The sequence below is a fragment of the Hyperoodon ampullatus genome, assembly GCF_949752795.1.
Source record: "Hyperoodon ampullatus genome assembly, chromosome: 6".
Classification (NCBI taxonomy): Eukaryota; Metazoa; Chordata; class Mammalia; order Artiodactyla; family Ziphiidae; genus Hyperoodon; species Hyperoodon ampullatus.
In genome coordinates, this window is record NC_136919.1 from 118,226,850 (window position 1) to 118,287,797 (window position 60,948).

At 48.4% G+C, this 60,948-nt stretch overlaps 2 protein-coding genes and 1 long non-coding RNA gene across 3 annotated transcripts; 1 reads left to right on the plus strand and 2 right to left on the minus strand.

Moving 5' to 3' along the window:
- Positions 1-24,855: 24,855 nt before the first annotated feature.
- Positions 24,856-40,302, plus strand: PNOC (prepronociceptin; the record flags this gene model as incomplete). Its single annotated transcript, XM_079706405.1, has 3 exons — positions 24,856-24,981; positions 36,458-36,851; positions 40,217-40,302. 3 exons carry the CDS (start codon positions 24,856-24,858, stop codon positions 40,300-40,302), a joined length of 606 nt encoding a protein of 201 aa, XP_079562531.1.
- LOC307054608 lies at positions 39,312-45,792 on the minus strand. The gene is made up of 3 exons (XR_013810947.1): positions 45,728-45,792; positions 39,726-39,830; positions 39,312-39,526 (listed from the first exon to the last, which is right to left on the minus strand). It is a non-coding gene; the product is annotated as an uncharacterized lncRNA (long non-coding RNA).
- Positions 45,793-46,117: 325 nt separating this feature from the next.
- On the minus strand, positions 46,118-60,377 carry ZNF395 (zinc finger protein 395). Its single transcript, XM_079706407.1, has 9 exons — positions 60,131-60,377; positions 58,541-58,773; positions 56,040-56,149; positions 51,427-51,662; positions 50,882-50,982; positions 49,902-50,181; positions 48,466-48,558; positions 47,492-47,595; positions 46,118-47,269 (listed from the first exon to the last, which is right to left on the minus strand). Exons 1-9 carry the CDS (start codon positions 60,362-60,364, stop codon positions 47,158-47,160), a joined length of 1,503 nt encoding a protein of 500 aa, XP_079562533.1. The 5' UTR covers positions 60,365-60,377; the 3' UTR covers positions 46,118-47,157.
- Positions 60,378-60,948: the final 571 nt, after the last annotated feature.

Sequence of the window (60,948 nt, forward strand, 5' to 3'; positions counted from 1 at the left end):
ACAATAGAAAAACTTGGTGGTTTCTATATTAACTAAATAATCAAGTTTAGTCTCACCAGAAATTGCCTACTGATGTGTGAAATAGGAAGTATACAACATCACCGAGTTCACTGTTTTACCAAAAAATGTTTAACCTAAATCTAATCATGCAGAAACACCAGACAAATCCAGAATGAAGGACATCCTATAAGACAACTGGCTAGAAGGTTTCAAAATGGTCAATGTCGAGAAACATGAAAGAAGGCAGAATGACTGTTCTAGATTTCTAAATGACCAAAAATATGCAGCATAATAACACTGACTGGAGATTATCATACTAAATGAAGTAAGTCAAAGACAAATATCATGTAATATCCCTTTATGAGGAATCTAAAAAAAAATGATACAAATGAACTTATTTACAAAACAGAAACAGATGCACAGACTTAGAGAACGGAACTTAGGGTTACCGGGGGGAAGGGTAGGGGGGAGGGATAGGCTGGAAGTTTGGGATTGACATGTACACACGGCTATATTTAAAACAGATAACCCACAAGGACCTACTGCATAGCACAGGGAACTCGGCTCAATATTCTGTAATAACCTAAATGGGAAAATAATATGAAAAAGAAAAGATGCATGTATATGTATAACTGAATCACTTTGCTGTACACCTGAAACTAACACAACATTGTTAATCAACTATACCCCAATATAAAATAAAAATTTTTAAACAACCTTTGATTGGATCCTCAATTTTAAAAATTATAAAGGGAAATTTGGGACACTTGTGAAATTTTGAATATATACTGGACATTACATGATATTGTTGAATTGTGGTTAATTTTCTTAGGTATGATGAGGGTATGGTGGTTCAGAAGAAGAAAATCTTTACCTTAGGAGGCCATGCTGAAGAATTCAGGGGAAAGCATCATAGTATCTACAACATACTTTCAAATGGTTTAGTCAAAAAACAGCGCGCCCGTGTGTGTGTATACGGTGAGAAAGAGAAAGCGCATGAACATGGCAAAATGTTAATTGATGAATCTGATTGGTTGAAGGTTTATCGTTCTATTCGTTCAACTTTTCTACAGACTTGAAATTTTTCAAGATACACTTGGGAGCAAATAATCTCCTTCCTGGGAATTTGCGATTCGCATTTAGAAATGTCATTCTAGGTTGATCAATCAAACCTAAAAATTGAGTTTTGGGTGGTTTTTTTTTTTTTTTCAAAGAAGACAAGTGTGTAAATCCAGAAGCTAAGGGCAGCCACCTTCTACCACATGATTGGAAAAACAGAGAAAACAGCCCAGATGGAGAAATGGAAGAAACAGACGTCCAGAATGATACAGAAAAGAGAGACCAGGCAACCCCAAAGACAGAGAGACTGATATGAGCATCTCCTTGTTTCTGAAGCTTTAGTTCTTGGTTCCAGTCTAAAAAGCCAGCCGCATGCCTGCCATTGGGTTCTTGGAGACATTCCTACATCTAATGTCCTCCTTTTGCTGAAACTAATTTGAGTGAGTTTCTCTGTTACCTGCAACCAAGTGGTAGTGGTAGGGGTGGTGTTTATGTGGTGAGGAGAAGGTGGTAGGGTTTTATTTTAACTGAACATTTTTTATAGTGGTAAAATATACATAGCCTGTGGGATTAACAGGTACAAACTACTAAAATAGATAAGCAACAAGGTACTACTGTATAGGGGTTACCCTGGTGGCACAGTAGTTAAGAATCTGCCTGCCAATGTAGGGAACATGGGTTCGAGCCTTGGTCCGGGAAGATCCCACATACCGCGGAGCAACTAAGCCCGTGCGCCACAACTACTGAAGCCTGTGCACCTAGAGCCTGTGCTCCGCAACAAGAGAAGCCACCACAATGAGAAGCCCACGCACCACAACGAAGAGTAGCCCCCGCTCGCCACAACTAGAGAAAGCCCCCATGCAGCAACAATGACCCAACACAGCCAAAAATAAAATAAATTAAATAATTTTAAAAAAAGGTACTGTATAGCACAGGGAACTATATTCAATATCTTGTAATAACCTATAATAGAAAAGAATATGGAAATATATATACTTATACATAACTGAATCACTGCTGCACACCTGAAACTAACACAATATTGTAAATCAAGTATACTTCAATTTGAAAAAAATACATATGTAAGTACATAACATAAAATTGACCATTTTAACCGTTCTTAAGTGTACAGTTCAGTGGCATTACATACATTCACCTTGTGCAAACTTCATCCCCATCCATCTCCAGAACTTTTCCATCTTCCCCAACGGAAACTCTGAACCCATTAAACAACAATTCCCCAGGGCTTCCCTGGTGGCGCTGTGGTTGAGAGTCCGCCTGCCGATGCAGGGGACACGGGTTCGTGCCCTGGTCTGGGAATATCCCACGTGCCGCGGAGCGGCTGGGCCCGTGAGCCATGGCCGCTGAGCCTGCGCGTCCGGAGCCTGTGCCCCGCAACGGGAGAGGCCACAACAGTGAAAGGCCCGTGTACCACAAAAAAAAAAAAAAAAACAAACAATTCCCCATGCTCCCTTCCTGCACCCCCTAGGCAACCACCATTGTGTTTTGTGTTACCATGATTTTGAATCCTGTAGTTATCTCATGTAAGTGGAATCCTACAGTATATGTCCTTTTGTGACTGACTTATTTCACTTAGTATCCTGTCTTCAAGATTCATCCATGTTGTAGCCTGTGCCAGCATTTACTTCCTTTCTAAGGCTGAATAATGTTCCATTGTACGTATATACACATTTTGTTTATCTATTCATTGTTGATAGACTACCTTTTGGCTATCATGAATAATGCCACTATGAACATGGCGGTAGGGTTTTATAGATACATGCATAAAGAAAAGTTCAGTAGTCTATGCAATCAAATAGTAATAGAAGTTATCTCTAAGAGATAGAAGTAGAGATACTCTTTTTTAAGATTTTATTTTTTTAGAGCAGTTTTAGATTCACGGCAAAATTGAGAGGAGGGTGCAGAGAGTTCCCACACACCCCCTGCCCCCTTCACGTGCACATCCCCCCACCATCAACATCCCTCACCTGATGGTACATTTGTTGTACTTAATGAACCTACACGGACACGACATAATCACCCAGAGTCCATAGGTGACATTAGGGTTCACCCTTGGTGCTGTACCTTCTGAGTTTGGACAAATGTGCCCACCATTATAGTATCATACAGAGTACTTTCATGGCCCTAAACTCCCCTGTGCGCTGCCTATTCACCCCTCCCTCCCCACAACCCTTGGTAACCAGTAATCCTTTGACTGCCTCCACAGTCTTGCTTTTTCTAGAATGTTATACAGTTGGAATCATACAGTATATAGTCTCTGCAGATGGGCTTCTGTCACTCGGTAATATGCATCTAATCTTCCTCCATGCCTTTTCATGGCTTGATAGCTCATTTCTTTTTAGCACTGAATAACATTCCATTGCCTGGATATACCACAGTGTATTTAACTATTCACCTACTGAAGGACATCCTGGTTGCTTCCAGGTTTTGGCAATCATTATGAACGAAGCTGCTATAAACACCTGTGTGCAGGTTTTTGTGTGGACATAAGTTTGCAACTCCTTTGGATAAATATCAAGGAGCACAGTTGCTGGATAATTTGGTAAGAGTGTATTTAGTTTCATAAGAAACCACCAAACTGACTTCTAAAGTGGCTGTACCATTTTGCTTTCCCACCAGTGAAGGGCCTCTTAAAGTCTTTGGCTCATTTTTTATTCTGGTTGTTTTCTTATTATTGAGTTTTAAGAGTTCTTTGCATATTACAGATAATAGTCTTTTATCAGATGTGTCTTTTGTAAATATTTTCTTTCAGTCTGTGGCTTGTCTTCTCATTCTTTGACATTGTCTTTTGCAGAAAAGTTTTTAGTTTGAATGAAGTCCAGATTATCAATTCTTCCTTTTATGGATCATTCCTTTGGTGTCATCATATCTAAAATGTCACCTTTATACTCAAGGTCATCTAAGTTTTCTCCCATGTTATCTTCTTGGAGTTTTATAGTTTTGTGTTTTACATTTCAGTCTATGATGGATTTTGAGTTAATTTTTGTGAAGAGTATAAGGTCTGTGACTATATTTTTTTCTTTTTCTTTTTTTTTTTTGCATGTGGATGTCAAGTTGTTTCAGCACCATTTGTTGAGAAGACTGTCTTTGCTCCTGTGTCAAAGATCAGTTGACTATATCTATGTGGGTCTCCAGATAAATTTTTACTTTTATTTTTATGCTTTTTTTGCATAGTCTAAATATTGTTACAATGAACACACATTGTTTATATAGTCAGGGAAAAAAAACTATTTTCATTTTGGGGGAAAATACCATTTTCTATTCCATAAGTGGTCATTCCATCCCTGAAAATTACTGGAATAATTGTCCATGTGATGAAACATTCATTCATTTAGCAAACATTTCAGTATGAGAGAATATTGTATTGCTTGCAAAGACTCCGGATATATCTTGAAGGTTTTCTCATCTAAAATTATGTTGTTTCCCCCTATTTTATTCTATAAATATTACTGTAGGAACATGAAATAAAACTTTGAAAAGAAGGAAAAATCACCACGCTGATTTCTTTCTTGTTTCCCACCACCGCCCCCCGCCCCCCCACCCCCACCCCGCAGTCTGTGTCCATATCATTTTACCCAGTTGTAATCACCTGGCCTTCCTTTTAATTCTCTCTTCAGAATCTATCAACTCATTCATTTAAAACCCTCCGGAATCTATTCATATTTGGAGCATGTTCTGCTTTGTGTTCATTCTAAACGCATTTTTCAAGCTTTGACAGTTACTGTGTGCTAGAGACGGGATCTTGTCTCTTTCTTGTCTGTGTGCCCAGCCCGGAGAGCAGTGCCAGCACAGAGGAGGTCAGTAGTAGTCCGTGTTTGTCGAATGCATGAACAGGAATACGGACAGTTGTGTTGGGGGGGAGGGGATGGTCTGTGTGTGTTTAGACCAAGCACACGTGCAAAGCTATGGAATTGCAAATGAGAACGTTTCCACCCCAATCCTGAGCCCTGACTCAGAGCCCTCTGGTGTCTTTTGTCTCCAAGCTGCAGGGAATCCAAGCAGAAAATTCACTATTAATGGTTCCATAAAACATTCAGGTCCTGGATGCAGCCCCGTGGAGGCCACGTGGCAGCCCGGAATACAGATGTGCCGGCTCAGGAGGGAGTCCCATTCTCATTTAGTCTTATCTGTCATTAGGGCAGGAGCCTGAGCCCCCGAGCCAGGCCTGGGGAACTCTTCACCATCGGAGGGTAAAACGGAGCCAAGTTTTGGCCAGCCCAAGTTAGCGTCTGGAGGAGTTCCCCTCCTGGGGGTCTGCACTGGGTTTTGTTATATATGACACAAGAGGCTAATCTCCTACCTTTCCCTCAGAGGAACAATTCCATTACCTTAACCGACCATGGGGCTTTGGATTTTTTTAGACGCTGTGCTTGTGTGATTCAACAAGATACATTTTGCGAGTGATTCCGATGGCACCAGCTCACGTGGGTGCTTGGGGAAAGCTCTTTGACTGTAATGATGGCAGACAGAGCTGGAGGTACCAGCTGTGCGCGAGTGCGTGTGGCCGGCAGAGGCCCAGGGTGGGTAGAGGACATGAGGGAGGGAGACAGTCACGACGAGGTTCTTAGGAAATGTCTTTTAATTGATGCAGAAAACTTGGACTTAGAGATCTATTATTTCATTTTGCAAAGAATGAAAACAATGTCCTTTCTCAAAAAAAAAAAAAAATATATATATATATATATATATCTGTTTTGTATTCTCCTCTCCGGAAACCATGAAATAGCTTTGGGAAGATAGTCATCTTGTGTGAAAAACAACACAATTTCGTGAAATGGCATTCTGTGAATTTTGGGGAGAGGGAGGAAGAAGCGGCCCAGACACTCTCCCGCTTTCTCCCAATCAGTAAGTATTTTCCGTCTGCCCTAGCGTAGCGCTCCCCAAAGACTGCCTTGAGCCTCTCACCCCCTGAGCAAAATCTCTCCATATCTTCTGATCGCCAAGACAGAACACAAATCATTGAAGCCACCATTCCAGGCCTGCGACTGTCTCACCCAGCCGGCCTGTCCAGCCCCTTCTCTGACCGCCCTCTTCTGCAAAGCCTCCTCCACTGCAGGTGAGCTGGCGTGTTCGCTGTAACCCACTTTCTCGCATCTCCATCTATCCGGATCTCACCCATTGTCCAAGAGCCGGGTCAACTCTTCCGTTTTGGCCAAGCCTTTCCCCCCACCCCAGCTGGAGGGGGATCCATCACGCTTAAACACCCACGTGTCTTTTGTAACAGTCTTCTGCATCTTTTTCCATTCCTGCAGGTCATCTTCCAAGCCAGACTGTAAGCTCTTTGAGTGCAGGGATTTTTATTATAGTTCACTGAATCTCTTGCTTATTCATATGTGCCTTGTGTGAATCAAATATCTGATGCTCAGTCAATGTACGTGGGATTGGTTGACTTCAGTGTGCTTGACGCTGTGCTCAGTTGGAGACGGACGAACAGGAGAGAATGTAAGCGCGTCCCTCGGGTGGTTTACAATCCTCCTGGACAGGCAAGATGTGACACCGGCAGAGAACAGCAGGGGGCGCACCATGCAACGCAAACTGCAAATCTGAATACCACAAGCAGTTGTCGGGAAAAGGGTGAGGGAAGCTCAGGAAAGAAAAAGGCCAGCTTTTAATTAGTTGTAGGAAGTGGTTGTGCTCGAGATGGTCTTGAGGGGTAATTATATTTTGTAGTATTTGTGTGGTACCTTCGTGTTTTCAAAGCCCCTTCCCTTACACTGGCTGAATAAATGTCACACCGCTGTTGTTAGGGATTACTATTTTAAAGAATAAGAGGACAAGGTCCTGGAAGCAGGAGTGATTTGGCCAAAGTCACATGGCAGGGTAGGGGCAAAGGTAGGACTCCAACCTGGGTCTTTGGAGTTCAAGTTCACTGGGCCCCCACTGCCTTCTGACTCTATCATCCTTTGCCTTTAAATTAGAATTCTGGAGCAAGGTAGTGAAGCAAAATGAAAACGTCACTTAAAAACATATTGGGGGCTTCCCTGGTGGTGCAGTGGTTAAGAATCCGCCTGCCAATGCAGGGGACACAGGTTCGAGACTTGGTCCTGGAAGATCCCACATGCTGCAGAGCAACTAAGCCCGTGCGCCGCAACTACCGAGCCTGGGCTCTAGAGCCCGTGAGCCACAACTACTGAGCCCGCATGCCACAACTACTGAAGCCTGTGTGCCTAGAGCCCGTGCTCCGCAACAAGAGAAGCCACCGCAGTGAGAGGCCCGCGCACCCCAATGAAGAGTAGCCCCCACTCGCTGCAACTAGAGAGAGCCTACGCGCAGCAACGAAAACCCAATGCAGCCAAAAGTAAATAAAATAAATAAATTTTAAAAATATATATTGGGCACAGAAACAGAATCACGGACATAAAGAACAGACTGGTGGGAGGGGCTTGGGGGAGGGATGGAGATGGGAGGTGGGGTTAGCAGATGTAAGCTTTTATATATAAACTGGATAAACAACAAGGTCCTACTGTGTAGCACAGAGAACTACATTCCATAGCCTATGAGAAACCATAATGGAAAAGAATATTTTTAAAAAAGAATGGATATGTATGTATAACTGAGTCACGTTGTTGTAAGCAGAAATTAACATAGCATTGTAAATCAATTATACCTCAATATAAAAAGTGATAAAAATAATACATTTTTAAAAATAAAAATAAAAAATACTCGGCAAGCTGCTCTGTATAGGATAGATTGAATGGGGGGGGAGCGGTTGGGAGCTCTGACAAATGGCAATAAAGATGAAATGATGACACTTGATAACACCCTGGTTACAAAGGCTGGGGAAAGATGGGGGCGGAAGACGACTCCTGTCGTAGGGCTGCGTGGATGTGAGGATGTTGTTCGCGACACGGGAAAGGTGAGGGGGGTGGGCTAGAGTAGATAGGACAGCGTCCCTGTGGGCATCGAGGTGACATTAGTGAGAACTCCTGAAGGCACTGGCAACGTGGCACCGGAAGTCCAAGGGAAGCTCTGGGCTGAGGGAGACCTAAGGGTCCCCCCAGTGGGTCAAGGAAATAAGCTCACTGACAAAACTTGTGCCTAATTTAACAGAGGGACCAGCTCGAGAGGGGTTTCGTAGCATTTATTTACACGAAACGATGGAACGATGGAACGTTAAGGATGTCGGAGCCACACCCCGGCATTCAGATACTGACCTGAAGTGGCTGGAGGCCTTCTTCCTCTGAGCATGGCACTCCTTACGTTTCCATGATCTTCACATTCCAAGTTTCAGGATACACCTCCCTATAAGGATGGGACTCTAAGCCATGGCCGTGAGAACGGCACGGGTGCCAGGCGCACCACGATACGGCAAAGCAGGATATGTATGGTCAGGGGTTGGTGTCTGGGGTTACCAGGGTCTGGGGGTCTGGGTGGGGGGCAGGGGAAGGAACCCACTGTGCACAGGAGTCGCCCGGTGTCCCATAGTGACACTTAGTTCCCTTTCTGGGGCTTTATCCCCATTATCTGATGGACACAGTATCATTTCCCCCATTACAGGTTGAACTGTGCTCTCACATCCCCAAAATGTGTATGTGGAAGTCCGAATCCCCAGGACCTCGGAATGTGACTATATTTGGAGAAAGGGCCATTACAGGAGGTGATTAAGGTTAAATAAAATCATCAGGGTGGGCCTTGCTCCCTTATGACTGGTGTCCTTATAAGAAGAGATAAGGACCCAGACACACAGAGAGAGAAGACCACGTGGAGACACAGGGAGGAGAACACAGAAGGAGAGGCCTCTGGAGGATGCAACCCTGCTGATACCTTGACCTCAGATATCCAGCCCCCGGAACTGTGAGAAAATGAATGTCTGTCGTTAAGCCACTTGGTCTGTGGGGCTTTGCTGTGGCCGCCTGAGCAGACGAATATACCCCCAATCCTGATAGCCAGATTGAAGCCCAGCTGACCCTTTTCTACCCACTCAGAACCTGCAACTGAGCCTCAGCTTCTTAACATTTCATTCAAAAAATAAGACAGGGGGCTTCCCTGGTGGCGCAGTGGTTGAGAGCCTGCCTGCTGATGCAGGGGACGCGGGTTCGTGCCCCGGTCCGGGAGGATCCCACGTGCCGTGGAGCGGCTGGGCCCGTGGGCCATGGCCGCTGGGCCTGTGCGTCCGGAGCCTGTGCTCTGCAGCGGGAGAGGCCACGGCAGTGAGAGGCCCGCGTACCGCAAAAAAAAAAAAAAAAAAAAATAAGACAGGGCTTCCCTGGTGGCGCAGTGGTGGAGAATCTGCCTGCTAATGCAGGGGACACGGGTTCGAGCCCCGGTCTGGGAGGATCCCACGTGCCGCGGAGCAACTAGGCCCGTGAGCCACAACTACTGAGCCTGCGCGTCTGGAGCCTGTGCTCCACACAAGAGAGGCCGCGATAGTGAGAGGCCCGCGCACCGCGATGAAGAGTGGCCCCCGCTTGCCACAACTAGAGAAAGCCCTCACACAGAAACGAAGACGCAACACAGCAAAAATAAATTAATTAATTAATAAACTCCTGCCCCCAACATCTTCTTAAAAAAAAAAAAAAAAAGACAAATATCCTGTCTCTTCCATCTCACCTGAACTTTTCTCTCACTTCCAGGCAGATCTGCAATTAGCCCCTTATTACGTGCGCTCTCATTCTCTCATTTCTAAGCCACCGGAGTGTGTGCTGTCCTGTCCCGCAGGCTCACTTCTCAAGGGTGGGACACCTGAGTCCCTCTCCCTTTTGCTCTCCCGTCACCTGGAGTAGCACTGGGCTGAATGCTCTGGGTCGCAAAACCTACCCTTGTGACAATAACAACAGGCTCTTTGCCTTGACATTGGACTTGCCTAACTCTTCATTTAAAACGATCGCTACCACTCCACTTGCCCCCAGTACCCCAAAAACCCATCCATTTGGGGAAGCAAGGTTGGGGAGAAACAGGAGAGTCTCTCGATTTTCAAAATCTATCTGTGTTCCGATTTAGGGTGTTTTACAGTGTGAAGAGGGTTTGTCCTCTTTGAAACTACGAAGCAGCTTTTCCAGCTGGGACCCTGCTAGCATGGTTACTAAGGAGACCAACTGGCCTAGGTGCTGTAATGAATCACTAAATTCTGAGCAGCCAAATCCCCGGTGATGAGGGCCTCTTTCCTTTGAGAGCGACAAGTGCTGGGTAGGTGGAAGGCTGAGGAGTTCGCGGTGGAAGCCCAGCTCTGGCCGTCCCTTCCGCCTGCACTGGCTCCACTGAAATTTGCCAGAGGCTGTTTTAAGAGCTTCTAGATCTGCCTCCAAACTTACCTGTCAGAACTGAATGAAGAATAGATATAGGGACTTCCCTGGTGGTCCAGTAGTTAAGACTCTGCACTTCCAATGCAGGGGGCCCAGGTTCGATCCCTGGTCGGGGAACTAAGATCCCGCATGCAGCAACTAAAGATCCCGCACGCGGCAACTAAGACCCAGTGCAGCCAAATAAATAAATAAATACATAAATTTTAAAAATTAAAACAACGACAAAAATGGAATAGATACATGTATAGGTATAACTGAATCATTTTGCTGTATCCCTGAAACTAACACAACATTGATAATCAACTATACTCCAATATAAAATTAAAATTTTTTTCAAAAAAGAACTGAATGGAGTCTAATGCTTGCAGCCACCCTGGCTCGGGCCCCCTGACTGCAAGAGGATGGGGAGCTGGGATGGGCAGAGGTGACCTTTCCTCTCCAATGATTTGAATAAGTAGGTGCTGTTAGTCAGAAGAGCAGAGGGCAGCTTGCTTCTCCAAGACCAGGTCCCACGCCTGAGGGAAGCCCACAGGCCTCAAGGTGTCTTGATTCAGCCACCAAGTGCAGAGGAGAAAGCCTTTACGTGACCCTGAGCACCCAGTTTGCACCCACAGTTGGCACCCCTGCTAGTTCACTCCTACTGTTCCGAGAGGCAAGCTTCTCACACCCACACACACCCACACCCACACCACACACAACTGTGGCCGTAAACTCCCTCTGAACTCATTCCTGCCCTCCCCGCCAGGCGGTACAGGAAACAACCCCCCCCAAAAGGCAGCTTCATTCAACCCAAGAGGAACGTCTGGCTCATTCGGTTCAACGCTTCCGTTTGGTAAAGGAGGAAAGAAAAGTTCAGAGAAGTTCAGTGGCTTTTCACTCTTGCTTTTTCTTTCCCTCCACTGCAAGGACAGAAACGCATCTGGTCCCCCAACACCCAGGGAATGATGAGATGCTCGAGGGCAGGGAGATCATGGAAGATGCTTTTCTACTGAGAGTAACAGAAACCCAAGAAGGGTTTAAACAAAATGTGGTGGTTAAAGTTAGCAATGGCTCCAGTGAACAGCCTCGGTATAGCCACCCCTTTGTCCTCTGACCCTGTGGTCTCCACCCAACCTGGCTCTGGACTGGCCTTGGGATGACCTTTAGCCAATAAATGCAGCCAAAGCAAACGGAGTGCCAGCACCAGGCTTAGGCTTCCAGGGATTCTATGTGCTTCTGCTTGGCACCTTGCTTGATTGTACTTGCTTGCACTCGCACCTCGGCCTTGCTATGAGACCATGCCAGACCAGGCCTGCTGAGGGGATGTGAGAAACACAGGAAGGATAAGACACTTGGGAGAGAACCAAGGTGCCTCCAACCGACAGCCAGCCAACGTGCAGCTGACTGCAGATTCACGAAGGTGCCTGAGACCAGGGCTTCCCTGCTGATCCCAGCTGAAGTCGCCAATCTGAGGGATCAGAGCCAAATAAACGGTGTTGTTTAACAAAGCCTCTGACTTCGGTGTGGTTTGTTATGAAGCAACAGTGAACTGAATCCTGACATGTGAAATAAATATTTGAGTGTTTTCTCTTAAAGAAAGTTGGAGGTTTCAAATCCAGGATTGGTGTGGCAGCTCCATAGTCAACCAGGACCCAGAATCCTTCTATACTGATGCTCCACCATCTTTAGTTCATGGCTTTCATGCTCAAAGCTGTCTCATGATCCAACATAGCTGCTGAAGCTCCAGCCATCACATTTGTGTTCCAGGCAGGGAGGAAGGAAGAAAGGCAAATAAGAGGCCTCTTCTAGCTGAATTGTTCCCCTTTAAAAGAGTTGGAAGCCCCACCCAATGACTGGCAGCTTGATTCTTTTTTTTTTTTTTTTTTTTTTTTTTTTGCGGTACGCGGGCCTCTCACTGCTGTGGCCTCTCCCGTTGCGGAGCACAGGCTCCAGATGCGCAGCCTCAGCAGCCATGGCTCACGGGCCCAGCCGCTCCGCGGCATGTGGGATCTTCCCCGACCGGGGCACGAACCCGCGTCCCCTGCATTGGCAGGCGGACTCTCAACCACTGTGCCACCAGGGAAGCCCAACTTGATTCTTATTGGCTACCCTTGGCTGCAAGGAAAGCTGGGAAAGGTAGCCTTTTAGTGGAGCACATTGCCACCTAGAATAAAATCAAGTATACTGTGTAGTAAGGAGGAACAGGGGAATGGGTGTTGAGTAGGCAACCAGCAACATCTGCCGCAGCATGTGTAAAATCAAGCTCCAGGCCCCAACATACATCAGGATGCAAAACTGACCACATGTCATGCTGATTTCTCAGAGTTCATAGTGGTGGCTTTGCCCTGTAGTAACAAAGTGTACGATTTGGGCAATAGACATCTAAGTGGAAAATCGTGAGTGTGTGCCAGTCTCCTGGGCCCTTTTGTAGTGAATACAGATGGAAGCGAAGTTTGTTCTTAGAAGGTGTTGCTCTTAACCTGGGGCAGGTGTTGCTTGCGTGCTTGCTCTCTTCCTTGTTTTCTTCCTGTTGTTTTTTTTTTTTTTTAACTGAGATATACTTCACATAAAATTCAGAATTTTAAAGCATACAATTCAGTGGGGTTTTAGTATATTTACTATGTTGTGCAACCATCAGCACTATCTAATTCCAGAACATTTCCATCACCCCAAAAAGAAACCCCATATCCATTAGCAGTCAGAGCAGATGTTTTCTTTAATCCTTCTCCACCACGTCTCAGGTCCAACAGAGAGCCAGACTCGCCACATGAGGGAGTGCTGAAGATCCTTGGACCACTTAGGCTCAAACGCTGGGATTCTAGAATATTTGTGGATCTTCTTGGGAGAGCCAAGGAGGAGGTCATGGGGTAATTCACCTACAGCTGGGAAAGGAGGGATCCACAAGGGCGCTGCAGAATCTAAACATTCCCTGCCTGGGCTGACCGTGAGGCTACCTTCCCACAGGGAAAGGAAGAGAAGGGAAGGAGGCTCCACGCTGAGGGGTGGGTGCTTGGTGGTGACACCCTAAAGTAGAGCAGCGGCTTTAAAAACACTCTATTGTGACGGTAGATGTTGGGAGAGGAATTTCAGATTCAGTCGGAATGATTTATGTGAAAGGATGGAGAGGATGCCGAACTCGCATTTATTAAACGTCTCAAAGGTTCCAAATACAAGCAGAATCTCGTTTTTCTACCCACAGCCATCCTGGGAGGTATTTCACCCCTTTACAGAAGGAGGACCTGAGGTTCACACAGAGACCTGGCTCTAACCCGAATTTCAGACACTTCATGCTGAGTCTAAAGTCTCAGCATCTTCCATTGTGCTGTGCGGTGGGCACCTGTGAGGCGTCTCCGGCCCCGGCCCGTGGCAGGTGGAGCCACTCCCTCGAGTGGCCTAGTTGTTGCCGCCTGTGGGGCGGTGACAGCAGGAGGGGGCTCATCGGAGCTCAGCTCTGGGCTTCTCTGTGCCCCCCCTTTCTGCCCACTCCCTGTTCTTCATTCCTCAGGCACAAAGATTGCTCAAGGAGACTCCAGGACTGGGGTCCGCCTTGTCACTGTCACCGGGAGCCTTTTTGTTTCTTCCTGACTAGCCAGAGCTCCCCGTCAGTCTTCGCAGCGCCTCTGGAAGCAGAGGGAAGGCAGCTGTGGGATCCTGGCTGAGCAGAGTCCAGGTAAAGCAGGCTCGGGAATGGACGGATGGGGAGGTTGGGATGTCACAGGTCTGAGCACAGAGCCAGGGGGGCGGGGAACAGCCAGGAAGGTTGGTAGGTTCTGCTGCTCGCTGGATTAAGGGGGCCAGCGCGTGTCTGTGTCATCGAGGTGGGCAGGGAAGGGGAGGGCTGTGTGGGGGGCGGAGGGGGCAGCGTATATATGCTGGTGTGGCTGATACCGCGGAGCCTCACATCCGAAGGAGCCTGGCTACTGACAGCTCCCAGGTAGGCGACTGCAAGCAAGCCCCAGCCCCAAGACACGCTGCTGAGAGCCTGGGGCAAGTAGCCGGGCGGCAAGGCTTGCCCCCCAGCCCCTCTCCTTTGTCCAGTGCGGATGCTGCTGGCCCCCTGTGAGATTATCCCTTCATTCGTCTTCTTTTCTGGGCTCGGATGGGGGGTGGAGGGGAGGGCTGAGGCTTTTATCCTGAAGAGAGATGCCGAAGAAGAGCTGAACTTGGAAATGAGGAAAAGTTTTGATTCCCCAGCTGTGGCCCCTACTTTGTCACTGCTGTCTGTGGCGAAAAGGTGGTTATAGGTGTGAGGTTAGGGGAGCGGCAGGCACTTGGGGGTGGGAGCGAGGGCTTGCATTTCAAGGCAACCCTCCAGAAGCCCCCAGCCCTCCAAGCACCTTGTGAGTGATTTCTCTCTGCACCTGACTTCTTTTCATAGGGCGTGCAGGCTGTTTTCAGCATATCACTCAACTGGATTCGGATTTGGGTTTTTAATCCTGAGGGAACCCTGCTGCCCTAGGCACAGAATACAAATCGCTAGTAATGATGCCGGGGAAGTCAGACCCTGCCTTGTGCTCCACCAGTACGTGGCTGATCCCGGTCGCTGTGTGTGAATTCCGCGTAGATTTCTGCAAGGTTGACCTTGGTCTCCAGACGCTGATTCCTTTGGAGGTCTCCTCTCTTTCTTTGCATCTTTCTTCCTCCTGCCCGTCTCTCCCACCTAAAGGTCTCTGCCGGGGTCCTGTGGAATACGATGCTCAGAAGTCAGCCAAACTCTCTCTGGCTCAGCCTTTTTCCTCCTTCTCTCTTTGTGCGGCTCTCCCTTTGCGTCTGGCTTCCCCTCCCACCGCTCCCCATCCCATCCTCCCCCATCTCATTCTGAACATGGGCAAGTTCTGGGGGAATTTCAAGTTAAGGCAGGATAAGTCGGGAAATGGACTATTTAAAGCAAGCAGCTTTGGACTTGAATACCCTGATCCTGGGCTTCAACATCTGTGTTTCGTTTCCTTGAGCAGCCCATAATTGTCCCAATTATAACCAATAACATTGGTCGGCAGACTAACAAAAGATGAGCTTTGCATGGCATTCGCCAGCAAGCCTAAACCGGAGTTTTCAACATAGAGGGGGGAAAAGTAAGTGCCTGGCTTCTTATCAAAACCTCCCAGGGAAACTGCTGCTCTCTCGCTTCCTGTGGGTGGCTACTGCAGACACACTCCTCTTTCTCATTTATGAAGTGTGGCAGGGAAAAAGTCTGCACGCTTGCACCGCTGCTGTGATACGGTTCACAAAAAGCATTCGTGTTCCTCTGGCCTTGCTGAGCCTTCTGCAGGGGAGGGTCCCTGGAAAGACTGCCCCCAACCACCATCTTGGTAACAGGAGCAGCTTCCACCGTTCCCCGTGCTGCCCATCGAGGGCGCTGTGGTGCAGCCTGGGGTCATTCAGGGGGTGCAGTTTTGTTCTCCCAGGGGCGGCAGCCCTGGCTTTATCAGCTGAAGGCTGAGGGTACTGGGGGATTTAGAGGATGCCGATTTTGCACTGTCAACGAAGGGAATAATTGCAGGATTAGGCGCAAACGGGTGCTCTCTGGAGCCCAAGACAGGAGCTGTCACAAAGCTATTCTGTATTCAATCAGGTATTTATCATCTACACTCCACCAGGCAGGGTGGATCCAACCAACAGAGGTGATAATAACAGCCCTTTACACTCATACAACGATTTACATCTTAGCGCTTTCACACCCACTAGCCCCGGCAACAGCCGTGAGAGAGGGTGTCATTATCTCCATGTTGCAGTTGAAGAAACTGAAGCTGAGAGGTTGTGGCAGAGAGGGGACTGAGTCCAGCCTTGCTGGTTCCTTTTCATCCCCCTCTTCGGGCCAGGGGTGCTTACCAACGAATGGGATGGGCGCGGGGCAACACACACAGTGAAACAACTCGCGGATGATGCGAGGCTGCGTGTAATTAAGTCCTGAATTGCGTGGTCCCGACAGCAAGTGCTGGAGGAATTTGGGGGAAGGAGTCCTTGCTCAGAGATTCCAGGGATTCGAACCGGGCAGGGAAGGAGGTAGAATCCGGAAAAGCCAAGGGCTTTGGAGAGGGAGGTGGCAGCCGGGACAAGGGCTCAAAAGGAGGGCAAAGACATGAACCTTTATTGGAACCTACTATGTGCCAGGTAGTGAGCTAAACTTGTCTACGTGCCTATTTCCTGCTAATACACACACGCACAGTAGGGATGGGAGGTTTAGGGTGAGTGTTCTATGCTTTTATCCCCACGGTTCAGTTAGCCTCACGCCCCCAGCCCCAGAGCTCCCATGAAGGAAATCTACCTGATGTGAATCTGGGTGGAACTACTCATCAGATATCCTAGGGAGGGGATGGGCCCCTCCCAGAGAACAGGAGTCATAGTGATGCCAGCCCGCAGTGGCTCAAATGGCTGGGAGTTCATGAGGCAAACTGGATGTTCTAAACACTTCTGTGTAAATACGTATAGGTCCTCCCACTAACCAACATGCTGCTTTCCTTCTCACCACACACTGGCTGTGAGATTTAGGGCACACCAGTTTGGGGGGCAAGCCGATTTTCTGGGCATCTCCCTAGGAGAGCCAAGGATCACGTTCGGTCTTGATTTTCCGCGATCCTGTGATTTTTCAAATACTGGTTGCTGCCTCGGTGTTGCAGAAACAGAGCATCGCCAGCTCTGAAGGGCCTGGCTCGGCATGTGACTTGTGGAGCTGGCCTCCGAGGAGTCCTGGGTCTCAGTGAAAATGTCGACGGAGCACCAGCACACACCCAGGGCTCTGCCTTGCAACCAGGGCTCAGAGCCAACCTCCCCTCAGCTCACACTCGTCCTGGGCTCCTCCCCCACCAAGTCCCCATTCATGCTTTCGTTCATTCAGCCGAGAAACGTGCTTGGCTTACTGATAGGAGCCCGCAGTACTGAGTGCCAGGAAAACAGACCTGGCGGCCTGTCCTCAGAGCTCTGGCCAATGTCACCAGATGTTAACCAGTCTAGGCCAAGTGGTCTCCAAAAGGGGCGTGGGTGCCCGACAGACCACTGGGCTTTGGGAAACTGAGGCTTAATTTTCTATGTGGTTATCTTATCTTTCTTAATTGGCACTTTAGTGGGTTTTATATTGTACGTAACTTTTATAAATAAATTGGGAAGGTGAGCTCAAGACGGTCTGATTGCTAGAAGTATAAAGTTAAAGAAGTTTGAAGATTATTGATCTAGATCCATTGCTCTTTTGCTTATCTGTGTTTTCTAATCTTTTTGAAAGGAAGCTTAAGAGGCTTTATTGTAAAAGTAAATAAAAGCTTTGAAAAATCCATTTAAGTTATTTTGACAGTATATGTGGAACCGTGGGCCAGAATCAGGAAGATCCAAGTTGAAAGTGATGACACCTTTCCACTTTTGTGGCAGCCCTGATAGAATATGTGTCCCTTGGGACTTCTCTGGCAGTCCAGTGGTTAGGACTCGGTGACGGGACCCGGTTCAATCCCTGGCAGGGGGCGGGGGGAGGAGGGTGGGAGCAAAAATAAAAAATAATAATAGGGCTTCCCTGGTGGCGCAGTGGTTGAGAGTCCGCCTGCCGATGCAGGGGACACGGGTTCGTGCCCCGGTCTGGGAAGATCCCACATGCCGCAGAGCGGCTAGGCCCGTGAGCCATGGCTGCTGGGCCTGCATGTCCAGAGCCTGTGCTCCGCAACGGGAGAGGCCACAGCAGTGAGAAGCCCACGTAATGCAAAAAAAAAAAAAAAAAAAAAAAAAAAAAATAATAATAATAATAATAAACATAAAATGTTTAAATAAAATAAAAACAAAGACTTTAAGAAAAAAAGAGGAAAGAAAATGTGGCCCTCTCCTGAGCCCCAGCTGGGCTACTGTAACAAATATCTGGCCACATATAACATCAAAGATATTGACCATCTAATCTATTGTAACTGCCTCTTTTTGGAGAAGGGGAAACTGAGCCCCAGAGAAAGAAAGGGTCTTGTTCGAGATCCCACAGGTGAGGGCAGAGCCAGGCCTCTGGCTTCCAAGCAGAGGGCTTTTGTTCATTCATTGCCCACCAGCTCCAGGCACACCCGGTCTGTGCAGGGCGGGGGCGTGCTTTGCCCTCCACCTCCTGGGCACCCATCCTCTCCTTCCAGGTGGAAATTTAGAGCAGAAGAGGGACCTTTTCGGATGTAAGTGTATTCGTCAGAGGAGGAAAAGAAATAAAGGGGCCTCAGTCATAGCTGGTGAACAAGCAAAAGCTCAGCGTAGGAGTCACGTCTGCGTTAAAGAAATGGGGCGTGTGAAAGACAAACCCCCGTGCTGGTGGGCAACGAAACACTCCTCCAGGAACTGGGGAGAGGCAACAATAAAGAGGGTGTCATCAGAGAGGGGGAGCCCAGAGTTCAGGACAAAAGGAGCTCCTTACAATGAATTCATGTACACGAATACAGAAAACTGCCGAAATCTTTTTTTTTTTTTTTTGGCCGCAACATGTGGGACCTTAGTTCTCTGTCCAGGGATCAAAGAGTCCTAACCACTGGACCGCCGGGGAATTCCCCTGCCGAGATCCCTGAGAGGTCTGGTGAGAGCGTGAGCTTGCAAATCAGATGGGCTGGGTTCTCAGCTCTGCCAGTTCAAGTTATTTCTCCTCTTCAAGCCTCAATATTCTCAACTGTAAAATGGGGACAACAGCATTTGCCCCATAGGGTGGATGCTTATAAAGCAATCAGCACAGTGCCTGGCACAGAAGAAGCTAAATATAATAATAATGTGATTACTATTAAATACAAACAGAGACCATCCCAACGAGATTCCACAGAATTTGCCAACCTTTCCAAAGCAGGACTAGTGTGTGGAACTTATGGTTTCCCAGAACACGTTTTAGAGTCAAAACACCTGAGTTTGTCTGGCTCTTGTATAAGCTGGATGATCTTAGGCAAGTTGCTTAACCTTTATGAACATATGTTCATCTCAAAAGGGGGGATAATATTAACCCTAGATTATAGGATTGTATAAGAATATAAAACTCTTTTGTAACCTACAAGAACAATATTTATAGATGTGGTTGATGAGAAGGATGGGGACAGATATACCTCTAGCAGAAAGGCGTATCTGTCATCTTCCCTTCTCTACTAGAAGCACTAAAATTACAGGCTTCCTCATAGGTCACAAGACAAAAACTCAATTAACTTTTAGCTTTGGCTAAATCTTCATATGTAATCCTCCAAACAGATAAGCAACTAATTACATTGCCCTTGGAAGCAAGATTACAAGCAAATAGATTAAGCTAAACACAGTGGTATTTTATCTTCATAAAGAGTGAGGCACGATTAATTTATGAGGTGTTATTACTGAAATAAAAGGTAATTAAACATTTCTTTACTCAATACAAGATGTCCAGACCCATAGCATCCCTACATAGAAGGGTTAGCTGAGTTTGGTTCGCTAAGTGAATACAAGCCATGTAAAATTCAAACACACTTAGGGTAGTTTTATTTACTTATGGTCTCTATTGTACAATTTAGAACAACAATAACTACAAAAACTGTTGTTACCCCCATTTTGCAGGTGAGAAGACTGAGGCCCTCAGAGGTGAAACAACTTGCCCAAAGTCACACAAAGTGCAAAGATCAAACATAAATATAACTCGGGAATTAACTAATTGCTCACCTTCATTTTACTTCACATTAACTGATATACAGAGCAACAAAGCACACAGACGTTGTCAAGTCTTCTCAAAAATGAAAAACTTCTATTGAGTTTTCAAGAAAGTTTAGTCTTAACCTAGAACACAATTGTTCGAGGGTTGTGAGGGGTACCAAAAAGGACAAAGCGTTGTCCCCTTTATAAGGATAACTACATATATGTTGAGCCTTTATTTATATTCGTCTCGTTTAAATATCAGAAACCATCTTTGAGTTGGACTGTGTGGTGATTCCCATTTTAAGGATTCTTTGAATTGCAGAGGAGAATGAATAACGTTGAGTAATGACTGGTTTTTAATTACTAGGTGGAGTCACTAGTTAAAAGCGCGGGGTAGAAACCTCTGTCTGGCTTCTTTTACAGGCTAAATGCCCACTAAAATTCATCAATCTTTCTGTTTCAGTGTGACTGGAACATTGTTATGGAAAAGAAATAAAAACTTTAGCTTTCAGCATCAACTACTCTTTAAACTCATGCTAATTCATAAACAAGGATAATAACCAACCATGCCTCCCCAGCACTCAATTGCTTCCAAGTGCTTTTCATTAAATCGAAGTGAAAACACTTCCCATGATGCAATTTTAAGGGAATATTATTAATCACATGCCTTGATTAGCCTTGGGGAATGGAATAAGCAAATTGTCTGAATAAAAAATGAAAAATTTTTAAAAAATGAAAAAAATACAACTTCTTTCTGAAAAAAATACAACTTTAAATTTTAAAATTTTAAATAAATAGAAGTGTGGGGTAGGACGTGGAGGGGTAGGGTGGTCAGAGATGGGAAGAGAGGTAAGTGTACCATGGACCAGCGAGGAGAGCCAGGCTAATGCCAAGTAGATTTGACAAGGTTTTTCCCAGTGCCAGACCAACAAAGGCCCACATTTTACATGCAGGAAACCTATCAAATGGAACACATGCTCAATGTCCCAGGAGCTTATCTTCTTGCCTCAACTCATCCTAAAAACCCATTTACCCAGAATTTGAGATAACAGGAGCAGTCAATCCATCAAACATTTCCTGAATGTGCAAGTTGCCACGGTTAATGAAGTTCATGAAAAAGCTCAGCAGGAGAGCACTTCATTAACATCTGCCACAACTTATCAGCTCAGCCCGTGCAAACATGTGTTGCAATTTTGTATTAGGAAGCAAACAGTCCCTTTTCTCCCCGCCTTTCCGTCTTCTGTGAAGTACAGACACTGCCATCATGTGGCCATAGAGAGCATAGCATGCTGGACAAATCCTACAAAACCGTCGCCCGCCTAGAATGAAATTGAGTAGAACAAGAAACGTGAAGGCAATTACCAAATCAGACAAAAGATCTATCCAAGCCGTCCTCAGTTTAAGACCTTTGCTTATATGGTGGCTGTTGGGAACTCAAGATACGTGTTCTCTTCAAAAGAGCCTGTAAGTGGTGATGAGTTTCCCTGGGTTGTCTACCAACACGTTGCACCAGTACAAACTTAGCACGTAGCTAACCATTCCAACCATGCCTCCCGGCCACTGGCAACCAGTCTTCTTCCAGAACGGGCATGGGGGTCCAGCTTAGGATGGCATCTTGCCTTGTTCTGGAGCAAAACTCATTCTCAACCCCCCCCCGCCCCGCCAAGCTGAACAGTTAGCTACTGGACCCTTTGTCAGTGACACAGGTCCTGAAGTGGCTCCTGTGCCATGAGCATCCCAGGCCCCCAGGGGGCCGGTGCTCCCAGACGCTCCCCAGTTCTCCATTTGTGAAGGAGAAGGGAGAGGGCTCCTGAGATACTCCACTGTCACTTATCACACTTTCTTGAGCACCTCCTAAGTGCCTGGCCCTGTGCTGGGTGCTGGAAATTCAGAGAACCATAGAACGAGATCTCTGCCCTTCAGAAACTCACAGCCAGTGGGAGACATAGACACATAAGTCCAAGCTTACCACGTAGAGTGCTAAGGGCCGCGCGAAAGACAATGATAGTATCACAGAGTGAAGGCTATGTCCTAGGCTCTTCTCTGACAAGCTTTTACATTGTACTTGTTCTGTGCTATTTTAACTGCTGAAAAACATCAACCCATTAATCGTCCAATAAGATAGGTACTATTATCATCCCAGTTTTACAGATGAGAACCTGAGAGGGTGACTTGCAGACGTGGGATCTGAACCCACGTCTGTAGCTATGAGCAGATGAGAAAACGTGAATCCCAACAACCCCGTCTCGGAGGTCTGTTGTGCCTATTTGCCCCTGGGCCTCGCTTGCTTCCCGGTGTGATGTGCTGCTTTGCGAAGCCACAGGAGCACAGGAGACTCATCTAACTCAGACCAGGGCTTGGAGAGGGCTTCCCAGAGGGGATAATTCCTGAGGTGTGTATGAAGTATGAGCTGGAGGCGGGTATTCTGGGCAGAAGGAACAGCAAGGGCCAAAGCGCAGTAGGCGTTAAGGACCTGATAGAGTTGGGAATTATGTGTGATTCACTAGGAATGGAGGAGATTCAAGGGTGAGTGACAGGAGCTGAAGCCAGAGAGCTGGGCAGGAGCAGCGCTGACTCCCACTGGGGGTTACAGAATTACTTTAAGTATGAGTAACATCATCACATGTAGAGATGGCTTGGTCGGGGAGGGGGATCATTAGGCAGACTAATTAGAGGGCGATCACAGTAACCAAGGCAATAAATCTCAGTAAGGCACTAGCCCTCGGGGTATAGGAGAAAACCGCATTTGAGATATATTCATTTGAATAGATGTTCAAGTTCATTGTTCATTAACCCCAGACATCCCAATCTGTAGGGTAAACGTCAGACCCTTTAGGATGCCCAACATGACCCTGTTTCATCTAGACGGAGCCTCTCTCTCTCTTAGCAAGTGCTTCCCTTAGGGAGGGGGCCCCAGCGCAGCCGCCTGCTCACCATCTCCCCCCAGGCTGTGGTCCCGATTCCAATACGCCTTTGAAAAGTTGGAGTCACTAGTTAAAAGCGAGGTAGTTCTGTGTCTCTCAGGTGCCCTCTTCTCTGTCCTCTTGGCAGACTCTTACTCATTATTCAAAAGCCATCTCAAATGTCACCTCATTGACTTAACAAACATTGACTGAGCGTCTTTCATTCGACATCCTCTTGGTATGAAATGCTTGGATGACGCCCGAGAAGAGCTGGGGTGGTCTCCCAACAGGGCCACTGGCACAGGATCCCCCTCCTCCTCCCACTGATTTGCTCCATTCCACATCCATCTTCTACCCTTGCTTCTCAAACTTTAGCATGTGTATGAATCCCCTGAGAAGCTTACTAAAAAGATCCAGATTCAGAGGCTTCCCTAGTGGCGCAGTGGTTGAGAGTCCGCCTGCCGATGCAGGGGACACGGGTTCATGCCCCGGTCCGGGAAGATCCCACGTGCCACAGAGCAGCTGGGCCCGTGAGCCATGGCCACTGAGCCTGCGCATCTGGAGCCTGTGCTCCGCAACGGGAGAGGCCACAACAGTGAGAGGCCTGCGTACCACAGAAGAAAAAAAAAAAAAAAACAGATTCAGTGGTTCTGGGTAGGGCCTGAAATACTGCATTTCTTACAAGATCCCAGGGGATGCTGTTGATCTGCAGACTGCATTTGAGTAGCAAGGCTTTTATGTTTTCTCAGTACAGTCTGATGAAAAAGCAATAAAGGCAATTATTTTTGTTTTCCTATGCTCAACTCTTATCAAGGTAAAATTTATGTACAGTGAAATGCACAGAATCTAAATGTACAATTCAGTGGGTTTTTGGCAAACGTATACACCCCTGTGACCTACACCTCAATCAAGAACATTCACATTTCCAGAAAGTTCCCTTGTTCCCCTTTCCATTTAATCCTCCAAATAAAGATGGTTCTACAGGGACCCAAAGTGATGTAGTCCAAGAAAATAGCTTTCTGATTCAGGAGACTTGATCACAGGAAAAATTTAAAGGGAAACAGAAAGAACTGTACATCTTTGAGACAATCCTACATAAAGAATATAAACAACTGATCTAACTAATAGCCATTAGAGCTATTACCTTAGAATAGTCTCTTTGTTCATTTTTTTTTAAAGATTTTTTTTATGTGGACCATTTTCAAAGTCTTTATTGAATCTGTTACAATACTGCTTCTGTTTTATGTTTTGGTTCTTTGGCTGCGAGGTATGTGGGATCTTAACTCCCCGACCAGGGATCGAACCCACACCCCCTGCATTGGAAGGCGAACTCTTAACCACTGAACCACCAGGGAAGTCCCTCTTTGTTCATTTTTCGATAGGTAACTCCAAAGCCTGGCTCTGCAAAGCCTCGTCCTGTGCTTTGCATGGATTAGCAAGGTGAACATATTAGCTCTGTGCTCAGGAAGCTGGCTCACGTCTAGCAAGGGAAACAGACAAGGAAGAGTGAATTCTGGGCCTCGGAGCATTCCTGGCAGAGGCAGGGGAGTCTGGGGAGGATCAGTCACACATAAATCTATTTTACACATCTCACTCATCACCGCACTTTGCAAAACGTCCCTTATGGGTCTAATCTTTGCAGTAGCCCTGGGACAAGGTGGGTACCACTATTCCCCTTTTAGAGTTATGAAAACTGAGGCTGGGAGAGGTTGTCTTCAGGCCGCACACTGGTAAGTTGCAAAGTGAGGCCTTTAGCTCCCTGGAAGGGTTTATGCACGTGGAGGTCAGCTGAGTGGCAGGAATCACAGGGGTGCTCCCCCCAGGAGCCCAGACACTAGCCCTGCATGAACATTATGCCTGGCAGACAGGCCTAGGCCACCTGTGCTCTCAGCAGTCCACTCCCTCCTGGGAGGTGGAATCTCAGGCCCGGCTGCACTGTCCCCTCAGAAGAGTGTCTTTCCCGCATCCCCTATGTGAGGGTCTCCAGTCCCTACTGGCCCCCACAGAAGGGCTGTGCTAATTGCCACCCGCCCTCACTTGTGTTTTAGCATCCTGCTTCCAGCTCCTGCACCATGAAAATCCTGTTTTGTGACCTCCTGCTTCTCAGCCTCTTCTCCAGCGTGTCCAGCAGCTGTCAGAAGGACTGTATGGCCTGCAGAGAGAAGCTCCGCCCTGCTCTTGACAGCTTCAACCTTGAGGTAGGTCCGGGAGCAGCCCTGTCTTCCCCTCCCTCCCCCCAAGGTCACGTGACTCTCCCAGTGTCAGATGGTCTGTAGGAAACAGATGTGGACTTGAGCATCTTCTGAAAGCAAACCCTGTCATCTTTCCACTTTACCACGTTCATATAAAGACCCACCCATGCTGCCATTTTGTTCCCATCATTAAAATAATGCATACTGGGCTTCCCTGGTGGCGCAGTGGTTGAGAGTCCGCCTGCCGATGCAGGGGACACGGGTTCGTGCCCCGGTCCGGGAAGATCCCACATGCCGCGGAGCGGCTGGGCCTGTGAGCCATGGCCGCTGAGCCTGCACGTCCGGAGCCCGTGCTCCGCAACGGGAGAGGCCACAGCAGTGAGAGGTCCGCATACCGCAAAAAAATAAAAATAAAAAAATAATGCATACTCATTCTAGAAAATTTGGCAAATTCCACAAACTATTTAAAAAAAATTTTTAATCACCTTTAATCCCACCAGAGAAAGAATCCTAGTTTTTTCACTTGCTATGTTACACAAGGATAATTTTCCCCTGTTATTAACATTATTTTAAATTACTTCTTCCCATGAGTACAGTATACTTAGCTTAACCAATCCCCTCCTGTTGAACATTTATGTTGCCCTTCAGTTTTGATATTACAGACAGTTCTCCAATGAACACCTAAATGCTCTCTTGTATTTTAAATTTTGATTTGAGCACTAAATTTCTTTTTACTAAGCTGCTTTCTCACCTGCTTTCATTACAGTTTAGTTATTCCTCTCCTATTGAATCCAGTATAACTCAATTACTTTTTCTTTGTAGTCAAGTAAACTCTTTTCAAAAGATGCCATGTTTGAAACTCCTCAACCTTCAAGAACAAACTTTCGCCTACTGTTCCTTAAGGCAAGCGTACAAATATAGGAACCAAGTACTCACGCTGGGATAACACCCTAACGTGAGCAGACGCAGCCCCCGACGCACCCAAACACCAAGCTCCTCCTGTGCCAGCTCAGTGGTTTTCAAGTCTGTTTCCTAAACAGTAAGAACCACCGAATCATGAAGCGCATCCCCCGAGAACCCATTCAAAGTTCATCCATCCTCCTCATTCAGCCTCATGGGTTTCCTGAGCACCTACTATGTGCTGAGCACTGGGCTAGGCCAAGGGCCCTGAGATGAGCGGATGGATGGCTTTTGCAACTGGTGGGAGAGAAGAACCCCCAATCCCTCCATGAGCGTAATGACTGAGCCCCAGGGAAGCAAGAACAGGGGACCCCAACCTAGTCTAGCGGGGCAGAGGGGGCTTTTGGAGGAACTAAGTCTTTAAGGAAACCGAAAGAGGATCGGTAGTGAAGAGGCAGGGAGCGAGAGCCCCAGGTGCCCAGGTAATGGAGGGAGGCGTGGGGAAGGGAGGGGACACATGTGCAAATGCTTTTCGGGGGAGAGGAGCGGCAATTAAGGAACTGAGAAAAGCTGCGTTTGGCTAGAGCACAGAAGGCCCACCTGCCTCTTCTGTGCAGCCCAGAGAGGCTTAAAATTTCACCCCAAACAAAACGCTTTCCCTTGGCCTTAGTAAACAGAGCAGACAACTAGTTTACACGTAAACCAGTGAAGGAGTTGACTAAGCAATAATCTCATAAGCGCCACACTTTTAAGGCTCCGAGGTTGCAGCCTAGACAAGACTGAAAGTTGTGAACAATTCCTGAATCACGAGCTTTAACTGCAACCCTTTATCTCCCACCCAAAACAGCATTAGGACTCGAACAGATATTTGTACACCCATGTTCATAACAGCATTACACACAAGGGTCAAAAGGTGGAAATGACTCAACCGACCATGGAGAGATGAACGGATAAAGAAAATACGGTCTATGCATACAGTGGAATATCATTCAGCTTTAAAAAGGAAGGGAATGGTGACACACGTTACGGCATGGAGGAGCCCTGAAGATGTATGCTAAGTGAAATAAGCCAGTCACAAAAGGACAAATGCCGTAGGATTCCGCTTACCTTAGGTTCCTAGAGCAGTCTGATTCGCGGAAACAGGAAGTAGAATGGGGGTTACCAAGGGCTGGGGCAAGAGGAAAGGGAAGTTAGTGTTTCACCGGTACCAAGTTTCAGTTTGGGAAAAGGAAAAAGTTCTAGAGATGGTTGGGGGAGTTGATGGTAGGACAACAATGTGAATATATCAATACTTAATACCACTGAGCTGTACGCTTAAAAAGGGTTCAAATGCTAAATTTGATGATATGTGTATTTCACAATAGAAAAAAGCGTGTTAGGACCTCAACTGCAAGGATAATCCTAAGTCTGCTCTAATTTATTTTTTTACAAAGTAAAGCATTCATGGATCTAGGTGGTTTGTTTGTAACAAACATCGCACCTGACTGTGAAGCACTATGATGCTCCCACTGCCGGGACACCTTGACCTTGGGGGGGGCCCTGTTCTGGGACAACAGAGGCCACCAGGGACAGATTCTCTCCAGCCTGCTTATTGCCATCTCAGGACCTGTCCTCCTACCCTTTGTACCACTGATTTTCCTGCTGGGAATTTTTCCTTTTTCCCCCCTCCCACTTGCTCTTTCCTTCCCTCCATTGTCATGGGTTTTTTTTTTTTTGTTTTTTGCGGTACGCGGGCCTCTCACCGCTGCAGCCTCTCCCGTTGCGGAGCACAGGCTCCGGACGCGCAGGCTCAGCGGCCATGGCTCACGGGCCCAGCCGCTCCGCGGCACGTGGGATCCTCCCGGACCGGGGCACGAACCCGCGTCCCCTGCATCGGCAGGCGGACGCTCAACCACTGCGCCACCAAGGAAGCCCCCGTTGTCATGTTTTTGAAAGAGTATCTACACTTGTGACTTTGAGCGCCTTGCGTCTGCCTCACTCCTTAGCTGCTGTCGGAGGTCACCAGCAGCTCCTAACCACAGAAGCCCCGGCAGGTGTGCAGGCTTCCTCTCCTCGTCCTCTCTGGGTGAACCCGGCTCTCTTCCCCACTCTGACTCTTCCTTTTCTGCCTCCTGTTGCGGCCCTGTTCCTTTTCCTGCCCCCTGAACATAAGCAATCGCCAAGATTCCCTGCTTCTTACCTCCTTCTGAGATGCCGCATCCACTTTCCAGGTCGTCCGCTCTCCCCAGACAGCAGGTAACGCCCAAAGGTACACTCTTCACCTCTTCTCTGCTGGGCTTCCATCACTTTGCATAGTTTCTGGGAAATCCAGGCTTCCCTTCCCTTTCCAAGGCTCCAAGAACCTGACCTGCCGCCATCTTGCTCATGGCTCTCCCTCCTCCCCCAGCCAATAAATCCTGCTCTCAAAAACCCAGATCAGGTTTCACCTCTTAAGAGAATCTTTGCTGATTCTCCACCTGGCCCCAATTGAGCCAGCCCCTAGCTCCTTTACTCTCTGATGATTATTTGCGTCGGCTAGTCTCTCACCACCAGGTATGAGCTTTCTTTGCTGATTATTCTGGGTATCCCCAGCATGTTCCAGTGTGGGGCACAGAGCAGTACTCAGTTAAGAGGTACCATGGAAATTGTAAAATTGCAAGACCTTTAGTCTCCTAATAGGTGCAGGCCCTGCACAGTTTTTACACAGGTGTCTTTCAAAGCCAGTAAAGAATCTGGAGCCTGTTTCCATTTCTCCATAGCATCTTCAATCTCTGGGGTCCAGACAACACTTAGAAAATGGCCAGTTCTAGCCTGACCATGAGGGATAATCCCTGCCAGTGCCTGCTGGCCCCCAGAGGACCTGGCTGCCTGGCTGTTTGGTTTCTAGCTTGTATTCACTTTTAACCTATTTTTTTTAAGTTTTATGAGAGGCCTAGAATTGAGGCAACCACATCTCATTTCCAAATCTTTCAACCCTTGAGTATGTCCACTCTGTGAATGATGGGGGACTCAGATATTTAGGCAAGGGTCAGCTCCCCAATCCCCCCACCAAATGACATCATCCCCAGGACCATCTGGACCCTTGGCTTCATCAAATCTCTTCATTTCTCATTCCAGGGCAGTGGTCCAAGTATGGTTGTCTTTTTGGTAGACTATCATTTTGGTCAGTAAATGATTCACACATCCCCAAACCATTGCAATGTCCTGGGCTTTCAGCTAAACTGTGAATGGTACTTACACCATCGGCTTAAGAAGAAAAAAACTAGATTCACTGAGTTGTTTTAGAGACAAAGAAGAAGGTAACTCCCAAGAAAGGTCTGGGGAAATTTATTTAAATTCCCTAAAACTCTATTAAAAGCAGAAGAAACTACCTTCTGCTAGTACTTTGTCTTCATTACATGAAAATTCTTAGTAGTTGACTTGCAGTCGGAGTTCCTGATACGTTTTTCTTTTGTTACTATTCCTCTGCTGGCCTGCTTGTGTTGGCCCTCAGATATTCTGGCAGAACCTCCTAAAGCAAATAGATCTCAAATGTCTCTCTGTCAGAAGTGGTTGGATTCCTTAGTGGCAGAAACGTGACAAACTCAATGAGCTGCTTCTTTTCCTTCCAATGGGCTCGTGGGCCTGTTTCCCTAATCTTCGATCCCAGACATCCAAATGGCCCTTTGCTCAGTTTCCTCCCAAGCCCAGCTTTACAGATCAATTTGGCACCAATCTGGGACTTTCCAGATGCTCCTGGGCACTGTGGCTTAATATAGCAATGTCATCAGTGTGGGCTGTGAAAATGTGTCCAGCTCACTTAACGGGCCATTAACCCATCTCTGGAAAGAAGCTGGTGGGTCCCTCAGACCAGACAGTTTAGGCATTAAGCTCATATGCGCATCTGGTGCTACAAATGCTGTTGCGAATTTGGATTCCTCATTTTTGCCCAAAACCTTCTCCTAAATCAAGAATTGAGACGATTTTGTTAGTACCTAATTCATCTAATAGTATGTTGAGTCTCGGTGTGGGCTCTGCATCTGGTTTGATCCTAGAATTTCATTTTCTCTGATTGACACACAACCTAATTACCATCTGGGCTTAGAAACTCAGGGGCTCACAGAAGATCTGATAGCCTCTGGGCTTAACAGCTTCCACCTGTTTCTGTAAATGGAAGGAGCAGAACAATACAACAAGCACTTTGAGGGTCCTACTCTGTGAGGATCAGACCCAGTGTGCTCCAAAGGTCCATTTCACCTCTACACTTTACACTTCTGAAACCGCACAACTCAGATTGGGACTGGAACCACTGGGGCTGGGACTGGAACCCATGGTCTTATAATTGAGATCACCCACCTGGTCTCAGGACTTAATGAGGCTCAGATGCTTTATGTCTCATCACAGAAAGAATTCAGTAAAAGACAAAGTGGAAGGTAGGAAGTGGATTTATTTAGAGAGATACACATTCCATAGACAGAGTGCAGTCATCTCAAAAGCTGAGAACGGCCCTGGGAGAAACACACTCCACAGATTGTGAGCCATCTCAGAAGGAGAGAGGCCCCGAAATATGGGGTGGTTAATTTTTATGGGCTGGGTAATTTCACAGGCTAATGAGCGGGAGGATTATTCCAACTATTTTGCAGAGGGGGAGGAGATTTCCAGGAATTGGACCACCACCCACTTTTTGACCTTTTATGGTCAGCCCCGGAACTGTCATGGCACCTGTAGGTGTGTCATTTAGATGTTAATGTATTACAGTGAGTGTATAATGAGGCTCAACGTTCCACCGGAAGTCGAATCTTCCACTGTCTTGGACCTAGTTGGTTCTAACCTGTTTGTGTCCTATCTTCTAGGGCTATGTCATTCTTTTAGAGGTTATGCCCTGCTTCCTTCCCTCCTGTTTCACTTCTACTGGCTTTCCCAGTGCTACCCATGCTTTCCTGTTATCTCCTTGACTCTGTAGTATAGGGTTTCTCCGACTCATCACTGTAGATATATTAGGCTGGATAATTATTTGTTGGGGAGGAGGGGGTTGTCCTATGCATTGTAGGATGTTTGCTAGTGTCCCTGTGAAACAGGGCAGGACTCTGTGGGACCCTCCTGGGTACAAATCCTTTCTGTGTCCCCCATTTCTTTTTTTGTAGGAAATAGGCTTCATCCAGCCTCCAGAACTTTCCCTGAGTTCCAAGGGGTAGGTTCAAACAGTTGTTAATCAGGGACAAGGAAGGAACAATCAAACAATAGTGCAGCCTTGGGGCAGGGTTCCTCCTCAAGGGATACATATAACAATACCTTTGTGTTCTTCTGCGGGAACTAAGGCACCCATCCTTAGAAGGATAGTAACTCCAGGCTGAGCACAAGATTCCTGGAGCACCTGTTACCTCACCACCAACACATCAGAGTCACACACCCTGCAGCCTTCACCCCAAATTTTGCCTATTAAAAACTTCTCCCCGAAAACCATCAGGGGGTTTTGGGATTTTTGAACATGAGCCACCTGTTCTCCTTGCTTGGCCCTGCAATAAACCTTTCTCTGCTCCAGACTCCAGTGTTTCGGTTTGTCTGGCATCACTGTACGTCGGGCACACAACCCTGTGTTCAGTAACAGCTGGCCTCTACTCACTGGATAGCAGTAGCATCCCTGCTCCCACCCACTGTGTGACAACCAAATGTGTCTCCAGACATTGCCAATTGTCCCCTGGGGGGCAAAATTGCTCCCAATTGAGACCCACTGCTGTAGAGCAATAACCCAATAGGATGATGATCTAAAAGAACAAACTACAAATTAGTTCTACTCAGTTTTCTTCAAAGTGTTTCAGGAGCAGGCGAAGTGCAGACCCCAGTGACTCTCTGAAGGAGTCCCCAACCACCATGTTCCATGATGGTTTCTTCCTCCTCAGAGCCAGTTCCAAAGCAGGGTTTCTCAAAGTGTAATCCAGCCTCAGAATCGCCTGGGATGCTTGAAAATGCAAATTCCTGGACCCCACCCTCAGTTTACTGCATCAGAATCTCCAGGGATATAGATTAAGAATTTGCATTCTAACAAACCCCAGTAGGGGTTCATAAAGACCACTCAAGTCTGCAGCTCCATTGTTCTAGAGTCCACCCTCCCCCTCTATGGAATTTTCCCATCATTCTTTCTTACCCAGTGAGTTTGTGGGTGTGAAAAACTGGTTTCTCTATGTATCTCACTGAGTTGTCAGCATCTCTGAGGAAACTCTAAATGGAAAAGACATACTCGAAAAAATCTTGTGTATCATCAGTAGGGGCCAACCTCACCACCTCTGGCCAGCAGGTAGTCTGGGCAAAGGTGTTCCTTGGAAACCTTACCAGTGAAGGAGAGTGAGAGTAACACTCCCACTGGATACCACCTCTTTTTCCTCTCTGGTCCAGTAGAAAAATGAGCAATTTCCCCATCAGAACCTTACTTTTTGGTCCCATAGAATCCTTATTTTCCCATTAGTTTCCACCAATTCGTATTGCAAGCACAGAGAAGTCACTGACTAGGAGGTGTCCTGGGTTGGGACTTGAAACACTGGAGTTCTGTTCAGGTTATACTGTTATTTCACCATGTAGTTTTGGACCCATTACGGAACCTCATTATGACATGGGAACATGGACCACACTGGTCGTTTCCAAACCCGGGCAAATCTCACAGTTACCTGAGCTTTGTAAAAATAAGCTTTAAACCCTGGTTCTATTCCTCAGAGGTTTAACTGGGTTATGAAATTCTGTGTTTTAAAAAGTTCTGCAGATGATTCAGATTCACACCCAGGTATAGGACCCATTGGGCCAGGTGTTGCCCAAGGAGTCTATGCAATGCCTTGATGATGCACAAGAAGAGTTGAGGCATCTCCCAGTGTGACCACTGGGCGACCTCAGCCACAGACCCCCTCTTCCTTCTCTTGTTTCTCTTCATTTCACATCCTCACTATGGACTCCACTTTGTATTCCAGCTATGAGATGCCTGGAATGCGTACACATTCTCCCTACAGCACAGCTAGCAGCCAAGTGAAGAGGTCCTAAGCCTGGAGTCCACGGATGCCGATCCATGGCTAGGCTTTAGAAGATGTATGAACCCCCTAAGATTATACACAAATGTGACATGAATGTGCATTTAAACGGTGAAAGGGAGGGAATCCCTTATGGAGAATCATTAGATTCTCAAAAGAGTCCATGACCCAAAAAAAGGTGAAGAACCCTGGTCTAATGGGACAGCAAGACAAAGAGCTGCAACAGGGTGACAAACACTACATCATAAGCGTGTGCTAAATGACAGAGGAGTTCTAGTCTGGTTGCAACTAGCTGCAACTCCTGTTCTTCCAGTGACTCCCTTTCTCATCTTTTTTCTTTTCTTTTTTTTTTTTTTTAAAGTTTTCCCTTTGTCACGCTTAGCTAAATATAAAGTGAATTCTTTATTAATACAGCTCAGGGCAACAAACCTCTACTTGAAACCCTCCTATTTACTGGATGGAGAAGATTCCTCCATGAGTAAGATGTGGTCCCTAACTTGTCATATTCTGTCTTGTAAGGTGTTACAATTATACTAAGCATTCAAATTTCCACAAGCGCAAAACAAAGTTTTGTGGGAGCACAGAAGCAGGAGAGAGCAATTCCAGCTGGGGAGCCAGAAGCAGGTGTCATTGAGGGGTAGCTCTGGAGCCTGGCTGGCCCCAAAGGATGGATGGAAGGAGGTTATTCCATCAGAAGGAACAGAGTGAGAAAAGACATGTGGGGAAGGTGACATCGCCAGACCCCTTCTCTTTCTGCTTTGCCTGTCTACGGCTGCCACCCTCATATGGTTCCATCCTCTGAGTCTCCTCAAGATTTCAAGATGGCCCATTGAACACCTGCCAAAATGTCCACATTCTAAGCAGGAGGCTGGAGGAAGGGGAGGACGAAGGAAAAAAAAGATGTTCTTCCCGGATAAGTCAGCCCCTACTTTCCCAGAAGCTCCACCTGGTCCTTTCCATGTATATGTCATCGGCCACCTCTGGCTACAAAGGAGGTTGGGAAACATATATGTGGCCTTCAGGAAGAAAACAAGTGCCCTCTCTCTTTTTAAAAAAAATATTTATTTATTTATTTGGTTGCACCTGGTCTTAGTTGCAGCAGGCGGGCTCCTTAGTTGTGGCATGCGAACTCTTAGTTGCAGCATGCACGTGGGATCTTAGTTCCCCGACCAGGGATCGAACCCATGCCCCCTGTATTGGGAGAGCAGAGTCTTAACCACTGCGCCACCAGGGAAGTCCCAGAAGTGTTCTCTTAGTAGGGAAGAGGGGAGATGGGTACAGAATGGGCAGGTGGTAGCCTCTGCCCCAGAAGAGAAGGTGGGCTTTATTCTTAACAAATTGTACTTAATGTGGTGGTCAGACATTTTGATGGAGATAGAAGACAGGGATCAGAGAAGTGTCTGGACTTCAGGAGGTAACAGGTACCGGATATAGAGACCTGGGGTGCCCTGAAAGAAGTGATGACCAAAATCACAGAAATGAACAAAGTCACCAAGGGGCAGATTGTAAAGAGAGATGCGAAGTGTAAAGACCGAATCTTAGGAACACAGGAGGAAGGAGCACAAACAGTCTGAGAGGTGAGTGCAGTATCAGAAAGAGAATTTTCAGGAGGGTGTGGTCCCCATTTCCAAATGCTGTAGGTCAAGGAGAAGGAACTAAGCAGGACCATTGGCTCTGGTGACTGGGAAGTCACTGGAGGTCCCTCAAGTAGGGATGAGGGTGGGAAGCAGATTTCAAGGAGTTGAGGAGAAAGTGGAAGATGCTGAGATAGAGACATGGGCACATGACCACATCTTGGAGAACCTGGGCAGTGACAAAAGAGGGGCAGGGTTGGAGGTGGCAAAGGCTTCAGGAGAAGTCGGATTGAAGGAAACATTTTGAGGGTTTGGTGGAACAGCCTGTGAGGTCTGTGATTTAAGCTGCACACATATCTCACTCCTTGGTTAGAGATCAGGTTGGAAACCTGTAGAGGCATCTATACCACTCTGAACACCTGGGTGGATGGTTTTGTTGTTGTTGTTGTTGTTGTTGTTTTGTGGTACGCGGGCCTCTCACTGCTGTGGCCTCTCCCGTTGCGGAGCACAGGCTCTGGATGCACAGGCTCAGTGGCCATGGCTCATGGGCCCAGCCGCTCCACTCCTGGCACGTGGGATCTTCCCGGACTGGGGCACGAACCCGTGTCCCCTGCATCGGCAGGCGGACTCTCAACCACTGCGCCACCAGGGAAGCCCTGGGTGGATGTTTTTGCTCCCCAGGTAGGGCCGATGAGGCACACACACATCTTCTCACGTCCCACACCTGCCCAGGCAGAGCAGTAACCCTTGACGCCCTGTAAGCCAAGCAAAGACTCCGAGGTCTGACGAAGGGCTCTCTGCCGCTTCCTGCTGACCATGAGGTCAAGGTCAGGTTGAAAGGTGGTTTCCATCTGGCTAAGGCCAGAAACACAGAGAGGAGCATTCAGGGTGAAGTCAAAACAGCAAATAGGAAAAAAAAAGTTGGAGGCAGAGGCTTCCAGGAGACCTAATCGGAGACCGGAACGTGGGAGGAAGGGACCAAGGGCCAAGGGCCAAGGCCAGGACCAATCAGGAGGGTGGGAGACATCATGGTCAGGCTGGTAGTCTAGATGAGAAATGGAGACGCCTGGAGAGACCGCGCAGCAGCAGGAGTTCCTCGGGGGCTGGCGGGTCTACTGGGTTGTGTCCGATGTTCCCCGAATGCCCAACCTGCCCACATCCCAAAGTCTTGACCCCCATTTTCTTTTTTTTAAATTTATTTTGTTGAACTATAGTTGATTTACAATGTTGTGTTAATTTCTGCTGTACAGCGAAGTGACTCAGTTATACACATATATACATTCTTTTTCATATTCTTTTCCATTATGGTTTATCCCAGGACATTGAATACAGTTCCCTGTGCTATACGGTAGGACCTTGTTATCCATCCATTCTATACGTAATAGTTGGCATCTACTAACCTCGAACTCCCAATCCATCCCTCCCCCATTCTCCTCCCCCTTGGCAACCACAAGTCTGTTTGACCCGCATTTTCTATAACTGATGCACAGATAGTGAAGACTAGTGTATGTGAGGTGAAAAATGAATCACACCAAGGTTGATCTTTACCTGGTGACCTTAAAATAACCAGGCAGATTTAACTACGTGACTACATACTTTGACATCCCCAATTTCTTAAACCGATCTGACCTCTCCTAAGCTTGATAAGAGAAAAAAATAAAATTCTTCTTTATGGGTGACCCTGATGAGCTGTGTTTGGCTCCAAAAACCCGACGAAGGCTATAACGCGGTGCAGATTTGGTGCACTCATTCCGTTAACTTGCTGTGTCACCGGTGGTGAGTTAACCTCACCTCCCTGAGCCCCAGTTTTCTTTGTGAAATGACAGAGCTGGGCTAGTTTTCTGCTTCTTTCCAATTCTGAAATTCTACAAACTTAAATAACTGCATGTAAAACTGCTGCACGGTACTTGATAAATGGGTGCTTCAGGAGCACTTGCACTGGCACCAAAGTAGACGCCAGAAGGACTTGACCTCCTCATGGGCTTGGACCAATAGCTGTCCCTGGTCTTTCTCCCTCCTCCACCTCCATCTTTGCAGGTGTGCATCCTCGAGTGTGAAGGCAAGGTTTTCTCTGGCCCCCTCTGGACTCCGTGCACCAAGGTCATGGCGAGGGGCTCCTGGCAGCTCAACCCTGCTGACCCAGACCACGTGGCAGCTGCTCTTGACCAGCCAAGAGCCTCTGAGATGCAGCATCTGAAGAGAATGCCTCGTGTCAGGAGCCTCTTCCAAGCTCAGAAAGGGACAGAGCCTGGCACGGAGGAGGTGGGGGACACGGAGCAGAAGCAGCTGCAGAAGAGGTTCGGGGGTTTCACCGGTGCCCGGAAGTCGGCCCGGAAGTTGGCCAACCAGAAGCGGTTCAGTGAGTTTATGAGACAGTACCTGGTCCTGAGCATGCAGTCCAGCCAGCGCCGGCGCACCCTGAACCAGAATGGTAATGCGTAGCCGGAAGGGGAGCCCCTCCCAGCTGTACCGTCCACTTCAACCCATGAGTGAGTGGGGCTCGAATGAGCTGGGGGCAAAAAGAAACCTCCTCTACCCCTGTCTTAGCCATCCTCCCTGGCCTGGCCCCCAAACACACACAAACACCCTACACCACCTCCAGGGCTTCAGCTCCTGGGAGGCCTGGGAGGTAAACCCACCTCCCTACCTCCTGCCCACCTTCTCTCTGGGAGCAAAGATTTTCCTGGGAATGCTCTCGATGCTGACCACTGCCATTAAGAGACTGGTTACCATGGGGATAATAGTAGTGTGTTGAGATAACTAATTCCTCTATAGCTCTCCAGGAGCTTAGTTTCTATGGGGACAGTTAAGTGGACCAATCCTCCTATCTGGTTGCCATAGAAACCATTCACTCACCTTTCCTCCGAGACTAAGAACCGAGAACTGGACCTACGCTTAGCCATTCACAGAGAGTCTGATTTCTGTGGTTGTGATGTTGCTATTTCACCTTCAAAGATGGCTTAGCTGTCCCTTCCCTCCCCCCCTGTATCTCAAGGTGACTGGCTTCCATGGAAACCATTAAACGTTCCCCATCTACCCCATTCAAGGAGTTCTGGTTAGGACCAGTTCTTGTCAGGACACTTTCTGCTTTTCTTTCTTCCACACATCACTCGTCCATCTGACCACTTTGCCAGAGACGGGCTGATTCTTTGCAGCCAATGGAACCTGAGCAAGGCTTTGAGAATCTGGCCCAAATGACCTGAGTCGCTTTTGGAAGAGGGACTAAGGGATCATCCTCTTTCCTCAGTTTTCGCCTCTTTCCAGGCGCCATTTTTGTTTTGTGTTTGTTTGCTTGCTTGCCCTTTTTCCTCTCCCCTTCTGGTATGTTCTTACCCCCATAGACATGTTTATACATGTACCTATAATGCAGACCAGATGATAAACACCAGAGATGCTAATTTATTGCCCAGTCATTACAAACTCAGCTTTCCTCAGCCCATCAACTTATACGTAACTTTGAGTGGCACAGGGAACCAGCACAGTGGAATTGTCTGAAAATCTAAGAAAATCCCAACCATCAAGCATATATGCCTTAATTCATGTGTGGGAATATGATTATCTGCAGGATCTCATAGCTTTCCTTAAACAGTCTAGAAACTTCCCCTAACAGAAAGTACTAATCAGTTGGTCAAAAACTTTCCCCAAACATTGTTACCCAGGTGGGGGCTTTTCCCTGACTCACGAGGCATAAGAGGAAAAAGTCTGCATGTGCTGTGTTATTTTGCTTCCCGTACGACAAAGGTAGCCAGATTGTTAAAAATCTTCCTTCAAAGTATATTAATACACGTGTGAATCTTTGGCATCCACACTTTAGCAGGGAGGCAGCCCACGTAGTGCTTTGCAGGTAGGCTGGCTTGTTTGCAAAACATCCATTGCCAAATACGGGTATATGTATTAAGTTGTGAGCCGAAGGCCGCCGTGTTTATTTTAGCAGAATGACTAATCTCCGAAGGCCCTGAATTAACCTGCACTGTTTCTGAAGTCATATTCTTGGATCCTTAACAAGCATTCTATTTTTCCTAAGCCATTCCTGCACACGACCTAACGGTAAATCTTTCAGAGCTAGCATGGATTGAATTCTTTCAAATCTTAAAGATATTCTTCTTTAAAGGGACCCTCAAGGAACACTGAAGACATGTCTAACGCTGAACTGCAACCATTTTCTTTACCTAAAGACAGTTCAGAATCAGTCACATTAGCAAGAATCAATTTATTTAAAAAAACAAAACAAAAACTATTTGAGCCCCTATTCAGGTAATTGGTTTTTCTAGTTATCTATTAAGCTTCCAACTGAGCTGCACTGAAACATAACTGGTAACCAGCTTCTGTCTGTGGCTTTGCTCAAGATGTAAAGTTCTTGATGGAAACACTGCAGATATTAACCAGCTCATTTGGGTGTTATTGATTGCTCTCCTCCTGTGACCATCTCACTCATTCTTTTTTCCACGCATTCATGGTTGCTGAGTTCCAGTGCAAATGTGTATTTATGAGTCCCTTAAGCCTGTCTTTATTCGCCTATACATACTCCAACCAGCCCCACACATGCTTGAGATTTCTCCACGGCTGGGGGACTCCTGTTGCCGGGCTGTTCTGGACTCCTGAGACATCCAACACCAACCTATATTTAGAAGGCTGGAGGAAAGGGCGCCACCTAACACACGGGATAAAGAGTGCTTATTCAGGGACTTCTCTGGCTGTCCAGTGGTTAAGACTCTGCGCTTCTAACGCAGGGGGTTATGAGTTCAATCCCTGGCCGGGGAATTGAGATCCCAAATGCCACACGGTGTGGCCAAAAAATTTTAAAAAAAACCTTATTCAGAAAGTATAATTGTTACTGGGTCTAAGCTCAGCCACACGACAGGCCAATAACTGAGAGATGAGTTGTTGGGACAAAGCAAAATGACTTTATTCGGGAAGCCAGCAAACCGAGGAGACGGTGAGCCAAACCATCTTGCCTGAGTTAGAATTCAGGCTCCTTTTATACTAAAAGGGGAGGGAGTAAGGGCCAGCATTTCCTGGTTCCCATCAGCCTCCAGAGGGGATGTGTTCATTTCTTCCTCCCTGCAGTCATTCACAGGTGGGCCTGGTCAGGATGTTTCCTGTGAGCTAAACAAAGGTATTTTAGCTGAATGCTCATTACCTGGGAAGCAGGATTCCCAGAGATGGGCCTTTATGTATAACTTAACCTTATAGGCAACATCCCTTTAGTGATTAACATGTAATAGAATACAGAAGTTCTTCCCTATTACATAATGATGTCCTAGAAAGGAAGGACCCTGGGGTGCAGGACCAGTTCTAGACAGACCTGTGAAAAGTGCACAACGGGTCGTAGTATATACCGTCCCTTTTCCTCTCTTCTGCTGTCCCTGGCCTTGAGCTTCTAGACAGTGGAAAGTAAGCAGGTTCATTCCTGGTGAGAAATTAGTGAAGTTAGCACTTGTATTATAAAGGAGAGCCATAAGTGAGGGCTCTATTTAGCCTGAAGAAATGAATTACCACACACAGATTCCAAACTCCAGGGATGAGAGAACTGCTTCTGGGCAGTTCTCCCCTTCTGACTTTCAAGCTCTAGCCCACAGACCTCCCTTCATTCTGTTGGTCCTGCCACTAGACCGGGGGCCAGGAAAGCATGTATGTAGAGACAGACAGGGAACCCTTCTTGATGCTTTTGGGGCTAATTCTGTGAATGATAGCTTTTCTTTGCCTCCTGGCTATTGCTCAGGCACGAGGGAACACAGAACTGAAGGGTCAGAAAAACTGTCAGGTTTGCCACTGTAATCATTTCTGTCTCCCCAGGTGTCCGGGTGATCCACAAATCAGCATGTCTCCAGCCCCAGACCTGCCGGCTGGGAATCAGGATTCCTTCCTCCCCAAGGCCCTGAGGCAGGCCTTGTCTCCAGGCCTCCACCCCCAGGGCCCAGCCCCATCTGGCTGTCTTTCCCTTCCCCCCCCCCGCCTTCCTGCCCCCTCCCCCCATGGCATGTTTCATGACAACCCTGTTATTACATCAGAGTGTATTTTTGTAATCCTTCCAGCTAACATTTAAACAGCCCCAACTTTCCTTCTCACCCGCCTCTTCCCTCTTCTAGGGGTGGGTTCAAGGAACAGGAAATCAAGAGTGGGGTTTTGACTCGTCACTGCCATAATTTGTTTGTAAAAGAGCTGTTCTTTTTGACCTATTGTTTTAAACAGATATTTCTCCATTAAACTTATACTGAGCAAATGGTTAGCAAACTGGTTGGCTGCTTTTTTTTTTCTTAAAAAGTGAGCATTTTTATTCCTGAAGAGCCTTTAGTGAGACTAAAAACAGGGACAAAGAGGGACTTCCCTGGTGGGCCAGTGGTTAAGACTCCACGCTCCCAGTGCAGGGGGACTGGGTTTTGATCCCTAATGGGGGAATTAGATCCCGCAGGCATGCTGCAACTCACACCTGGCACAGCCAAAATAAATAAATAAATAAAAAATTTTTAAAAAGGAAAGACAGGGCTTCCCTGGTGGCGCAGTGGTTGAGAGTCCACCTGCTGATGCAGGGGACGCGGGTTTGTGCCCCGGTCCAGGAAGATCCCACATGCCGCGGAGCGGCTGGGCCCGTGAGCCATGGCCGCTGAGCCTGCGCGTCCGGAGCCTGTGCTCCGCGATGGGAGAGGCCACAACAGTGAGAGGCCCGCGTACCGCAAAAAAAAAAAAAAAAAAGAAATGTTTACATCCAGAAATTACCCAGGAGTATGATCCAAAATGCAAAGCGGGGGAGGGGTGGGAGGCTGGGATTAGCAGATGCAAACTATTATATATAGGATGGATAAACAAGGTCCTACTATATAGCACAGGGAAATACACTCAATATCCTGTGACAAAGCATAATGGAAACGAATATGAAAATATATATATATAAGTGGATCACCCCGCTGCACAGCAGAAACTGGTTGGCTGTTTTTTTGTTGTTGTTTTTTATAAATGTGTTTACTTTTTATTTATTTATTTTTGGCTGCATTGGGTCTTCGTTGCTGCGCACGGGCTTTCTCTAGTTGTGGTGCGCAGGCTTCTCATTGCGGTGGCTTCTCTTGTTGAGGAGCATGGACTCTAGGTGCGTGGGCTTTAGTAGTTGTGGCATGCAGGCTCAGCAGTTGTGGTGCATGGGCTTAGTTGCTCGGCAGTATGTGGGATCTCCCCTTACCAGGGCTCGAACCAGAGTCCCCTGCATTGGCAGGTGGAATCTTAACCACTGCACCACCAGGGAAGCCCTGGTTGGCTGTTTTTAAGTGAAGTAAGTGAGAAGCACAGACGCCGGACACATGGTCAGAGCTGCCTCTCCTGGTAGGCAGAGGCAAAAAGAGAGAGGCTCTGCTTTATGTAAAGTGTGACGGGCGAGATACATGAGCAGAAACGCCGCGACTGTGCTGGGTCCCCAGATGCAAGCCCACAGCTGCGTGATTGGACCAGGCGGGATGGCGGGGGCCAGGTTGCTGGGCCTCCCCCCTCAGTTTCTGACTCACTAGAAATTTGCATTTTTAACAAGTTCCAGGTGATGTAGAGCCTGCGGGTTTGGGACCCCCGGATTGGGTCGCAATTAACACGAAACATGTTACAATGTGTAATCATCAGTTCAGCCAAGAAACCTCGGGTCCACCCAAACGGAGTGCCTGCAGAGAGGCAAACATCTACAGAAGTAGACGGGGCCGTGGGAAATCAGTAAGGGAGGGAGGATAAGGCGCTCTGTTGGGGAACTGGGGGGCCCTGGTGAGGGATTACTGGAACCCAGTGAGAACTGTAGCTCCCTCTAGCGGTCAGTAGGGAAAGGGCCACTCACTGTGCAGGGCAGTAAAGGTCGGCGAGATTCAAATACCCCAACTCCTCTCTCCTCCGTTCCCTTCCAACTCCAGCCTGTTGTCTCCAGTTGGTCAAACCCAACTGGAAGCCAGAAAGTTAGGGAGCCCTCGGATGCAGCCACAAAGGTAGGCCTGGGAGGGCCCAGGGCCGCAAACAGACGATGTCCAGCCCAAAGGCAGTGAACTGATTTAAAGGAGGGATGGGGGAAGGGGATCAAACTGCAGCAGAGCAATGATTCTGTTGGGGTTTTCTTAGAGAAGTGAGGCAAGGACAAGGGAAGGGGGGGAAAGGAGCCCTCTGGTCCACCCCAAGGTGAGGAAAAGGCCAAGGACAGCCTCCTCCACAGGCTGCTGAGCTTGACGGGCTTTGGCGGTAATGTAGTCCCCTGGGTCTTCTCCAAGTGGCCTCATGCTCCCCACTGGGTGCTGTCAGGGGGCCCTAGAACCCCCTCCCAGAGATGCCTCACCGTCCCAGAAATGCCTCCAATTTCGTAAAGCAGTCCCTGAGCTACCAGAACGACACATAGCTTTCTGCACCAGCTCCCCTCCCACCCACGCCAGCCCTGAACCAGCTACGTGGGCCATCATAGGACACGGAACCCATGAACTCAGGGAGCAGCCCATGTCACTCCCTAGGGTCAGAGCTCACTCCATAAGCAGAATGTGACTCATCTTCTCCTTAGTCACTTGCCCACTCCCCAACAAACTCAGGTACACAGCCAGGAACATCTCCCCGTGGTCAATACAAGCAGGAGAGAAAATGGTTACTTCCTAAAGCAAGAAAGTAACTGACATAGAAAGTCAAAGAATAGTGGTTGCTTTTATGCGGAAGAGAGGAGTGGCACTTTGCTTGAGGTACAAAGGCAATTTCTGGAATGCTGGCAATCTGTTTCTTGAATGACTGGTAGATACTTTGGTGTTTGCTTTGTGATAAATCATTAAACTGTAAAAATAAAAATTGGAGATTAAAAAGAGAAAAAAAAGAAAATGGTTACTTCCTAGATTATAATCCTAGTGCCATTATTTCCCAGATGATGACTTTGGTCAAGTTTTGTAACCTCTGGGCCTCACTCTCCTCATCTGCAAAATGGGAATGATGAAAATAAATTAAATTAAATTAATAAAATAAATTTAAAAAATAAAAAAAATTTTAAATAAAATAAAATAAAAATGGGACTGACAGGGGCTTCCCTGGTGGCGCAGTGGTTGAGAGTCCGCCTGCCGATGCAGGGGACACAGGTTCGTGCCCCGGTCCGGGAAGATCCCACATGCCGCAGAGCGGCTGGGCCCGTGAGCCATGGCTGCTGAGCCTGCGCGTCCGGAGCCTGTGCTCTGCAACGGGAGAGGCCACAACAGTGAGAGGCCCGGGTACTGCAAAAAAAAAAAGGGACTGAAAATAGTAACTCCTTCATGGGTTATTCAGGTAATCCGTGTAAGCAATTGGCTGGGTCCCTGATAATGTTGCCTGTTGTTATTATAAGCAAATGAGTGTGTATGCTTCGCCCTCAGGGCTATCACTTGTTTAACACCAAGGACAATGATAATCTTATCCTTTGTAGGGGGAGAGAGCAAAGGGATAGGCACACATTAAATCAGACAATGTACCATTTTATTCCTTATAAAATATATTTCATATTGTTGCTGTAAAAACATTACATTTCACATTTTTAAAAAAATTTTTTGACAGTAAAAATAATACTTGGAAGACAGCTGGGGGAAAAGGCGCCAATAAGACAAGTTCACAGATGGGATTTGTCTCCCTCTTCTCCTTTTTTTTTTTATTTGCCCCTGGTAAAGTCAGAACCTGGGAGGACCAGAAAGTAACAGGACAGATTTCTTCAAACAATTCAGTTTCCACATCCAAATTCATTATGTCCTCCAAGATGTCGAGCTGCGGGCCGACTGCAACAATGAGGACATCGCTCAGAATGCATTCTGAAATTACACAATTGCTTTCACAGCCGGCTTCAAAGTCAGATCGTTAAATCCAAGCCATTTTACTAGCACGTTGGCCCTTATGCTTTGCACCTGTGACCTCATTTGCCCACAGCTACTATTCGCCGGTCTCTCTCTGCACGGAATGCGCAAGCACGGGTGCAGATTTGGTATCATTAAGGCTGTTCAGAGCAGGCACCACAGACTCCAAAGGTACTTCCAGAAATATTCTGAATAAGGGAAACATCCCTGGAATAGTTTCCCAAGACACCTGCTTTTGCCGATCCGTCCTGTTAGTTTCCAGTGCGCACCTGTGGCCTCTTACCTCCCATCAGATTCTGCCGCCCGGGTGGGCCGGGAAGGAGGGAGAGATACAGAGATGAAGAAAACAGGCGTGTTCGCGGGATCAGTTCACAAACCCCACCCCCCACCCCCGAGAAGAGACGAATGGGACAACCCCAGGACAGACCACACGTCAAGAACCAACACGACAGCCACAGATGGGGCAGAGGGAGGAGGGCGGCCAGAGGAGGCCACCGCCACCAGAAAGGAGGCAGGAGCAGATGCTGACGGGGAAAGCCGCACCAGAACATTAAAGAAAAGAAAAAAAGAAAAAAAGACCTCAGTTTTTAAATTGTTGCATCAATTTCTTCTCTCTTCCTTTTCTGCCCTGTGCACCAGTGACATAAGAAGCCTGCCTTACTCAGAGAAAATCTTTATATCCAGTTATATCTACACGGTCCAAACTGAGGGGGAAATGAAAACAGCTTTTCTAAAGGCGAGACCCAGCAGGAGCTCTGATTAAGAAGGGAAGGGAAGAGGCTGCTGGGCTGAGCCTCCCCCCACCCCCATCTCAGAAGCCCCTTCCCCCCTCGGGGAGGACCTGCAGATGCACAGGGTGGGAAGTGAGGCGTCAGCACAGCAACACCCTGCATTAGCTTTTAATCAGGGAGCTTGAAAGGGCAGCAGGAAGAACCCAGGGCACCTCTTGCTGGCCTGGTTTCAAGCTTTACCAAGGGACAGAATTCCACATACTTTGTTGTTTTTTTTTTTTGACTAAATTATAAAAATATACCCCATCACCACCAAACACACTCATGCATGAGAGTGTCTTTCCCTTCTGTCACCAAACCCAGGTCACTATCACCCTTCACAACATCACAGCCCTAGTCTCATGTTTGCAACACTCGGAAACCTGCACGTTTGCAGGTGTGTCTCGGACTGAAAGGCATCTGCACGGCTCCTGCTTCAGCAGCCAGAGGATCCCACCTGGACCAGGAGGACAGCCTCGCTCACAGCCAAGGGCTGGACGCCGCTGTGCAGGCCCCAGAGGGGTGGCCTGGTGGGATTCCCTGAGCCCCTGACCTCTGGGACGCAGGCCCTGAGGAGTCCCCAGACCCGTCCCGCTCAGAACAAAGGTGAGGCTTCGAGACAAAAACACGCCCTCCCCTCAGCCCAGCTCACCCAGCCTGGATCCCTCACTGGCTGGCACGGCGCGCAACTCCCCTCTTCTCCCTCCTCAACAAGAATAGTTTGGCTTATTTACCTCCCAAGCATCGCAGTCCGGGCTCCCTTCCATTCCTGAGGTCTCCAGAAGCGCCAGCAGCTGCTAGATCCACCCCGGTCCCCCTCACGTGACCTCCTCAGGATCCTAACTTCCTGCATCCTGCCGGCAGGCAGAAACGGCGCTCGGCAGGTATCTGGGAAGGTGATACCGTATCAAAGTGACCCTCCCCATCACACTGACTGGACCAACCAGAAGTCTCCTGCACTGACTGAAGAGTCCTGTCCTACTTGTCACCTCAGGAAGGAGACCAGATGGTCCCCAAAGGGGCAGGTGAGCCAGTGGACCCTTTGGGGACCACTCCACTCCCTCTGGGGAAGCTGCCACCTACCTTTCAGTCGGTTCTCTCCGCCAGCCCAGCCCTGCGGCCTTGGAGGGACATGGGAAAATCCCTGGTGAAACCAGAGACAAAGGGGAACCTATCTCAGGGCAGGGTCTCTCAGCCAAACAAAAGGGATCTTTAATCAGAAAGAGGCTTCTGAATACACCGTAACAGAAAACAAAGTGTTTCCGGGGTGTCTTCCAGAGCTGGGGGGGAGTTGATTCACTCGGGGAACGGGGGAGAACTCTCACAAATACTATACCCTCTGGTCTCTCCTCAAGGAAATACGAAAGAGTGATCAAGGTAGTGTTTAACTGCCACACCGCCCAACGTGAATTCGTTTGAGCCCTTTGGCTCAGCTATTTGGGGACAGTCTTTACAAACCTACGAGTCTGGGCTTGGAGAAGAAGCCATACAATATCGGTTGGGCTGCAACTCAAGGTCAGGGAACCCAGAGTCAAACAGTCGTCACCAGGGAAATGGTTCTCCTTCGACTTCCATGGAAGCTGACTGGTGAGGACAAGGTCTCCCTTCTCCCACGTGCGGGCGGAGGAGGGCCGGCTGCACCTTACGAAGCCCCCAGATTCCCCCCACTCTCCCACGCCAGCCTCTGCAGGCCCTGCTCTCTGAGTCATCAGCCAGAAATTTCTTTCTTTTTTTTTTTTTTTTAAAGAAAAGTAAATCCATCTTGCTTACAGTCCCTTCTGGAAGAGTGGAGAAAGCAAAGAATTCACCACCTCAGCAGGAAACAGAATGAGCTGTTCCTTCTTTCTTTACGTACAAACTAATCCCCTAGGGAGACGGGCTGCGGGGAGGGGAGTGGAATCAGTTCTTTGGTCTCTGGTTCACTGCAGAATACCCTTGGTCAGTTTTGGCTCTCTTCTATTTTAGGGGGGAAAAATATTTTCATGTTTTTTTTTTTTTTTAAATAAAACGTTCCCGTGAGGGAGGGAAAAACGTTTTAAGTATTAAACCTTGGCCAATAGAGCCCAAACTCCCAATGTCCACGCTTTAGCTTTTAGGTTTCTGCTGAGGGCTTAGGACGCGTCTGCCTTTGTCCTCTGGCCGTCGGGCAGGGCTGCTGGACAGTTCAGTCCAGGAAGCGCTGGCAGGCCTTCTTCCAGCGGCAGGCTGTGCACCACTGGTCCCGGTGCTCGATGCCGTACACCTTGCGGCACTTCTTAGCCTCCCCGCGGGCTTTCCTGCAAGACGGAGCAACGAGGGGACAGTCACGCACTGGCTGGAGCGCGGCCGGGCCCGAGGCTGAGCCAGAAGCGGTGGTGGGAGCGGGTGGGAGCCACCGGGACGGGAGGACCAGCTGCCTCCCCCCCGCACCCAGGGTGGTTCCCTGGGACCGACCCTGCGGACGAGGGTCAGGCGGGGACCGAAGCCAGAAGGGAGGCCACGGGAGCAGACGGTCTCACCTGGTGCTGCTCTGGGCCCGGGGTGAAGAAGTGACAATCAGGTGAGATTTCATGGCGGGTGGAGGCTGCTGGGGCTCGCTGAAGCTGAGAGACCGGCTCCGGACCTGGGCACGGTGGGGGTGCGGGAATGGGCCGTGAGCACGAGGGCAGACGTGCAAGGCGAGAGGACCATCCCCAGGGACAGCCGGCCACACCCGCCTTGTGCCAGGAGGCCTTCTCTGGAAGGACATTCCAGGCAGAGGTGAGCAGGGACCAGCTAGGGAGGGGAGGTGGAGACGGACGAGCCGGCCTGGAAAGCCACACGCCCGCTGGGAGTAGGGGCCATGGGCAGGGGGAGCCACTTGGCCTGGACACCTTGTGGACTGCTCCCTGCAGATCTGGATGGAGGCACCGTATGTGGGACAACAGGAGGCACGGCCCTGCCTCAATGGCACCTCCAAGGCACGTTTTACAACGTGTGATGCCTTCCCGCAGGAGATGTTTCAGACTGGAACCCAGCAAGCGTGGTTCAAAAGGACTTCCGATTTATTTTAGTTCACAGGCAAGCCACCTAAAGCGCTGGTCCCCAGTGGCCTGGGGACCTCTGATCCACCCGCACTGCCCACCCACAAGCTCCTCTCTCCTTTCTCACCCGCCCTCTTCCTCTCCAGCTTTCCCACGTTCTCTCCCTTCTCCTCTCAGCATTAAAACCTTACCAAGCACGCACAGACGCTCACGGCTAAATAGGGCACGGACCCCGCCTGGCCCCGTGATCTTCTTGGCAATCAACTTGCTTGATCTGGGTGCTCCTCTGCAGGTGCGCCCCTCCCACCTTCTACAGGAGCCTGTGACCCGCAGGGGGTGGGAGGGGCGAGCTGAGGGGAGACGGCACACAGACCTTCGAGAAGCTGGGGCACAGGAGGCGTGCACGGGGAGGCGGCCTCCGGCACCGGGTCCCTGGAAATGCTGATGGGCTCAGAGCTGGGCACACTCACCGGAGAGAGGGAGGAGGCCGTAGAGGGGGCAGCGGCCCAGCTAATACTGGTGTAGATGTGCGGTGAGACGGGGATCTGGAAGGACGGCAGGGCCTGCCGGAGATCAGAGAGCGTCAGCCAGGGCCGCAGCTCAGGAAGCTTTCGGGGCCCAGCCCTCCCCCCGTGACCTCACAGTCTGCAGCAGCAGGTGCACCTCGGACTAGGAAATTCTGGGACACCCCGAAATGCTCTTCCAAAGAGAAATATGAGAGTACCGACTCTGTGGGGTCGCCTGAGTCTCAGGCTCCAATCTTTTTTTGGAGCCCTTCTCTTGGAGCTGGTGTACATGCCAGCCTCATGACTTAATCATCTCTGCGGATTAACTTCTTGGCTGGATCACCCACCGAGAACACGCTCGAGGCAGTTTCCCCCAAGAAGTCCAAAAGCCTTCTGAGTGGGAGCTTCTGGGGCTGCGCTAAGGGTCTGGCGTCCCCAGGCAACCGCGTGGAAGCGGCACGTCCAGGTTGAGGGTTGTTTGTAAAAACACCAGCCGCCCTCTCCAGGCCCCATCTCACAGAGTCGGCCGGCTGCCCGAAGGGCCACCTGAAGTTGGCCCAACATGAAATAGCTAAGCGGCCACTCATTCTAATGAGCAGGAGAGCTGGCTCATCTGTAAAGGCTTTCTGATGGAAAACACTGCTTTTTAATTACAAACTTGCAAATCAGCCTAGAGTCGGATAAAACCAAGCTGTAGGCATACAAGGATTTTAAGAAAAACCGACACATGGCAAGCAGGGTGTTCAGTACCTACTACGTGCAGTAAAGACCATCCTAATGCCACTCCCTCCATGACAGCTTTACCAACCCCGTAGGCAGAGTAGCTTGGTCTTTCCCATACCCACAACAATTTCTTATGCCTCCAGTAAGATACTTTGATTACTTATTGTAATTAACCATAGTTACCCATTCATTTCTCTCTCCAGCTAAAGCATACACTTCACAAGGTCAGGAACTATGTCTTATTCTATCCGTAAAGCTTAGCCCGAGGCTTAGTAGGTATTTGAAAAATGGAGTGCCAGATTATTTCTTAACACAATTCTAGGAACTGGGGATTTGCTTTGGGAAACCCAACTACACTATTCTATCCCCTTTTATAGCCAGCGATGTACCATTTCCCCAGCCCAAATCCATCAGCCTGGTTACCCAGGGATTCATCCAGATTTCTCAAACCGCTCATGATGGCCACTGAGGTAGAACTCTGGAATCCCCATATTTATCGAGTGTGAAGTCATTTTTCTTTTCTTCTTTGTAGAAGTCAGAGATTAGTAATGCAGCCAAAGGACTCAGCCTTCAGCCGGGGTGGTCAGTGGCCTGTGATCAGGCTGACCAGTGACAGTCAGATGCTGAATGCCCTCACAGCCGCCAGACTGAGCTCCCAGCAGGTCCCCACCCTATACCTGGTATGCATGGTCGGCCTGAATGTGCCAGAAGGAGCCAGGAGCTGACTTGCTGAGAGCACCAGAGGGCAGGTAGGACTCCAGGCCAGGGTGATCTGGGCCTGAGGACTGGGCTTTGGGAGGAGGCGGAGGGAGAACGGCAAGGGGCGGGCTGGTCATGCTGGGGGTGGGAGCCGGGTCGACGGTGGAGCCACCAGCGGCAGTAGCTTCCTCCTTCATCTGCACCTCTGTGTAGTAGAAATCCTCCTCCCGCTTGAACTGGTCGGAGTCCACAGTGTCCCTGTGTGGGAGGGAGACGCACTGATGACCAGGGACACGCTGCCTTGGTCCAAACACAGGGGAGAGTGAGGCGCAAGGGGAGCACTTGCCCAGGGCCGCCTGGCGAGTCTGGGAGGAAGGCCAGCAGGACACCCGCTCCTGACGTGGGCTCACAGGGGATTACAGGCTGGCCCCCCAACGGGAATTGTTTTCCCTGTCACTGAAGTCTTCTCCTCCCACAAGATCTGACTCTGATCTCCGCCCCGGGTCCTCTCCGGGCCCCACCCACTCGCAGTTGCTCTCCTTCAGGCAAAGGGCTCTGAGTCAGTTTCCTTGGCCATAAGCTGCCCCAGCGCCAGGGGGTCAGTGCAAAGGGAGCCCTGGCTTCCCGAGGGGAAGCAACAAGCTCTCCCCAGTCTCCCTCTATCTGTCCAGAACTGAAACACCTTCCTGCCTACGGTGAGGTGAGGAGACACGACGGCAAGGTGGAGAGACCTCCCTTCCCATCAACAGCATCAACATCCACTACTGCAGGAGGGGCCTCCTTCCTGGCAAAGATCTCCTTCCAAGGGACTGTTTTGCAGGGCACGAGGCCAGGGACAGGTGGTGTCCTCAGCCGGCCAGTTTCTTGGAGGCATTAGGGACTGTGGGTCTCGGGGAATCGGCAGGTGGAGGACGCCTGAACGGCACCCTCGGCAGAGGGGCCCCGGGCTTGTACCTACCCCAGGTGGAGGGCTTTGACGTGGCGCTTGATGCCCACGATGGAGCGCAGGACTTTGCCACAGTTGGGCCACAGGCACTTGTACATCACCTTCACCGAGTTCTGGGGGAAAGGAAGACGTGGTAAGGGGCACGTGTCCTCCCCTCCCAGCCTCACCCAGTGGGGGCTTTAGCTGCCTTCGAACAGAACCCAGCAGAAGGCCGAGGAAAGGGCTTCCCAGGGACCAGAGACACTGACAAGCAGGGGCACAGAGCCTGGACTCGGCAGCTGGTCCCGGGGGCTGGCATCGGCGCCTGGAGTGGGGATGGTTGGTGGGGAGGGAGGAAGGCCTGCCGGAGGCCTCTGCGGGAGAGCAGGAACGAAGGCAGGGCTGGGGCAGGGGTGAGAAGGCCAAGGACGTGGCGCTGGAGAGGAGGATCAGGCTCCTGGGAATGCCAGGAGGAGAGAGAAGCAGCAAAGGAAAGCCGAAATGGGATGGAGCCTGAGAAGGCCCAGGACCCGGGGCCCGTCCCCTCCACGGCTGAGCTCCCCGCTCACGCCACGTACCTTTCTTTTGCGGGGAGCTGGTTCATCCAACAGGAAGGCGTCCGGGTCGGTCTCAAATCCGTTATCAGTTTGGGGAGAGCCAAAGGCGTCCCCCAAATACTTGGGGCTGGCCTGGGGGTGGGGGGGCGAAGGGGTGGAGACGCCGCTGCTCCCGCTCCAGTGCCCGCTGGTGGTGCTACTGCCGCTGTCCGACACGTCGCCGCTCTCCTTCCACGGGTCACAGGCCGCGCGGGAAGCTGGGAAGAGACGAGACAGAGGATGCTCAGGGGCCTGTCCCCGGGTCCACTCCAGATTCTGCACGGGCAGCCCAGGGCGGAGGCCAGGAAACTCTAGTTTGGAGTGTGGGTTCCCGCATCTAATTCCTGGCTCTGGCTTGCCTGGCTTTGCCACTCCAAGGGGGAAAAACAAAAAGACAACAAAATGGCGCCCCGCCCCCCAACAAGCCCCTCCCCTTTCTGAGCTTCAGTAAAAATGAGGAGTGGGTCCATTCATTGCAGCGCTGTCTGTGGGTGGCCCTGCTCTGCTGTAGTGGACACTTCCTGGCAACAGCCATGCTGATAATCTGACCGCCAGACACACGCTGCAACTGCATTTTGTGTGTGGGTGTCCCCCACTTTTCGAAAGTTTGCGTTACACCATTTCCCTTTGATGAAAGACCCACAGTCGGCCCTCCGAATCTGCAGTTTCCGCATCCGAGAATTCAACCAACCGTGGATTGAAAATATTCAGGAAGAAAAAATTCCAGAAAGTTCCCCAAAGCAAAACTTGAATTTGCCACACACCAATTAAACATTTAAACAGCAACATTTAAAAGGCATTACAGGGCTTCCCTGGTGGCGCAGTGGTTGAGAGTCCGCCTGCCGATGCAGGGGACACGGGTTCGTGCCCCGGTGCGGGAAGATCCCACATGCCGCGGAGCGGCTGGGCCCGTGAGCCATGGCCGCTGAGCCTGCGCGTCCGGAGCCTGTGCTCCGCAACGGGAGAGGCCACAACAGTGAGAGGCCCGCATACCGCAAAAAAAAAAAAAAAAAAAAAAAGGCATTTACATTGTATTTACAACTATTTACATTGTATGCAGCATTTACATTGTTTTAGGTATTAAAAGTAATCTAGAGGTGATTTAAAGTATACAGGAGGATATGCGTAGGTTACATGCAAGTACTATGCCATTTTATACAAGGGACTTGAGCATCTATGGAGTTTGGTATCCACAGGGGTCCTGGACCAATCATCCACAAATACCAAGTGACAGCCATACATTAGTATCTGTTTTCATTAACTAAAAGAAATCTGAGGAGGGTTTTCACTTTATGAAAAAAGGTGAAAATAGCGTTCGATGTTGGTTTTGCAGTGAGCTGTGACAGAGGCAGTGCACACCCCAAGCAGTAAGAGAGGCCCCGCTGAGCTCCTTCCTGGGAACCACACTCGGCCCCTCAGCACCTAGCGACCATAGCTTTGAACTGTGTCTGTGAGCATCCGTGCTTTATCTTGATTTATTCTGTGCATCTGTTAGCAAGATGTGTACTAAGGTAACTGCTTCGCTTTGTACCATTTCAGCTTTCACAGAAATGTTCTACTTTCAGATAGCAGGGGAAACCTGTATTATTAATGGAAAGATAACCTAATTAAAATGTACTTGTCACTTTAAAGGCAGGGGGAGAGCGGGCAGAGGGGAGGGGCAGAGCCTCTCCTGCCTCCCTCCCAAGCACAGACAAGCGGGCTGGGTACCACTTGGGAAGCTTTCCCTGCAGCAGAGTAGGATGGAGAGGCCAGCTTAAGGGCTTGGTAACCAGGCTTTCTTGAAAAAATGCCTGTTTGATCATTTAAACCCAGGCAAGTGCATCAAAACCGGCGTGTGAAAAGAAACCATCCAGCTAGCGCTCGCAGCTGTCGGGAGGTGTAGCCTTTACCAGAGCCAGCTGTGGCCCAGGTGGCTCCTCTTTTATCCACAGGGAACACGCTTAGAGAAGGGAAGACAAGCTCTGAGAGCAGTTCAGACCCATCACAAGACGACAGGAGGCCCACACAGCCGACGTGGCCTAAACCCGCTGCCCTGCTGCCAGCAATGCATCTGAACAGGAAGGTCACAGGTGAGCCATGTCAAATTTTCAGTTTTTAAGCTGCCTTTCTTCGGGCTGCTCTAGGCCCGACCCAGAGTCTTCCATGCCGAGACCATAAATCCATATTAATTTTTACTATAGGAGAAGCTGAAATGTTGATATGTGGAAATAGCAAGGAAAGGGGGGAAAACTGTGACACATGCAGGTATGGTGGCCTTGTCCCCAAAAGCTCCAACTCCCAACATGGGCAGCATTCCACGGAGCCTCCTCAGCCTGGATTCTGAGACGGTCTACCACATCCCCTGTGGCCAGGAGAAACATCCCGCTGCTTTTCTCTCATCCCACTCCATATTCCAAACCGCTTCTAGGCTCATCCAGACGGCCAGCATTTCGTGTTTCCAACGCAGGCTCTCCTTAATTAAGTCTCACACGCTAGGAAAAGCCCATCCAGACAGAAGGGGACAGATGAACTCGGCCCTTCCTAAGTGTCACTGTCAAGTCTCAAAGCAATGACTTCCTGGAAACCAAGAGTTTACAACATCTACACGTGGGGCTAAAAATAGGGTAGCCCTTCAGGAAAGATCTCAGGAGCCGCCAGCAGGGCAAGGGTTCACACACGTCCACTCAAGAAACCTATCAGGGAGAGAAGGGCAAGGGAGCAGCGGTGCTACATCTAGCATCAGGACAGAAGAAGAGAGCGGGTCACACGGCAGGCCCGCCCCACAGCACAGCCGCCTTCCACCGAGGAACCATTCAAATGGCTCAACAGTGACACTGGCAAATTGGCACACAAGGAAAAATACAGAACAAAGCAAAAAGTGAATCTCATAAATTAACCTATACCTTGTGAGAGGAACATAAATCACTCTACCTGAGGTCGTAAGGTTTTCTAGGGCAGGGTCAACAGAGCATGAAAGCAAAGTGCTCCCCTGCAAACGCATGGTGAACTTCTGAGAAATCCTTGTAATTCCCTCTGCTCTCGACACGCCCATGCAGAGCCATCCTAACACTACAGAGACCAGAGGGAAAGGGTGGATTCTGCACAAAGAGTATCCACGATTAGAGCAAGGTTCTGGCTGCTGTGGAGACCTCACCTGGCAGAATACGTCAACATAATTAGCTGCCAAGGGGGCCTTATTTCTCCACTGACTTCAACGTAAGATCAGAAATATACTGGAACGTTCCTGGTGGTCCAGTGGTTCAGACTCCACCCTCCCAATGCAGGGGGCCCGGGTTCAATCCCTGGTCAGGGAACTAGATCCCACATGCCACAACTAAAGATCCTGAGAGCGGCAACTAAGATCTGGGGTAGCCAAATCAATCAATCAATCCACAAATTTTTTTTTTTAAAGATACTGTAATGGGAAAAAAAGTCTTTAACAGACAATGAAAAATGTTTATCAAAGGGGACTTAAGATATCATGGCATATTATCAGTTAAGATACGTATATACTGTGTTGGGATGTGTGTATGAACATATGTAGATGGATTATACACACACACACACACACACACACACACACACACACACAACCTAATGGGAATAGCAGTCAACCATTTTCTCTCCCTTTATGACACTTTCCTGGATCTTCTTCCTGTTGACCAACCTCCTGCATCTCCTAAACTCGTAGAGTTTCCTAAGAACTTAAGATTGACTCCTTTCCTCCCTGCGTTGCCTGTGTGGGCCCCAGGTGTTCACAGAGCAGGTGTGTGATGCTCTGCTTCACAACTGGTACCGTCAGACTGCAATAGCAGTAGGGAGATTATTTATGAGGGATGCTTATAAAGGCCACTTTCCTCCTGGTATGTGTTCAGAGCTGACTCCGTATTTTCCTATAAGCTTTTAAGAAGCTCGCAATTCAGTTAGGTCTCACCAATGAAAAAGTTATTCCCTGGGAGTAAGTCAGGCCAGCCTGATGACAAGTTTCCAAAAACACCCCTTCAGGTTCACTACCAGTCTTATCAAGCTACTGATATCCAGCAACCCCCCTTCCTCCCATATTACTCGTGATGTATTTTGGGGGTTGTGCTAGAATTTTCTTTTAATTTATAAATTTGCTGTGAAGTCTTACTATCGATTTGTATTACACAATTAGATTTATTTTAGACTTCAGCTCATTTGTTCCACACTAATTTACAAGGCTGAATCAGGCACTTGTAACGGGGGAGTGAATCGGCTGAGGCCACTAGGGGTCCATTTGGTAAGTTTCTACCTTTAGGACTCAGTGTTCCTCCACTGGCCATGTTCAGCCCCACAAGTGCCTCGCTCGCTTACTCCCATTGAAGAACTTACTCAAGTGGCCAGTGTGGCTCAGTCCCGTGCTCAATCATCTTCACAATGCACCAGGAAGCTTCTCCCCAGAGGAGGAAACTGAGGAAAAAGAATGGAAGCGGCTAACTCCGTGTCACTCAGCCACTCTGGGATGCCAGGGAGAAGAGACTCCAGAAACCCTGCTGCCAGGCCAGCGACTTAGGCAATTATCTGCCCAAAGCAGAAGAGGTTGGTCGTGGGCCTCTGCCGCACCCAGAACCCACCCGGGCCCCGTTCCTCACCAGAGAAGTTGGTCTCGACCCCAGGAGGACTCTGCACCACGGGGCTGCAGGACAGGGACGTCAGCACCATGGCTGCCATCATCTCGTCCATCTCCACTGCATCCGACTTCCTGGATTCAGACAGGTGAGAGCCAAAGGTTACTTCCCGACACAGCTGGTCATGTGAGCATCTTACATTCCTAGATTGTCCCCTCCACGCCTCGACTCCAATCAGTCAGTGTGTGCTCAAGTAATATTGTTAAATAAAGCATGCAGACCTCTCTTCATTCTTCATGAAAAAGACTCAATTCTGAGCTACACTGATATTATCAGTCAAGCCCCCGCAGAAGCAGGCTGGTCCCCATCCCACTGCTGACACCCGGAGGCAGTTCCACTCTCCCTTGAATTCCCTTCCTAACTCTAAGTCTGCAGCTTAAAATCAGGAATTTCATTTGGGGGAAGGGAAAATGAGTCCAAGCAATGAAATAAAGCATGGGCATAAAAGACGGCCAGCTAGAATTCAAAATCACCAAAATTACCTTCCTTTCCTCGTTTTATATTTAAATTTAAGAGGGAACAATTACACTAACCAATTCCTTCCCCTCCCCGCAAGATTAATGATGAGGTATTGTGATAGCTTCTGAATGTGAACAGAACCTGGTACATAAGCCAATGAGCAAAAAACCCAGAAATACTAAAATAAATCTTCCAGTGCAAATCTCAATGCTTTATACAGCAGAGTTCTATAAAATTTTACACATAATTTTTTTAATCCACATAAAGTTACATTATTTGGAAATAAAATTAAAGCTATCTATAAGTTAATGCTAACGTATGAAAAGTCCATCTGAAATAAATTTCTAGGTGGCTCCTCTATTTCAAAGGACTGTATTATACAATTCATTCTTTACAATTCAGATCCACTAAAATATATGACTGGGCTTGAAGCAGCTAAACGAAAACTAGTAATGTATTAAATGTGTCAGCATCCCCCTTTTTATATGATTATTTGTATTTTTATTTCCACAGAATGGAAAGACAAATTCTTTGCCAGTATTCCATTGAATTGACAATCACAAATGTTGTTGCTCTGGTCTGGTCTCAAGACACGGGGTGTACTGTCAATAACAATAATACTCACAGACAAACACAGATGGGGCAGGGGGCAGGGCTCAACTGCTTACACATCCGTATATAAGGATCTCACTGGCAAGGGCTTCCCTTCCCTGGTGGCGCAGTGGTTAAGAATCCACCTGCCAATGCAGGGGACACCAGTTCGAGCCCTGGTCCGGGAAGATCCCACACGTCACGGAGCAACTAAGCCCCTGCGCCACAACTACTGAGCCAGCACTCTAGAGCCCGCGAGCCACAGCTACTGAGCCCGCGTGCCACAACTACTGAAGCCCACATGCCTAGAGCCCGTGCTCCGCAACAAGAGAAGCCACCGCAATAAGAAGCCCGCGCACTGCAACAGAGTAGCGCCTACTCGCCGCAACTAGAGAAAGCCTGCACGCAGCAACGAAGACCTGACACAGTGAAAAATAATAAATAAAAATAAATAAATTTATTTTTAAAGAAAAGAATCTCATTGGCAGATTTTCTCTTTTAATCTTAAAATATCAATGTGCATAAAGTATATAACATAGAAATTAGAATATACATATTCTCAGGGAAAAAAATCATGTCATAAAATTCTAAAGAAGGGAATTCCCTGGCGGGTCCAGTGGTTAAGACCACGCTTCCACTGCAGGGGGCATGGGTTCAATCCCTGGTCGGGAGCTAAGATCCTGCATACTGTGCAGTGTGGCCAGAAAAGTAAAAATAATTTTTAAAAAAATTCTAAAGCAAAGTAAGCGTTCTTCATTCAGCATCGATAGTTTTAAATATCTAGCCAGGGCTCTGCAATCTCTAGACTGAGCCTTTCCGCCTGTTTTAGCCTGGCTCGCAAGCTAAGAATGGCTTAACAATTTTTAAATGGTTTTAAAAATCGAAAAAATATTCCTTCTTGATATGACACATGGAAATGACATGAAATTGAAATCTGAGTGTCCGTAAGTAAGGTTTTATTGGGGCACAACACGCCCGCCTGTTTACATACTATCTGTGGCTGATTTCACGTGACCACAGCCAAGCAGAGCAGCTGTGACAGAGACCATTTGGCCCACAAAGCCTACGTTATTTACTCTCTGGCCCATTCTGAACACGTTTGCTGACTCCTGATCTAAGCCATTTTTTTCTCCCTCATCATGAAAAACTAAGACCTAATTTTAGTTTGAGCATGAAAGGGGAAAAAAATAGCCCTTAGCCAGACAACCTATATCACCCATAATAGAGTTACAGGGAAAAAAAGACGCCCTTCTGGGTCTTTTCAAAAGGATGCCCTCTCACTGTATCCCATTTGTCCGATATCTTGACTACTAGACACCTGGTAGTTCCACATTCCTTCCCCAACACAAGGCATCCCAAAACCCCACACCTCACCACTCATGTGTCTTTCAGAGCCCAGGTTCTGTCACACAAACCTCTTTGGGACATCAATGTTCCTGGAGACAGGCCTGTAGGCTGGCGCCTGGGTTCCCTGCTCGGGAGGTGGCACCTGGGGGACGGGGCTCTGCAGCTCGGCCGGCCACACCTCCTCCGCTTTGCAGCAGATTTGTAACTTCTGGTCCAACAGCCAGACAGTCACCTTATCGTCTGCCCAACTATGCCGCTCCACCAGTCCTGTACACTCTTGACCCCCATACCACACACAAACCTGGGGAAAGAAAAACAGCAACCAGTGGTCAGCACTTGGGAGTTCTCACTCCATATGTCCCAAGTTCTGGGAGCCAGGAGCCGTATGCCACAAACTGCATTCTCTGACTCATCTTTAATTCAAGCAGATGCTCCCAGGTACCTGCTTCCCACCTGAACACCCAGACTAGCCACAGTGGATTGGTTCTTCCCAAAACAAATCCTTATAAGTTCTCTAGATGGAGAGAGCAAATGTGTCAGTTACTGGGATTTTTTTTTAACTTGGAGTCTATATGCAATTAAAGTTAAGTTGTTATCATCTTAAAATAGACTGTTATAACTATAGGATGTTTTCTGTAAGCCTCATGGTAACCACAAAGAAAAAAACCTCTAGGAGATACACAAAAGATAAAGAAATCAATGCACAGGACTCCAAAAAAAAAAAAAAAATCAACAAATCACATACAAAAAAGAGAGCAAGAGAAGAAGAAACAAAGGAATTACAAACCAGTCAGAAAACAGTTAACAAGATAGCAATACCAAGTCCTTACCTATCACTAATTACTTTAAATGTAAACTGATTAAATTCTCAAATCAAATGAATTTGGAATCTGTGTCCCTCCCTCCTGATTTCTTGCCCTGACTAGCCTCTGAAGTCCTATATATCTGCTGGTCCCCAACTATTGCCTTGAATTGCTCACACCCTGCATTTTTCCCTTCAGAGAATCCTGAGTCTACCTGGGAGCAAGATGGTAGCGGTGAAGAAGTAGGCTGACTGCTTTCAAGGGTGCCTAGCAGTTGCCAGGTGGCCTCACCTCATGGGAAGAGATGTCTGGACAACACAAGCCTTGAAACAGAGGCAGAAAGCAGGACCTCTATTATCAGCTCTTGAGAAGGCAATGAAGGAGAAGCCCATGCATCTGGATCTAGTGACAACATCAGGCACAGGTGATGCCTGAGCCCTGCCACAGGGGAGGAAACACTGGAAAAGGGACTCCAAATGGCATTCCAACTAAACAAACACCTTCATCTCTTGAAAACATCTAAAGGTAATTCAAAGATGCAATCTTATCTGTCTCCTGTAAGTCTGAGATTCTTTCCCTTGTTTTTGTAAAGTTGCAAACTGAGACAGATTAAGAGAAACAGCTCTGGCCACTCTCTGAACTGAGGTTCTGAACAGGCCTGAGCCCAGAACTGTCGTGGAGGAGCCCTGGGTCTGCTCATTCCCTTGGGAAGCCTGCTGCCCAGGGTCTCATATGGCTGCAGGGAAAAGCTCTGTGCTAAAGCCCGTGCCCAGAGAGTTTCACTCAGGGCACCACTGGGCCGCCAGACGCAAGCCTGGAGAGATCGGACATTTGTCCACTCGGGGATCCACCTACCTTCTGCCCGGGCTGAAAGGCCACCTGCTGGAGGCCTGAGGTGCCTGGAGCCTTGAGGAGTTCCTTGGGCTGTTCCTGGCAGGACGTGTCCTTAGAGGCAAGGAAGGGCTGGGGAGCCGCCCCCTCAAGCAGCTCTGCCTGAGGCTCCAAGGGTGGGGCAGCACCGGGTGGCCCCAACACCCGGGCGCCCAGGAGGGACCTCTTGCCAAGGCGCCGGGACAGAACGCTGGCCATGCTGCTGCCTTTCCTGGGAGGCAAAGGGGGTACAGAGTCCTTTATCCCGTATCTGGAGGCATCAGAAAGCCCTACACACAGCCGGAACCCCTGAGTGTCCGTTAAAAAGGATGAAACATTTTAAAGTAACTTTTACAACTTTTTTCTTTTTACAAAAGTAATACCTGTTACTAGTAGGACATTTAGAATGCATTGATAAGCACAAAGAAAAACAAATCCCTCAAGAAGCAGCCTCCCACAGATACCCATGTTTCCTATACAGCATTCCAAGCTTTCTTCTACACATAGATTTATATATTTCTATTTCTACAAAAATGGGATCATGGTTTGGTAAACTGAATTTACACTTATGCTGTGTGGGTTACACTGTATCATTAAATGTTATTCTACAATCATACTTTTATAAGTCACACATTGTTTTCTTAGGTGGATGCATCACTGCAAATTTAACAAATTCCTTATTCTTCTTCCTGAGGGCTGTACCCAGGGTTGTGTTGCTGAAACTGCTCTGCCCACAGGGAGCATCTCAGCACACACACCAACGTCCGCTTCCTGGGTCAGGATGTTATTACAACAGCACTAAG

Coding starts and splice junctions, on each gene's coding strand:
- ZNF395 (XM_079706407.1), bottom strand. CDS start 60,364: ATGGCCAGCGTTCTGTCCCGGCGCCTTGGCAAGAGGTCCCTCCTGGGC. Junction 48,559..49,901: donor AGGCCGACCATGCATACCAG/GTATAGGGTGGG, acceptor GATCTCCGGCAG/GCCCTGCCGTCCTTCCAGAT. Junction 47,596..48,465: donor CGGCCTCCTCCCTCTCTCCG/GTGAGTGTGCCC, acceptor CACCGTGCCCAG/GTCCGGAGCCGGTCTCTCAG.